A 72,089-nucleotide genomic window follows, 5' to 3' on the forward strand; every position below is an offset into this window, starting at 1 on the left:
CAGCTTTCATTTTTAATGAATTTACAAAAATCAATTGGGGCCCCCTGGAGGTCAGGGCCCCTGGGAATGTGCGCTGCGTGCCCGGTTGGTAATTCAGCCATGATTGATTATTAGCTTAGATCACTGGCTAGACTAACTAGATACATTTACCTATTTTATTTTATTTTATTGACATGGGCTAATTCAGTGACTGTCAGTGAGTGACATATAACAAGAGGAAAACTGCTGATGCACAACAAAGTTTTGAAATAGCACCTTGTGTATTCTAACTTTTAACAGTAAGTTGAGACCCCAACTGAGTCCCCTTGGTGTCCTCATATGTAGTGACGACATACATCATTGTAAAATCATAATTAATTAATGGTAATCTAAAATAATTAAGGGGTGGGGTGGCAGGGTAGCCAAGTGGTTAGAGCATTGGACTAGTAACCGAAAGGTTGCAAGTTCAAATTCCCGAGCTGACAAGGTACAAAATCTGTCGTTCTGCCCTTGAACAGGCAGTTAACCCACTGTTCCTAGGCCGTCATTGAAAATAAGAATTTGTTCTTAACTGACTTGCCTAGTAAAATAAAGGTAAAAAAAAAAAAAAAAGATTAAGTAATATAATCATGTTTATATATAGTAGTTAATATAAAGTAGTTATTTTGATCAATGATCACTTTTTGAGGGCATTTAACACATATTTCAGGAAGTATCTGGCTTTTTGCTTTTGAAAGTAGGATTTATGATGACATGAATATGAATATTTAGGCACTGTTTTGACAACAACAAAAAAATATCTTCTTCCCACTGTGGAACCAGGAGACAGACAGCCGAGGAGCGCGAAGCAGAGAGACAGCAGGCGAACCGTCTGATGCTGCAGCTCCAACAGGAGGCCTTTCAGAAGACCCTGAGCCAGCCCCTGCAGCAGGACCCCTTGTGCCTGCACAACTCCTCCTTGTACGCCTTACAGAACCTACAGCCCTGGGCGGAGGACAACAAGGTGACCTCCGTCACCTCCCTGGCATCTGTGGTCTGACTGACCGTGTGTGCGTGCGTGCATGTGTGTGTGTGTGTGTCGGGGGGAATGGTGTGTATGCATATGTGTAATTCATAATAAGAATATAATAGTAATGTTGAGGATTTTTCTAAATGTGGGTGGGCCATTTGTTGGGGAGGGACCACATATCTACAGTAGACATATGCACATAAAAATGCATTTTATGCAGACTTTTGCATTGTGGAATTGTACAGTAATATGTTTTGTTATTTAACGTGCATAACAACCGACAATAAGGACAAGGAGGAAACCTATAGTATATGACGTTTTCTCTATGTATTTCTTTATAAACCACGTATTCTCTTTTATAGATCATATGTGGACTTCTTGGCGTGGACAGACATACATTTAGTTCCACTGAAATGGACAATGATCAATGAGTCTTCTAAGTTTTTTCAGACCTGATTCTGTCAAGTAATTTTCCTACCTTACACTAGATTTTCACTCTTCCTTCAGCTGTCGGTCTAAACAGAGGACGGAGCTAAATCCTACCTGAAATCTAACGGACACATCAGTAGATGCCTACCATCAAGACTGTCCTGTTGCCAACAGGGAAGCACTGACTCTCAGCCATATGGCAACAAAACTGGATCTGATTCCTTTAACTGGAATGGATTCCTCTAACTGGATCTGATTCCTTTGCGTTTGGCTTTGTACAATGTAGTAATGCATGTTTCCGATATTTCTGTGTGCACTTGGAATTGCCGTTGAAGTCACCAGCTTTCCAGGTGGATCCCTTCCCTGACTGCAGTTTGCAAGTGGTATTGTGGAATATCTCTTCGAGAATTCCTCATAACTTACAACATTTAAAGGTGTTTTATATTAAATGATATTGTGACTTTTTGAAAAGATTATCAAAATTGAAAGCCTCTTTTGTTGTTGTGTCTTGTGGTTTCTTTCACCAGAAAAGACAACTGCATAATTTCACAAAATCACACCTCCTAAACTAAGAGTGTCCTTTACTCTAACAACCTAATGTTGTTGATTATTACACACTTATTTGCATCTTTCAGTGTTACTCTTTCATTTCAATATTCCATCCTTTATGACAACCTCCTCTCCATAGCCAAACCAGCAGGGTATGTTTCATATAACACCAGAAAAGGCTGTATAAAGTTTTAAACAGCATGCTTTTATCAGTAGTGAGTGTTACTACAGTATATATAATTTAGTGCAACAATGGTTTTTGTGAGATTTCTTTGATGCTATCGATGTAATGATTAGCCTAACTCAACACATTTTCTGGGAAACGAGGCCCAGGTGGGAGGTTTTCTGAACAGTTTGTTCTAAAACGCTAGACCTTGTGAGTAGAACAGTGTCGGTGATGTCTGTGAACCATGTCCACCCATAAACTGAACAGTCGTCAACATCCAATATCATCCATGTCAAGTCAAAACAAAAAGGTCCTATCTGAAGGCACAAAACACTGCTAATCTAGATAGATATCTAGGGTGGGGCATATATAACTGCATTTATCTTGTAGGTAAAGGAGCTTCACTCTATCTACTTCACATAGATCACAGATGGTTGCCCAAACCAGGAAGTAGTACTTTTCCATTGTTCAGTGTTCCCATATGTTGTACTGTTTACAAAAAGTCCATACAACGCATCAGTCATTGATATCAAGAGAATCTGGAGAATCTTCCTAGTTGAAAACAACTGTCAGCCACCCTTACTGCGCACAGATGGCATGTTTTTTCAGTTTCGAGGGCGTCTCACCTGGTTGAGATCCTGTCAACTGCAGGCAGTTGTCCAGGTGACGCCTACTCAACCCCCATTTCCTCTGCCCAGACCTTGGGCCTCTTTCATCCTGTTGTCTCCAATGCCATGAAGACGTGACTTGGCACATTTTACAAAAATTCCTCAGCCTTACTGTTTTCTAAACCATGCACTGTGTTTTGCTACAGGTGCTTAAAGAGCCTGAGTGTGTTTTTTAATTTTTTTTAACCTCTCTGCCAAATATAGCCTTATCAGTTTCCAATAAAATGTCTCCACACAAAAACACGTTTTGGAACAGGGCACCAAAATATACATCACATGTTATTAGTTTCACTCTACCATTTTATATTCATACATTTTCCAGTTTCATAAAGTGTATTGAAAGCAAAAAACTACATGGTCAGTTGTGATTTTGGATCCATTTACAGACTAAAAGGCCTATATAAAAAACTTGTTTTGGATACCATACCAGCATTCACCCAACCTCTTTAGCTGCCTTTGTGTAAATGAAACCTGTTAATAGACAAACACATAAACAAGTGGTTCACACTGAGAGAAGTATCGAAGACCTCGTTTAATTTTTGAATTTGTTCCAACACTCAATCTGCTGAGCGTGTGACGAAACCCCAAACCTTAATGTTACGGTTTAGTTTCTTTGTCCTCTGCCTCAACCCTCAATGGGATCCGGCGTCTTTAGTAGAATGTATGAATTGAAAATACTTATGAATGACTCACAAATGTTTTGCATTGAAGATTTGCTTCGGTGGGAAGAAGTCAACACACATCAAAGATAAACCAATCCGTAGGTCTCACAGGAGATTGGGATCTTTATTGTTTTCTTTTCAACAGATATAATTTGTGAAAAATGTTTTAGGCTTTTACTTTGTCCTGAACTAAAGTATTAAGAATAGGATCACAATAATATTAAATCCAAATGGATTTATGTTTATCAAACTAAATGGATTTATTCAAGTATTACAAGTTGGGGCTCTCCTGAAGGTATATGTAGCTAGCCTACTGTATCGTATGATATTTTACGTAAAATGGAATCTGACATGTGGGATAGAGGAGTCACCTTGAGGTAGTGACAGTAGTTTTTGTGGCATCAGTCCAGAGTTACCTGATCGTGCTGACACAAGTACTCTTATGATTCAGAGGGCGCCTGGAAGAAAAACTGTTGATTGAGTGCAGGGGCCATGTATCACCTGTATAAAGGGCTCTTGAGACAAGCCAGAGCAGACTTTGCTGCACAAACAAGACTTCAAACCACATGCATGAAAAGCCGCCATTCCTTGATACGGGTCAGTCACCTTAATGACTGCTCTGTTCGTATGTAGTCTTAGCAAAATACTTGAACCGGCATAAGGTTGCAACACTAATTATCACCATCACCATCACTTTTCAAAGAGAAGGACAGCTGACAAACCAACAATAACATTTAATTGATGTAGAAGAAACAAAAATGTCAAATCCTTAATAGGAATGAAGAATACATTAATGTGAACCCTTAAAAGTGGTCCTGTTCTTTTGACCCACAGCAACACGTTACATTAAGTCTTGTACCTAGTAGTGACATTGTTATTTTTACACAACAACACTGAATCAACATGTTGTAGATAGTATTTTTTATTTTTTTTGCTTAGCAATGGCGCTGAGTGATTTCTGTAATTAGAGAAATATGCACAGGTCCTTATTGCAAACACTACTTCATTACTGTGCAATAACAGAAGTAGTAATGCTATTGTAGTAGATAGTGTTACAACACAAGTATAAACGCAATTGTATATCATGTAAAGTGTTACACACCATTACAAAACAGCAGCATCATACTACAGTAATGTTCCAATCTCTGCAAGTATCACACATACAGACTTATTTTTTAAGTTATTTGCAATGACTCCATCTAGCGGACGTAAACCAAAGTGTATGTTTCCCCCTTTTTGTCCCACCCCAGCCTTTGATTCGATTGGACGTTTGATTTCCACTACTACCTTTTCAGCTATCCCATTGGCTTACTGAATGTCACTTGCTTTTACGGAACAGAACAATAACATCCAGGGGGAAATGGCTGACGATAGCGTTCCAGATATAACCAGATTTCAAATGTATTTATTTGGTGAGCACGTCTGCACTGCCAAGTTTAATTTTAGTGAACTGTTAGTAATAACAGACGTGAGTCTTTCGTTGTGTAGCTAGCTATAGCTGTCCCAAACACACCATATGTATCTAGCTAGTTCAATTTAAGCTAGGTAACAGTAATGTGCTTCTCGCGCCAATTCAACAAACCACTCTTGGTTTGCGTTTTAGCAAGCTAACAGGCTAACTAGATGAATTTGTTGTCAATGATAATGTTATATTTCCGTTTTCAATTGTAGTACGCCAACAGCTATTTGCTTTGAGTTTGCTAACCCATGTGTTGTCAACTTAAGGTTGTACACTCAAATCGGACAGAAAGGAGTTCAAAGTTGAGGAGGAGGATGATGCGGATCATCAGCTGTCACTCAAAGCAGTAAGATCGTCACTATGCCAATTCTGAGCCCGAGCTTGTGTTAGACGAGAGCAGCATTTCCCAAACTCGATGCACACGTTTTTGCCCTAGCACTACACAGCTGATTCAAATGATCAATGCTTAATGGTTAGTTGATTATTTGAATCAGCTGTGTGGTGCTAGGACAAAAAAAAGACGAGTTTGAGGAACCCTGGACTAGAGAATATCATAACACTGTACTTGGCCAAAGGTTAATTATTTAGTTTTTAAAAAATTAAAAAAATGTCCTGACAAACGATGCATGCATTAAAAAGGTCCATCGGGATTAGGTCTTGACAACTGACACGTTTCAATTAAACTACACTGAGAGTTTCTGTAATTGGAATGTTTTTATATATTCTTCATCGATTCCTTTTATTTGTACACTTTCTGCAGTATATTTATCTTTGCACCTGTGCAAAAAAAACCTGTTAGAGAAGAATGTAAGACATACATTGCATATGCATACATTGCATGTACCAAGTTCACCTTTGTCAATATTATAAATGTCAGAAAACGTGACTAATAATACAATGAATACAATATCTAGTCATAGTTCTTTGATGTGTATTTAAAGGAATACCATTTTAATCAACAATGTGTTTTCTTATACTTAGCTAACCTTTTCCTACCTATCAGTCCCTGTCCTCAGTCCCTGTCCTCAAAATGGATATCATCATAGTAATGTTCTTTCAGTCACTCTCCCTTTTTGCCACCAAGCAGAGGTGATAGTTGACAGAGAAATGTGGGAGACTGTAGGTTGCTGGCGTGTTCCAACGTGGTCGAAACATACAGTATCATATCTGTGAAACAGCTGTGTGTGTGTTGGTGTTGCAGGTGTGCCTGGGTCCTGAGGCAGAGGATACGTTTCACACGGTGGAGATCGAGGGCGTCACATACGACGGAAAGACCACCAAAATTCCACTGGCTGTGCTGAAGCCGTCTGTGCTGCCCTCTGTGAGTGTTTTAGAATGATGAATCGCCATAGTTCTGTGCTGTTACTTACTTGAAGCTTCTTTTAACCCTGTCCGTTATTCCACTTTTATAATAGTGAAAAGCACTCAACTCCATTACCATGCAATTACTAAGCAATTACTAAAATAACGTGTTGTTACTGTAGTAATTACAGTGTTACTACGACATAGGTCTACAAAGATGCTACAGTGTATGTTTGGCCATGATACAAGCCACAACACTGCTGGATGCAATGAACCACACAACCCATTTCCAGGGTTTTCACATGATTTTGCACGCACTACATTGGTGGCTCTAGAGACAGCTACTTACGCTTGTTAATGACTCTGAAGCAGACCATGAGCGGCTATGTCTCCATTATGTCAGGCTTGTTGCTCCTAAAGTAATCCAGTTTCCACCTATTAAATGGAAAATATGACTGCTGCCCTGATCCAGAGAACACTGTCACCATTGCTTGATCTTTGGGGATTTAGGCTGGGTATCAGTATAAGCAATTTTGTGACAACTGCTGATGTAAAAAGGGCTTTATAAAATACATTTGATTGATTGTCTCTGTTTATGACCTCCATTGTTTAAACATGCTTGGCTTGTTGCCTTCTGCATAGCTCGGGCCAATGTTACAAGCTAGTGTGTATTTTGGTTCTGGTTCAGGGCTTGAAAACACTAGCTGTGAGTGGATAATTATGTTATTTATGGAAGTTATAACTACCTGAACACTTTTACAGTAGTTATTCTAACACATACATCTGTGTTTTGTTTGGTTGCTATCGCAACCAGAACAATGCCCTGGCAGTTTGGAATTCACATTCACAACTGTCTGGCAGCACCCACTTCTTTAATGTTTAGCAAGCAGATACATCTGAATAGATGTTTTGATAAGATAATGTAGTAATAGATCATTTGATAAGACACCTTTGCTTGCAGGTGTGTGGGATCCTCCCTCCCTTCCTCAAGTTGAATGTACATTCTGTAATAAATGTAGTTTGTGACGTTGAACATCTATGGATTTTTGTTGAATCGACTTCCTTATTTTATTCCTAATTTTGGCAGATGAGTTTAGGAGGGTTTGGGATCACCCCTCCAGTAACCTTCCGCCTCCAGTCTGGCTGTGGACCAGTGTACATCAGTGGACAGCATTTTATCAGTGAGTGACTTAATTTGCACTCTGCTGATTTAGTTGTTTCTATACTCTCTTTGGGCTAGATATAAGGTGACATTTTTGACAGTACAAGACAGCAGCAGCAGCATTGAGATTAGGTGTAAACTAATCTCAATTTGTAGATGTGAAGGACTCTGATGACGAAGAAGAGGAAAACAGCTCGTCACCTGTGAAGAGGCCGTCAAGCTTGACCTCAGGGAAGCGTCCAGCTCCGGTATGTTCCTCCTGCTGTTTACTTAGCTCATTATTGGATTGGATTCAACTGCATGCATTTAGGTCCAAAATGATTGGCACCCTTGATAAAGCCAAAACAGACTTAAAAATAAATAATACAAATACAGAGCTATACAAATACTGTATTCTTAAAAATAACAATGGGAAATGATGTTATTTTATTCGAATTCTCTGAGAAAGACAACAAATAATAATAAATAAATAAAATTATAGGGGTCAAAATTATTGGCACCCTTGTTTTCAATACCTTTCACTACTTCACATTGCGAGGATAATGTCACTGAGGCTTTTTGTCAAATGTTTTATGAGATAATGGAGAACATATTGGGAAAAAACGTAGAGCATTCCTCCACACAGAATCTTTCCAGATCCTTGATCAAGTTCATGATGCCGTTAACCTTAACAAGGGCCCCAGGACCATTGGAAGCAAAATAGCCCCATAACATCAAAGATCCACCACCATATTTTACAGTAGGTATGGGGTTCTTTTCTGCATATGCATCGTTCTTTCAATGACCAAATCCACCAATGATCTGCGTGGCCAAAGAGCTTTATTTTCATGTTATCTGACCATAGCACTGGTTCTAATCCAAGTGTCAATGCCATTTAGCAAACTCCAGACAGTTACATCAAATCAATAAACTTTTTCGCATACACATGTTTAGCAGATGTTATTGTGGGTGTCGCGAAATGCTTGTGTTCCTATCTAACAATACACAACGATACACACAAATCTAAAAGTAAAACAATGGAATTAAGACATTTAAAAATATATTAGGACGAGCAATGTCTGAGTCCGGAGTATAAATATATACAGTATATATGTGATGGGATGTATAGACAGTGTGGATAGGATATATAGTATATCAGTGTTCCATGATTAAAGTGACCAGTGTTCCATGCCTGTGTACGTTGGGCAACAGTCTCTATTGTGCAGGGATAAGTAACCGGGTGGTAGCCGGCTAGTGACAGTGACTAAGTTCAGGGCAGGGTACTGGGTGGAGGCTGGCTATTGATCCAATATGTTCTCCAATCTCAAAAAACATGTTAGAAAAAGGCTCAGTGCAGTTATCCTCGCAAGGTGAGGTATTGAAAGGTATAGAAAACAGGGGTGCCGATCATTTTGAATACTATCTTTTTGAGAGAAAAAATATTACTTTTTGAACCAAATCTCTTTCACTGAGCAATTGTATAAAAAATATATAATTTCCCAATTTTTTGGAGCGTACAATAATAGCTCAGTATTTGTATTCTTTATTTTGTAGTCTTTTTTTGCTAATCTTTATCAAGGGTGCCAATAATTTTTGTCCTGACTACATACTGTACCATATTCCTCAGCAGGTCTTATTTATTACCAAAAGTTAGAAAATATTGTATCCCTTTGCAGAAGAAACTGAAAATGGAGTCAAATGATGATGATGATAGCGATGAAGATGACGACGATGATGAGTATGAATCTTCTTTTTTTGTATTTTAGGTTTGTTGGTGTGTGTCTTGCGTCATGTATCTTTGTTGGACTACCATTAGATAACGTGACATACATTTTCGTGTTCTATTCTTTTGTAGTGACGATGACAACGACGATGATAGTGATGAAGATGAGAGTGACGTGAAAGTACAGAAGGTCCCAGTCATACCAACCATAAAGAAAGTAAGCCCTTTTATTCTGTTCTACTAAAAACATGACACTGGGCATAGATGATGTATCTTATGTGTCCACTAGGTGTCATGCTAGACAAGGACTTGTCCATGTAGCAGAGCATGCCAATAGACCACGTTCACATAGGCAGCCCATTTCTGATATTCTTCCCACTAAATTGGTCTTAAACCAATCACATCAGGTCTTTTCATATCAGATCTTTTTCAGGGCTGATCCGATTGGTCAAAAGACAAATTAGTGTGGGGGGCATTTGAATTGGGCTGCCTGTCTAAACACAGCCTTAGATTCAAAAAGTACTATTATGTTGATATTTTGCAGACGAGAGCAACTTACAGTAGTGAGAGCATACATTTTTTTGCCGGTCCCCCGTGGGAATCAAACCCACAACCCTGGTGTTGTAAGCGCCATGCTCTACCAACTGAGCCACACAGGACCATCTTAGAAAGTTAGGATTGTGACATATTGTAGGCATATTATATTTGATATATTTTTTGTTGTTGTCTAACATCATGTCTTATTTGTGTAGTGCATATCGGTGTCAAATACAATTTTGTAAATGTTTCATAGTTATTGCATGTTCTGTAAACTAGACATGTTTTTAGCTCTTTCATTTCTGCACCCGTTGACCTGCGGCCATTTTGCTCGAGACGGAGCGGAGGAAACTTTTTCATCTTGTTCCCTCTTGTACCCATCTGTTTTTTCGAGACTAAAGCACAGGGTCTGCCGGGTATAATGATGGGATTTCTCCTCTGTAATCTACCTGAGCACTCTACCAGCACTGTGCAGAGTGAGACACATACTATCGCAGTAAAGACAACTCGACAAACACAGCCTACAAGTCTAGGCATTGGGAGTTCCTATTTCCCCCACCCCACCCTCCCACCCCCTCTCCTCGATAAGGCACCCAGAACTCCATGTCCTGTCCCTCAGTCCTCCCACCTTTCTCTTTCGTTGCTCTGTTTATCCTCTCTTTCTGTCTGATACCCCCTTCTCTTGTTCAACAGTCCGTCATTGCACCTGGCCTTTGTCTTTGAACAGTGTGCGTGTTCGCGTGTGCCTGTGTGTGTGTGTGTGTGTGTATCATTGTGTGGGTGTGTCTGTTTGTGATTTTAAAGGCAGCGTCCAAGTCTTAACTGCCAGACCGCGAGAGATCAAAGCAGGGCAGATGCACATACCTGCGACATGAGCACTGATTCTAGCCCCAGAGCCAGACGACAGCTGAGCATTTCGGTCACCTGTTGATTTATTCTGCTACACACACAGCTCCTCTCGTTCATTAATTATTTATTTGTCTTTTCTTCTACCTCCTCTTCTTTTCTTTACTCTCTGTCTCTGTCATGCTCATACTGTATTATAGTGATGAGCAGTGGCAGCATGGATATTAATATGCTTCCTGGGTTGAAACACAGAGGACAGAGAGCATACTAATTGCCCTCCTTTACTCCCCAACGACCTCCTTTACTGATCTGACTGAAGTAGTGTACAGACAGACGGACAGTGAGATAAATGCTGTTCAAACTGAAAAGTATTAAAAGTGCTATGGTCTATTTTGACAAAAGCAACACTTTTTTTGCAGTGTCAACATGTCCTCCCAAATGAAACGATTACTGTAATTGGATTTTCGATTGTGTATAGTGCTTCCCGCATCTCTCCCAACTAATGCTGTTGTCTCTCAGAGCCCGGAGCCTTTGGGGCAGAAGCCTAAAAGTGTGACATTGGCGCAGAATGGCTCACCAGGGAATCAAGGGGGACCATTGGCTAAACCTCAAACCAAGGTAGGTAAACTTTTATACCTGTTTAGGCCTCTTTAGGCCATGAAGCCAGAGTAATTACGCACATCCAAATGAAGCACTGTTGGCTGCTCCCAAAAGTGGTATTTTCATTTGCCAGATAAATTGTAGAGTTTTCAATCTATGGGAAAAGGTCATGTGATTCCAAAATAGTCCTAGAGCTGAGGAGGCAATGAGAGTTTCCAAGGAGTTGTTTGTGGTTAGGCAATCCCAAAGCAGACAGTTTAAGGGGGCATTTGTGGTCTGGGCTTCAAAACAAACTCCTGGAAAACACATGTTCTCTGCCAGCTAGTTTAGAAAGAAGATTCTTAAGGTCGGCATTATGCTGCTGAACATGAAAAATTGCAGACATCTTTCGCCATATAGGAGTTGTGATGTGTAGCGAACAGACGCATCAGCTGTTTCCTTCCATGAATGTGTTCATGCGGGACAATGTAGAAAATCCTGCGGGCTCTAGAGACATTTCTGTTGCCAGTCACAAGAGACAAGATTACATTTTTAAATGTAAATTAAAAAATTAAAACCTGTACATTTTCATAGTAGTTACATTTGAATGTTCATGTCAAGACAAATATTTATAAGACTTGTCTGCTTATAAGACCACTGTCCCAGAGGTACTTGCCAGACTCTCAGCAAGCTGCATGGAATCAAAGCACAGCAAAGAATGTGATGAATCCAAGTAGCAATTAGCTCTAGACTGGTACTTCATTTCTCAGGTGGAATGTCTTGGACGACAGCCTTACAAACCCAAGGATTGAACTCTCTCTGTGTTAAACAAACACATCTGACCCCTGAACACGTTTCCCAGGACGGGGTTTAAGACCACGACCCCTCGGCCTGACCTACCGTTTTGGGTTGAAGACTACTTTGATGCTAAAATGTCCCTCCCCCCACCTCCCACCTTTGCAACCTTCTCATTTTCCACCCGTCCTTAAGAATGCCCTAATCAGCCCCCACCCCCGTAGCCCCCCAAATGACTCCAGCTTGATTTTAAACATTACCAGTGACCTGTCATTTCTCTCTTGTATTGACATAACATATACTAGACTTTGATGAGCATTAATCAAGAAAGAAATTAACCATGTGAGAATCTCTTATTTCGTTTTTTCAAAACTTGATAGCAGTGTCTCAAAAAGTCAAAATGTCCTTTTCTCTCAAACAATATGTAAGGTAAAACGCCTAAAACACTTCCTGTCATGACAAGAAATGATCAAAATCCTCCTAGAACATTGTTTCGGACAGAAAACTGTACCCTTTGTCTGTGATGTCAGACGCTAATGCACAATAAGGTGAGACTTGCTATGCTAATCACCCGGGGCATTGCGTAGCCCTCAGGGAAGCGTGCGGTGTGTGGTAGAGCGCGCTGACTAATCTATTTAATTCTGTAATGGCCGCTGTTCAGCACGTTACGACAGCCGTTGTTAAAGTGCTAGCGTGGATTAACCAGCAGGCTAACCTCTGAAACCTGCCAGTTTAACTCCCCAGTCCCACCCTACCTAATCCTAACCCCAGCCCTCAGCCACCCCTCCCTCCCTCTCTCCCTCTCAAACAGCCTCCTCACACCCCTCGCTTCCTGTACACACCTTCTCCCAATTGCTCTCATTACGGGTGTTTGATGCCTGGGGCAGCAGGCAGGTTGCTCCCAGATGCCCCTGAGGTTGGAGGAAGCAGGCGTTTTCTTAGTGCAGGTGACTGGTCATTAGGGTGGCTCGTCAGATCCTTTGCCAGTGCCTCTCACCATATTTCTAAACTCTTTGCCCCGTCATCTACTGTTTTTGGTGGAGCGAAGTGGGTCGATATGACTGCCGTTCAAGTTTGTCGGTCTGAATTTTATAGTCGGTAGTGTCTTAGTACTTTTTGATTGATGGAAGTGGAAGCAGGCTGCCTGTTCTGTGGTGATGCCTCCGAGCATGCGCCACGGTCGTAAAGCTGTAAGATGCTCTGCCTGGGATCCTCCTTGGAAGACATAAATCTTCACTATTGGCAAATGTTTTATTTTATGTTTTCACAAAAACAATTATCACAGTGCAGTTAGCACAAAACCTATAATATTCTGTGTTATAGCCTAACTAGACAATAGGCTATAAAGGCCTGGGGAAAGTTGTGTAAAGTTAGCCGGCAAGTGAGGCTGAACATCTCCGCTGTTTTGGTGCCCTGGCTACCACTCTGTGAACAGCATGAAGCGAACCCATGCACATGCACCCATACTGTGTGTGACTGTGTGAGAGTCTCAAGTGTTGCATCTCACTCATCTCATAAGTATCCTATCCTATTCATTGATAGTAGGCCCTGCTTTACTGAAATTGCGAGACATTACAAGCCAAGAAATTGCGAGAGTCATTAAAAGTTGTTTTTCAACCGCACAAATTTCTTGTTAACAAACTATAGTTTTGGCAAGTCGGTTAGGACTTCTACTTTGTGCCTTTAAACAGCTTGGAAAATTCCAGAAAATGATGTCATGGCTTTAGAAGCTTCTGATAGGCTAATTGACATAATTTGAGTCAATTGGAGGTGTACCTGTGGATGTATTTCAAGGCCTACCTTCAAGCTCAGTGCCTCTTTGCTTGACATCATGGGAAAATCAAAAGAAATCAGCCAAGATCTCAGAAAAAAATTGTAGACCTCCACAAGTCTGGTTCATCCTTGGGAACAATTTCCAAATGCCTGAAGGTACCATGTTCATCTGTACAAACAATAGTACGCAAGTATAAACACCATGGGACCACGCAGCTGTCATACCGCTCAGGAAGGAGATGCGTTCTGTCTCCTAGAAATGAACGTACTTTGGTGCGAAAAGTGTAATGATGAAACAAAAATAGAAGTTTGGCCATAATGACCATCGTTATGTTTGGAGGAAAAAAGGGGACGCTTGCAAGCCGAAGAACACCATCCCAACCGTGAAGCACGGGGGTGGCAGCATCATGTTGTGGGGGGTGCTTTACTGCAGGAGGGACTGGTGCACTTCACAAAATCAGTCAGGAAGCTGAAGCTTGGTCGCAAGTGGGTTTCTTAATTAACAATGACCCAAAGTGTATTTCCAAAGTTGTGGCAAATGGCTTAAGGATAACAAAGTCCAGGTATTGGAGTGGCCATCACAAAACCCTGACCTCAATCCCATAGAAAATGTGTAGGCAGAACTGAAAAAGTGCATGCGAGCAAGGAGGCCTACAAACCTGACTCAGTTACACCAGCTCTGTCAGGAGGAATGGGCCAAAATTCACCCAACTTATTGTGGGAAGCTTGTGGAAGGCTACCCGAAATGTTTGAACATTTTACTAGGATTAAATGTCAGGAATTGTGAAAAACGGAGTTTAAATGTATTTGGCTAAGGTGTATGTAAACTTCTGACTTCAACTGTAGCATTCCATTGCGAGATACAGCTTTTGATTGCCTATAAACTGTTACAGACATCTATATCCATCCTGCCCTGCCTTTCTAAAATCTTCGAAAGCCATGTTAACAAACAGATCACCGACCATTTTGAATCCCATCGTACCTTTTCCACTATGCAATCTGGTTTCCGAGCTGGTCATGGGTGCACCTCAGCCACACTCAAGGTCCTAAACGATATCATAACCGCCATCGTTAAAAGACAGTACTGTGCAGCCGTCTTCATCGACCTGGCCAAGGCTTTCGACTGTCAATCACCACATTCTTATCGGCAGACTCAATAGCCTTGCTTTCTCAAATGACTGCCTCGCCTGGTTCACCAGCTACTTCTCAGATAGAGTTCAGTGTGTCAAATCGGAGGGCCTGTTGTCCGGACATCTGGCAGTCTCTATGTAGCCTCCAACTGCTTTTAAATGCTAGTAAAACTAAATGCATGCTCTTCAACCGATTGTTGCCCGCACCCGCCCGACTAGCATCACTACTCTGGACGGTTCTGACTTAGAATATGTGGACAACTACAAATATACCTATGTGTCTGGTTAGACTGTAAACTCTCCTTCTAGAATAGTTATTCTATTTTCATGATTACTACACCAAAGTGTGTTGCTCTAAATTGCAATTGCAACATTTGGAGGAAAGGCAGAAACGTATGAGTCAGAACCGTGCACTAGGCCTATCTTTTTTATTTTGTTTTATTTCATTTGTATTTCACCTTTATTTAACCAGGTAGGCCAGTTGAGAACAAGTTCTCATTTTACAAGAGGGTGTCTTGTCCTGTTTCTGAAATCGACTTTCATCCCAGTCACCAGCAGCAGAGCATTTGCGTTGGTGCATGTCTGACATCAATGTGTGCTCAATTACAATGATAATTTAATGTGTAATGGTGTAATGGAATGTTTTGCCTTGTGGTAGGTTTTGTGGGTTTTTACACTCCTATGGAGGTATCATAACCAGCTATAAAATAATGTCACAACAGGTCTAAATATATGTGTCATGACAGTGTTATGACCATATGATAACAGGTTATGACAAGTTATGTTTGTTGTTATGACATATAATGACATGATTATGATTGTGTCATAGCGTGTTATGACACTGGGTGTTAACAAAAGTGTTACCAAGTAAACAATAAAAATGGACGTTACACACGGCATATCACATTTAACAAACTAAACATTGAAATGCAGTCGAGGAATCAATTATTTTTGAGTCGACTCTCAATCACTATTTCATCGTCGTTAACAGTTGGAAAAATGGCAGGGAAAGGCAAGCAACCGCAGTCCTGTATGACAATACTTTGAGAAGTTAAATGAGAAGGAAATGCTAACTTTGTGAGGGGGAATTGAGGTACAGTATTGGTAGTACAGGTGCAATGTTTAACAATCTGAAAGGGACGCACCATGAGACCCAAACCGTTGTTGGCAGCAGCATTGTGAATTCACATGGAATTTTAAGATAAAAAAAAACGTTTTTCCTGAAAATCGAAGAAAAAAAATAATGTGTTGTTTGAACATTGTCCATTTCACACATCCCTAATGTGCACCTGTGTCTTGCCTACCTGATCACGATTGTTCTTATCCCATCGCAAATTTGTCCGATTTTTCAATGGTTCTGCATTGTTCTATTTTAATTAAGTTGAGCTCTATTGTTTTATCAATAAAAACAGGACTTTTTTTGTCCTGGTCTTGAGAGTGGAAGTTTCTCAGCGAAATGTCTTTTGTCTCCTTACCTGGCCCCAAAGCCCTCCTACAAGACACCAAAGGAACAATTACTACCTCAGACAGTCTGACTTAGCCGGCAGAAGTGTCATCATGACCATGTATTTGTAGCGAAGACGAGCGAATCGGAGACGAGCGATTACATCAAATGATAGTGTGCAAGTGATTAAGTCACATGTCCCGTGGCATCTGTAATAAGTGTCTGGCGCAGATTAAACAGCTTGCTCTGCTCTGTCTGTTTATCAGCTGTTTCAGTTCCACAGCTGTCCTTTGGAAGTGGAGAGCCGCCCCCCAAATAATAAATACGCCGGCCATTTCTTGGCCAGGAGCCAGTGGCATGTGGGTTTTTTCAAGTCGAAGGTGTGAGGGTGTGTGTGCATGTGTGTGTGCGTTTTTGCCCTCATATTTGATACCTTTCATCTGTGCGATGGAGGCCAAAAAAAGAGGTTCCTTTGTCCATCCCACAATCAAGATATCTGGTCTGTTAATATTTTCGGTAATGATCAGTTTACACAACTTTTAATATGTTCCAAATACAATGGAACACATCTACTTTCAATATGTTTCAAATGCAATGGTTTGAATTAGCGACATGCCTATTATATTCTCACTGTCCGGGTCCACACGCTTGTTGTGGACGCACACCGCCTGATGTTTCCGTGGTGATTCTGAGTGACATGCCATTTGAATGTGCCAACTTTGAATATACTATCCTCATTTGCTCCCAGCACCTCTTTAGCGTAGATTCTGCTATCTTTACATCAGTTATTGTATGCTGATATTTAACATTCAAAATAGCAAAGATTGTCTAAAAACCTTTTGACGTCACGTCAAAACACTAATACGCACAATCGGAGAGTTAATATGATACTTTTCACAAATGTTGCACAGAAGTATTTTTGACAGGCGGCTTTGGATTGCGTGCGGGTCATTATTTTCACTGTACTATGGTGCTGGTACGAGTAAAAAAAATTAAGGCAAGTTTCAAGTGTTCGCTAGGAGCAAATATATCACTCCTTGGTCATAAAAAACAGAATGCTTTCTTATTGTTAGTTCCTCAGTTGCATGACAGAAAGTCTCTCCAAGAAGGTCCCTCTCCCCTAGTTTTAACACAGCTCCGTCCATCAATGAAACCCTGCAATCACAGTGGATTCCAGCCGGGCCTGCATGTAGCAACAGGCTCCCTGCTTGTATAACGCGAAGCCACGGTGTATGGCGTGTCAAATTGTATCACACTCACACACTCCTAATTGATGACTTCTGGGGCCTTGTCCGCCCAGCTCTGGACACACCTGTAGCCCTGTTAACGCCATGTTCGCAGAGGACTCTCTGAGGCTCACACACACTGTATGCATGCCTGCATGCACACACATACACGCACAGACAAACAAACAAAGGGCCTCTTTGTGTTGTAAAGGAAAACAATGACGATGGAACTCAAACGTTGTCAGTTTACATAACTGCTATGAGCGGGGAAAGTCTCTCACCACTATATAGAGCCTCTGGGTTCATAATATTACTCAATATTACTTCTCAAAGTGTTCGTTGGTAGCTTTTCCCTCTTAGCCGTAGCGCAAAACGTTTAGGGAAATGTGAGCAAGCGGCCGCTGCGTTTCCCATTGTAGAATGACCCCTTTCACAGTGTCAGTCTAGGGGAGTTAACTAATATTTTAGTTTTTCTCTGTTGCTAAAGTTTGGGTTTGCCCTCTTCTGCTTGGAAGCAATAAAAGGATCATTTTTACCCCCCATATTTGTCAAAAGGTGCTGTAATTAGGGTAGAATTTGGTGTCCGTTTGCTTTAATCCCCTTCCAGCTGGCTGCTCAAGCTGTCCCTAATGGAGGAACCTCTCTCAGTCACACTAAATCGGTCAGGATAGGGGCTGTAGCCAGCATACTAAGCACAGGCTGGTCTTGGGCTCACAAGGCCAGTTCACTAGCTACCACCAATCGCATTGTTATGGGACAGTTGAAAATGGGCGAATGGCATAGATGCCCCTCACAGATACATTGATTGGATGTACATGAAGTGTTTTGGCCAGTAGAGAATGATTTTCTTATGTTGTCATGGTGGGAAGAGGAACACACTAAAGACCTACAGTACCAGTCAAAAGTTTGGACACACCTACTCATTCAAGGATTTTTCTTTATTTTTTATATTTTCTACTTAGTAGAATAATGAAAGACATCAAAACTATTTAATAACGTATATGGAATCATGTAGTAACCAAAAACGTCAAAATATATTTTAGATGTTAGATTCTTCAAATAGCCACCCTTTGCCTTGATGACAGCTTTGCACACTCTTGGCATTCTCTCAACCATCATCACCTGTAATGCTTTTCCAACAGTCTTGAAGGAGTTCCCACTGCACATGTTGGCTGCTTTTCCTTCACTCTGCGGTCCAACTCATCCCAAACCATCTCAATTGGGTTGAGGTCAAGTGATTGTTGATGCCAGGTAATCTGATGCAACACTCCATCACACTCCTTCTTGGTCAAATAGCCCTTTCACATCCTGGTGGTGTGTTGGGTCATTGTCCTGTTGAAAAACAAATGATAGTCCCACTAAGCGCAAACCAGATGGGATAGCATAGCGCTGAAAAATGCTGTGGTAGCCATGCTGGTAAGTGTGCCTTGAATTCAAAATAAATCACATACAGTGTCACCAGCAATGCACCCACACACCATCACACCTCCTCCGCCATGCTTTACGTTGGGAACTACTCATGCGGAATCATCCGTTCACCTACTCTGCATCTCACAAAGACACGGCTGTTGGAACCAAAATGTTCAAATTTGGACTCATCAGACCAAAGGACAGATTTACACCTGTCTAATGTCCATGGCTCGTGTTTCTTGGCCCAAGCAAGTCTCTTCTTATTATTGGTGTCCTTTAGTCGTGGTTTCATTGCAGCAAATCGACCATGAAGGCCTGATTCACGCAGTCTCTTCTGAACAGTTGATGTTGAGATGTGTCTATTACTTGAACTCTGTGAAGCATTTATTTGGGCTGTAATTTCTGAGGCTGGTAACTCTAATGAACTTATCCTCTGCAGTAGATGTAACTCTGGGTCTTCCTTTCCTGTGGCGGTCCTCATGATAGCCAGTTTCATCATAGTGCTTGATGGTTTTTGCGACTGCACTTGAAGAAACTTTCACAGTTCTTGAGATTTTCCAGATTGATTGACCTTGTCTTAAAGTAATGATGGACTGTCGTTGCTCTGCTTATTTGAGCTGTTCTTGCTATAATATGGACTTGGTATTTTACGAAATAGGGCTATCTTCTGTATACCACCCCTACCTTTTCACAACACAACTGATTGGCTCAAACGCATTAAGGAAGAAATTCCACAAATTAACAAGCGACACCTGTTAATTGAAATGCATTCCAGGTGACTACCTCATGAAGCTGGTTGAGAGAATGCCAAGAATGTGCAAAGCTGTCATCAAGGGAAAGGGTGGCTGCTTTGAAGAATTTAAAATATATTTTGATTTGTTTAAAACTTTTTGGCTTACTACATGATTCCATGTGTTATTTCATAGTTTTGATGTCTTCACCATTATACAACCATTATACAATCCATACAATGGAGAAAATAGTAAAAATACAGAAAAACCCTTTAATGAGTAGGTGTGTTCAAACTTTTGACTGGTACTGTATGTAGCCTACGTAGAAACAAGTGAATATTGACACCAATCTAAGCCTAAGTTTCAACTTTTCAGTTAGGCTAGTTAGTTACTGGAACAAGCACACCACTGAATGATACTTTGAATGATGTTGATCTTGTTTGACTTGCAGACACCAGTGGGAGAAAAAGACAAGAGTCAGAAGGAAAAGTCTGGAGCTGGCCCATCCAATGTTCTCACCGTGCCTGAAATCAAGAGCAAGCTAGCGTCGTTAGCCAAAGAGGTAACACGTTCATTTTAGGGTTATGCGGTATAATGTATTTTACTATAGACCGGTATTGATGCACAGAACTGTTTTTTTTTTTTTTACCTTACCTTCTATAACTGTATTTCAATGTTTGGTTTGTTAAATGTAAAACATCACTCTGTTTGTATAGTTTATTCCTCTACTTGAATTGTCTTTCTCTCTTTCTCTCTCTCTCTCTCTCTCTCTCTCTCAACAACCCCCACTCCCCCACCCCACCCCACGTGACCTCGACCACAAGGTCACTTGGCAACCGTTCACTCTTCAGTGTGCATGGTCAATGCAACAATATGTTGATGACAACAATGCTGCTTTCCACTTTGCTTCTTAACCCTATCAGTCCCGAGACCCCAGGAAACATCTGCTTTTCATTTTTCTGACATTCATTTATCTACATGCCCAGCCCTTATATTTAGCTTCACAATGAAGTGTTTTACCATTTTCTTTTCAGGACAACCAGGGCTACAGGTAGAACACAAAACAATTTGACATAAATGTCAATAAAAAAATAAGGTCAGCCAAAGCATAAACCCGATAAAAAGGAATGTATATGAATGCTGTAAGTACAGAATAGTATTTATTTTTTATGACCTTTTTTGCTCACTGGGAAATTAATATCCAACGAGTCAGTGACAACTGTGTGGAGTTTGTGAAAGCAACTATGTGAGCTTATTACAGTATTATAGACCCTGGCCTTCTAATGACTCGTGTGTCTTGTGAGCGAAACAGAGCAAAACATTTGTGGGTTCGTGACAGTCTCAGCTTTTCATAAATAGTTTTTAATAGTTTGTAGCTCAAACCATTCGGACTCTACAGACGTTTTTGTACAAAAGACATTTACATTTAAGTCATTTAGCAGACGCTCTTATCCAGAGCGACTTACAAATTGGTGCGTTCACCTTAAGACATCCAGTGGAACAGCCACTTTACAATAGTGCATCTAAATATTTTAAGGGGGGTGAGAAGGATTACTTTATCCTATCCTAGGTATTCCTTAAAGAGGTGGGGTTTCAGGTGTCTCCGGAAGGTGGTGATTGACTCCGCTGTCCTGGCGTCGTGAGGGAGTTTGTTCCACCATTGGGGGGCCAGAGCAGCGAACAGTTTTGACTGGGCTGCGTGGGAACTGTACTTCCTCAGTGGTAGGGAGGCGAGCAGGCCAGAGGTGGATGAACGCAGTGCCCTTGTTTGGGTGTAGGGCCTGATCAGAGCCTGGAGGTACTGAGGTGCCGTTCCCCTCACAGCTCCGTAGGCAAGCACCATGGTCTTGTAGCGGATGCGAGCTTCAACTGGAAGCCAGTGGAGAGAGCGGAGGAGCGGGGTGACGTGAGAGAACTTGGGAAGGTTGAACACCAGACGGGCTGCGGCGTTCTGGATGAGTTGTAGGGGTTTAATGGCACAGGCAGGGAGCCCAGCCAACAGCGAGTTGCAGTAATCCAGACGGGAGATGACAAGTGCCTGGATTAGGACCTGCGCCGCTTCCTGTGTGAGGCAGGGTCGTACTCTGCGGATGTTGTAGAGCATGAACCTACAAGAACGGGCCACCGCCTTGATGTTAGTTGAGAACGACAGGGTGTTGTCCAGGATCACGCCAAGGTTCTTAGCGCTCTGGGAGGAGGACACAATGGAGTTGTCAACCGTGATGGCGAGATCATGGAACGGGCAGTCCTTCCCCGGGAGGAAGAGCAGCTCCGTCTTGCCGAGGTTCAGCTTGAGGTGGTGATCCGTCATCCACACTGATATGTCTGCCAGACATGCAGAGATGCGATTCGCCACCTGGTCATCAGAAGGGGGAAAGGAGAAGATTAATTGTGTGTCGTCTGCATAGCAATGATAGGAGAGACCATGTGAGGTTATGACAGAGCCAAGTGACTTGGTGTATAGCGAGAATAGGAGAGGGCCTAGAACAGAGCCCTGGGGGACGCCAGTGGTGAGAGCGCGTGGTGAGGAGACAGATTCTCGCCACGCCACCTGGTAGGAGCGACCTGTCAGGTAGGACGCAATCCAAGCGTGGGCCGCCCAGCCCAGGCCCCTTCGGGGTCCACCCTTGTCTCACAAACACCACTCTAGCTCAGCCCCCGTTAATCACACAGACGAATTGTTGGTATCTATGGATGCAAAAGAAATCGACGAATACAATGGTACAACTCGGAAGTCTTTAGCTTAAACACACTATGTTTAAAAGGGGTTAGAAGTCCAAAACGTGCCAGCCATACGGTGAGCCTCATTGAGTTAATATAAATCTGTTTTATATATTTACACTATTAGTTTGTGTATCTTACTGTCTACAATCCGCCAGTTTGTCTTTTCTGAGCAGGTTGTGGCTAAAATAAATTGTGTCAGCCGCTAATGCTAATCACTAGTTAGCTGGCTAGCTAGCTAATTAATAAATGTACTCAGAGCAAACGTAGCTCGCTAATGCAGCCTAATACCAGTGCTGGAGTAGGCGTAAATTAGCATGTTGTTTGTGCAACAGTATCTTCTAAAATCAGAGAACTATGTTAGCTATGAAGTAAGAGAAAACATTTAATGTAGCCAAAGACTATAGGGTCCCACTCTCCTGGGAAACACTGACCAACACTTTTGTTCCTACACTGTCACAATAATGCCTCCATAGAGATCCCATTAGTATTCTAATTCCTAATTCTATGAACACCTCCCTGGCTTTTTCATTCGTTGTCATGTCAAACACTGTATTCAAAGTGCCCACAATTACATTCTAACAATAGAATTAGAATAATCATTCTATTTTCAAGAGTTTACACAAGTGAAATCGCAATAGCAATTTCTGGTAAAGAAAAATAAGATATTTTGCCCAAATTGTGCAGCCAAAAGTAGCAGTGTGGAAATGATCTCAAATGAGAGCAACTTTTGGTTGAAATATAAGTATAAAAGTATAAAACCATACAGAATGGAAAAAGCCCCATTGAAATCAGTTAGAATGTATGTGTTGACATCCTAGGGTCATGCACAACCCATAAAGTCAATTTAGAACGTATTATTATTGAAAAACAAAAATTTGAAAAATATGGTGGTTTGCGAAAGTATTCACCCCCCTTGGTATTTTTCCTATTTTCACCCCCCTTGGCATTTTTCCTATTTTCACCCCCCTTGGCATTACAACCTGGAATGAAAATATAATTTTTTTTGGTGGGGTTTTATCATTTTATTTACACAACATGCCTACCACTTTGAAAATGCTAAATATTTTTTTTATTGTGAAACAAACAAGAAATAAGACACGTCCTTGGGATGTTCAAAGTTTTGAATATTTTTTTAGAACCCAACCCTGATCTGTACTTCTCCACAACTTTGTCCCTGTCCTGTTTGGAGAGCTCCTTGGTCTTCATGGTGCCGCTTGCTTGGTGGTGCCCCTTGCTTAGTGGTGTTGAAGACTCTGGGGCCTTTCAGAACAGGTGTATATTTCCTGAGATCATGTGACAGATCATATGACACTTATATTGCACACAGGTGGACTTTATTGAACTAATTATGAGACTTCTGAAGGTAATAGGTTGCAACAGATCTTATTTAGGAGCTTCATAGCAAAGGGGGTGAGTACATATGCACGCACCACTTTTCTGTTTTTTTATTTTCTGAAACAAGTCATTTTTTAAATTTCACTTCACCAATTTGGACTATTTTGTATATTTCCATGACATGAAATCCAAATAAAAATCAATTTAAATTACAGGTTGTAATGCAACAAAATAGGAAAAATGCCAAGGGGGATGAATACTTTTGCAGGGCACTGTATTGTGATATCATATTTTGGTCTTATCGACCAGCCATAAGTCATTTTCATGCTTCACAGTTAAAGCTTAGAGCGCCAAGTCTTTAGCAAAAGTCCACAGGTTATCTTGTGGTGTTCTCTCCCTCTGCATGCTTCCATACATAACATGCCATAAACGCCAAAGTCTGCTTGGCATCAAAGGGGTTCTCTGAAGATAATTCACATTGATGTCTTGTTTTTCCCACTGATTCCGTTCAAAAAGGGCTGCAGCAAAGCCTCAGTGGAACACATGAAACACATCCTCCATAGTTGTGTGGGAATAACCTCTGACCTTGCCAATTGCCACCAGGCCTGAGGTGGTGGGTGACTGACCACTGGCGCACACACAGCCATGTCATCATAGAGAGGGATTAGCTTCTCTCTTCCTCTTCCTCTCTTACAGTAACCTCTTCCAACTGTATTGGCAGAATCAGCTGTACAAGGCCCACCTCATATTTGCCTCGTGAATAAAACAGAATTGTAGGTTATACATGTTATTACACTGTAATAATGTTGTTTTTCCCTCTAGTGTGATTAAACATTAGTTTGATTAAATGTTTCACCCAGATTAAAAAACATATTTACTGGCTCTTTTCCAATCAGGGAAAACCTCTTCCGAAGACCGAGGCAAAGTTTGAAAATTTTGCCAAAAGTTCTTTAAGGATGTCAGATAAAAAAGTAAGTATTCTTGTTGACTTGATAGTGAAAGCATCTGCTGTAGCATCAGCATCGTAGTATGTATGTAGTTATTATAGACTGTTGACATGAATTGCTGACTAAAAAATCGGAAACATTGAAATGTATAGCACACAACTTAGAAACTGTCCCAGTTATTTCAGATAGTTTTGTTGCAAAGTGTGTGCAGTGAAATATGTTCATCTTGGGTCCGCACTCTCTTTTTGGGATGGAATGGGAGTAGACCTGCCAAGGCAAAGTCTTCCCCATTGATTTAATGTCGTAGTTCTCTCACAAGTGTGTCTTTTGTAGCTCTAATTAAGGGACGTGAGGTTTGTGAATGGTACCAGACTCTGTCATGTTCAAGGTCTTTGACTAACTGAAGGAATATTCCTCTAGGTGAATCTAGGGCTACTGTACGTAATGCAGTAATGCAGGGACTTTATGTACACTGAAGATTGTTTTTACTCATGTCGATGCAGCACCCTAGCAGTATTTTACTTGGAGTATTTAAGTAAAGAGTCCTTTTATCTTGACCACATGGGGCCAAGATGGTGATGACACTGCATTCACTAATCACCATTTTATTCCAGTTTAGTTTCTGGGAAACTATTACAACTGGAATTGGAATGTTTTTGTCAAACAAGAACAAGCCCTCTTAAATGGTTGGGTGTGTGCTTGACTTGAGAGTGTGTGTGCGTGCACGCATGCTTTTGCGGTTGTATTTGCAAATGTGAACATTCAAATGTGTGCGTGTGTGTGTGTGTGTGTGTGTGTGTGTGTGTGTGTGTGTGCACTAGGATGGGTCAGGTCACAGACCAGGCTGTCTTTTTATTGATGAGGAATCCTTTGAGATGAATCCAACAGCCTGACATATTAAGGCCTCCATTAAGAACATGCTGTCATCATCGGCAGTTGTTGTGCAGGTGAAAAGTCTTTAGACTGCAAGGTGCGGTCAGGGGAAGCTTGATCCCAATGTGTAGAAAACATCTGTGGAAGTGATTTGGTTCCGAAGCCAAAGACTCTGGGATGTGTCAGACTCGAGCACCTAGTCATTCTTTCTGGTATGTACTATTGCCCCCCACCTAACCCCTTGTACCCCTACATGCTGTCTCAATTCATTGTTCCCCAGGCATGGCAAGGCAAGGCGCACAAAATACATTCTTTAGTAAAAAATCATAGCTCTCTGCTATGCAGTATGTAATTTGCATGCATTATAATTAGTTTCTATCTCTCTCTGTCTCATACAGGTGGTTAAAGACCTCTGGAACTTTGTACAAACATTGAAAACAGAGAAGAAATAAGTAATTACATTTCTTACAGTTATGTTAGATTTTTTTGTTATCTCCTCTATGCTTTCCCCAAGAACATTGAAGCTCTAATGTTTTAACCCATTACTAAGAGCATCAGGGAATACATGTGTAACAATGCCCCCCCTCTAAAGAAATGGTGTTAGCCTACTGTTGGTGTCCATCGGGGAGCCATAGGCCTTTGCACTATGTGGATGTTTTGCAAACTGTTTCATATGTTCAATCAAGTCCCTGCTTATTAAAGGAATAGTTCATACATGATTTTCTAATTACTAACTGTTGTTATTATTTAGTCATTTTCACCAGCATCTGGTTAGCTCAGAATGTTAGTATTCTTAGCATGTCCATTGGCATCAATTGTGGCAATGCTAGAATAAACGTTCCAAAATTACCATATCACTTCAGAGATGATCATTAGTAATTAAGGGAATGATTTCATTACCGTCGCTTTGTAATAATAACTGGGTTGCTCGATGAAAGCCTAGGTTGGGAATTGGGAAATGATGTGTTTTTATCATGTACCTTTAACGAGGGCGGCAGGGTAGCCGAGTGTTGGACTAGTAACCGAAAGGTTGCAAGTTCGAATCCCCCAGCTGACAAATCTGTCGTTCTGCCCCTGAACAGGCAGTTAACCCACTGTTCCTAGGCTGTCATTGAAAATAAGAATTTGTTCTTAACTGACTTGCCTGGTAAAATTAAATAAAATTTAAAAAATGATGACATTGTTATTTGTAAATAGTCCGTACAATTTAATGCACAGTTATGGCAGCTTCAAAATACTGTAGATCGGTTATCGAAACAAACTCCTCAAACTCCTCTGGTATCTTTGTTTCTAATGTTTGTTTTAACATTGCTCTCTAATTTTGCATTGAGTTTTGTTTTCTTTACACTTTTGTATACTGTAACACATTATGGAGGAGAATGGCAAATGTTTATTGAAGAGATTGCATCACTCATTGAGCTAAACTATCAATGAACCACACTCCATTGACCACAATTTAGGGTCTTAGCCAATTGAAGCTTACATTACAGTTAAAGAAGGATTTTTAAGCTTTGAGACAATTGAGACATGGATTGTGTATGTGTGCCATTCAGAGCATGGATGTAGCAGGCAAGAGCTCCAATTGGCTAAGATATACAGTTGAAGTCGGAAGTTTACATACACCTTAGCCAAATACATTTAAACTCCGTTTTTCACAATTCCTGACATTTAATCCAATTAGAAATTCCCTGTCTTAGGTCAGTTAGGATCACCACTTTATTTTAAGAATGTGAAATGTCAGAATAATAGTAGAGAGAATGATTAATTTCAGCTTTTATTTCTTTCATCACATTCCCAGTGGGGCAGAAGTTTACATACACTCAATTAGTATTTGGTAGCATTGCCTTTAAATTGTTTAACTTGGGTCAAACATTTCAGGTAGCCTCACAAGCTTCCCACAATAAATTGGGGGAATTTTGGCCTATTCCTCCTGACAGAGCTGGTGTTACTGAGTCAGGTTTGTAAGGCCTCCTTGCTTGCACACACTTTTTCAGTTCTGCCCACACATTTTCTGTAGGATTGAGGTCAGGGCTTTGTGGTGGCCACTCCAGTACCTTGATTTTGTTGTCCTTAAGCCATTTTGCCACAACTTTGGAAGTATGCTTGGGGTCATTGTCCATTTGGAAGACCCATTTGCGACCAAGCTTTAACTGATGTCTTGAGGTGTTGCTTCAATATATCCACATAACTTTCCGTCCTCATGATGCCATCTATTTTGTGTAGTGCACCAGTCCCTCTTGCAGCAAAGCACCCCCACAACATGATGCTGCCACCGATTTGCTTCATGGTTGGAATGGTGTTCTTCGGCTTGCAAGCCTCCCCCTTTTCCCTCCAAACCTAACGATGGTCATTATGGCCAAACAGTTCTATTTTTGTTTCATCAGACCAGAGGACATTTCTTCAAAAAGTATGATCTTTGTTCCCATGTGCAGTTTCAAACCGTAGTCTGGCTTTTTTATGGCAGTTTTGGAGCAGTGGCTTCTTCCTTGCTGAGCAGCCTTTCAGGTTATGTCAGAATAGGACTCGTTTTACTGTGGATATTGATACTTTTGTGCCAGTTTCCTCCAGGATCTTCGCATGGTACTTTGCTGTTGTTCTGGGATTGATTTATACTTTTCGCACCAAAGTACGTTCATCTCTAGGAGACAGAACGCGTCTCCTTCCTGAACGGAATGATGGCTGTGTGGTCCCATGGTGTTTATACTTGCGTATTATTGTTTGTACAGATGAACGTAGTACATTCAGGCGTTTGGAAATTGCCAAGGATGAACCAGACTTGTGGAGGTCTACAATTTTTTTTCTTAGGTCTTGGCTGATTTCTTTTGATTTTCCCATGATGTCAACCAAAGAGGCACTGAGTTTGAAGGTAGGCCTTGAAATACATCCACAGGTACACCTCCAATTGACTCAAATGATGTCAATTAGCCTGTCAGAAGCTTCTAAAGCCATGACATCATTTTCTGGAATTTTCCAAGCTGTCTAAAAGCACAGCCAACTTAGTGTATGTAAACTTCTGACCCACTGGAATTGTGAATTATAAGTGAAATAATCTGTAAACAATTGTTGGAAAAATGACTTGTGTCATGCACAAAGTAGATGACCTAACCGACATGCTAAAACTATAGTTTGTTAACAAGAAATTTGTGGAGTGGTTGAAAAACAAGTTTTAATGACTCCAACCTAAGTGTATGTAAACTTCCCAACTTCAACTGCCTCTATACGCCTATGTAGATATTCCATACAAAATCTGCCGTTTCCGGCTACAATAGTCATTTACAACATTAACAATGTCTACACTGTATTTCTGATCCATTTTATGTTATTTTAATGGACAAGAAAATAGTTGTTCTTCCAAAAACAAGGACACACACTACCGTTCACTTAGGGGTTCACTTGGGATCACTTAGAAATGTCCTTGTTTTTGAAAAAAAAAAAAAAAGTCCATTAAAATAACATCAAATTGATCAGAAATACAGTGTAGACATTGTTAATGTTGTAAATGACTATTGTAGCTGGAAACGGCAGATTTTATATGGAATATCTACATAGGCGTACAGAGGCCCATTATCAGAAACCATCAATCCTGTGTTCTAATGGCACGTTGTGTTAGCAAGAGGACCAGTACATTAGAGTGTCTAGTTTGAGAAACAGACACCTCACTGGCAGCTTCATTAAATAGTACCCGCAAAATACCAGTCTCAACGTCAACAGTGAAGGGGCGACTCCGGGATGCTGGCCTTCTAGGCAGAGTTGCAAAGAAAAAGCCATATCTCAGACTGGCCAATAAAAGGAAAAGATTAAGATTGGCAAAAGAACATAGACACTGGACAGAGGAACTCTGCCTAGAAGGCCAGCATCCCGGAGTCGCCTCTTCACTGTTGACGTTGAGACTGGTGTTTTGCGGGTACTTTTTAATGAAGCTGCCAGTTGAGGACTTGTGAGGTGCCTGTTTCTCAAACTAGACACTCTAATGTACTTGTCCTCTTGCTCCGTTGTGCAACGGGGCCTCCCACTCCTCTTTCTATTCTGGTTAAGCCCAGTTTGCACTGTTCTGTGAAGGGAGTAGTACACCGTGTTGTATGAGATCTTCAGTTTCTTGGCAATTTCTCGCATGGAATATCCTTAATTTCTCAGGACAAGAATAGACTGATGAATTTCGGAAGAAAGTTATTTTTTTCTGTCCATTTTGAGCCTGTAATCAAACCCACAAATGCTGATACTCAACTAGCCCAAAGAAGGCCAGTTCTTAAAAAAATATATTTTACCTTTATTTAACTAGGCAAGTCAGTTAAGAACAAATTCTTATTTTCAATGATGGCCTAGGAACAGTGGGTTAACTGCCTGTTCAGGGCAGAACAACAGATTTGTACCTTGTCAGCTCAGGGGTTTGAACTTGCAACCTTCCAGTTACTAGTCCAACGCTCTAACCACTGGGCTACCCTGCTCAACAGTTTTCAACTGTGCTAACATAATAGCAAAAGGGTTTTCTAATGATCAATTAGCCTTTTAAAATGATAAACCTGGATTAGCTAACACAAGTGCCATTGGAACACAGGAGTGATGGTTGCTGATAATGGGCCTCTGTACGCCTGTGTAGATATTCCATAAAAAATCAGCCGTTTCCAGCTACAATAGTCATTTACAACATTAACAATGTCTACACTATATTTCTGATCAATTTTATGTTATTGTACAAATGTTATGTTATTGTACAAAACATTAAGAACACCTTCCTAATAGAACAGCCTCAATTTGTCGGGGCATGGACTCAACAAGGTGTCGAAAGCGTTCCACTGGGATGCTGGCCTATGTTGACTCCAATGCTTCCCACATTTGTGTGAAGTTGGCTGGATGTCCTTTGGCAGGGGGACAATTTGTGATACACACGGGAAACTATTGAGTGAAAAACCCAGCAGCGTTGCAGTTCTTGGCACATGGTCAGTCTCTGTCATGGAAAGAGCAGGTGTTCTTCATGTTTTGTACACCCGTTTTACAGTTGCATGGCGGGAATGTCGACTGGAGGAAGGAAGGCAGGCATTGGGCAAGTTCAAAAGACTACTTGTAATTTCATCTGATATTTCAAATATTCTTGATACGTATGACGCATGACGGTTCATAGTGAGTGGTTGTTTATTTATGGCTTGTTGAGATCAACATATCCATCCATTTTTTTGTCTGTTCTTTCCCCCTTTTATCAGAATAAACGAAACCTAGCCCTGAGGCATTTGTAAAACAGCTTCACTTTTAGTAGTGTAATCAGATAGCCGTCAACACCTGGCTCTTACACTGGTTCCTTTCACTAAATAAATGCTGTAGTCTAGTAGTTTAATGACTTATGTTAGGTGACATTATGATGGATCCTAATTGAAGGGTGGATTGCTTTCTAATTGCTGTAAGTTGCATAACTGAATGCACACTACATTGCATCATTCAAGTAAAGCTAATACATCATGCTTCATGTTTGACTACTTCACATTACATAGAATATATGACCCTTTTAGCCATGGGTAATGTATAATGCTGGGATCACACCAACTCTGGCAACAGCGGGAAGCACAGTCCTTTCAAAAGGAGAAGTCTGGCTCTGCAGGGACAAGGTTACATTGCCGTTGCCTCATCAGAAGATGATTTAAAAATGGCATTGTTTACACAGAAATATGACATTTATGGGCCACTTATCTAGATTAGAGAACAAACTCAAAAAGTGCGCTCACCTGACCTGAGACATGATCTTACCCGTTCTTACCATCCATATATATGACGCACATTAGTTATGAATTATGATTCCAATTAATCACTTAGGACCAGTCACCACTTGGTGGCAGTAATGTCCATGGCTTACTTCAAAGCATGCTTCACCTAAGTATGAATTGATTGTCCCCCAACTGTGATATAGCTCAGACCTTCCACCCGTGAGCTATGAGAATCGTTCCCCCAAGTCAGTGAGTTTGCCCTGTAGCTCGTAGGAAGTGAGACACGCTAGAGGATGTAAGCAGCACGATGAGACATCACTTTATGGTCCTTGGAGACGACTGGCAGGCACGTGGAAAGCCCCCTGCTGTGCTTGACTTGAATTCCAGGCCAGGGTTTGACTTAAATGCAGCCTGGAGGTACGGGAGATAGACGATGGGAGGAAAAGATTGAGCGGAAGGCTAGGAGACGTGCGTCAGGTCCGAGGTTTATCGGCCCATGCCAGTGAGACTTGACAACGCATAGGGAAATGTCGCCCTTTACGCTCACTCTCTCCCTGCACGTTGTGGAGCGTGACATTACTGGCCACATTCGTGACAACCTATGAAGGGTTATCATGGGCATCTGAACAGCACTGAACATCACTGTTCACATCTGAGATATGTTATTTGTGCTGTTGGTCAGTGTGTTCTCCAACACTACTGGATGGACTGGTTGCGGTAGAGTATGGATACAGAGGATATGTAGATTCTGCAAAATTGTACAGTCCTGAGTGGACCTCAGCCACCTGTCCTTAGACTGATCTCAGATCTCATTGTTTTACCAATGTTTTTACATCTTGATCCTTTGGACCTACAACCCAGTTCCAGCCTTGTACTAATCCTCCTTCAGTCAGTCAAGGGCTTTTTTTAATCATTAGATGAGTTTAATTGTGTGTTAGTACAAATGGTTACACCTCGTTAAACTGTAATAGAAATGGAATCAAATTGACCTCACCTCTGGCAAACTACAGAGAGGCGTGCTGCAGCCACCTCTGGCTGACTACAGAGACATGTACGACAGCCGAGGGCCCTATGAATAGCTGAGGTCGACTGGTGTCTTGACCGTGTCAAATCCCCCCCCCCCCCTGAGATCTCTTTTAGAAGTATTGTTATTTCCGTACTTAGCAGACAACTGTACCCGGACCGACCGACATAGCTTACATTTCAGTCCTTACCAATTCGTAATGGCTGCATATTCTACTCAGGCTGACTCGCTCTCAGAGACATTCTAGCAGTAACCTTCAGCCTCTCACAGCTGATATCGAATTGGACATAACTATAATCACAACGCTCTGACAACGTCACCTCAGCTATCATGTCCAGTGCTGCAACAACATTAGTGTAGCGTTAGGGGTGCATAAGAGTCTTATAGCTCTGGCGTAAGGCATACAGCCAAGGTGTAGATGTTGTTGACCATAGATCTTTCCTCACGTTAGGGGCATATCAATGGGCTGAGTGTGGGGTCTACCTCCCTCCCTCCCACCCCCTTTCAAATGTTGTGACCTTTCTTTTGAGGAAACACTGATCTATATGCCAGTAAGTGACAGGCTGACACCACCTAGATACAGCCAATTAAATGAACAAGAAGAAAAAAAGAGGGAACATTTTAAGCATTCATGGAGAGCTTTCAAAATGGAACTGGAACAATGAGTTGGCCTCGGGGGGGAAAAGTGATCATGCTGGTATGTTTATATTAGACAGAAAGGAAGCCGTCATTGTAAGGGATTTATTTTCACAGGAACCACTTTGACAGTCTACTGTCTCTTGACAACAATTCCTTGGATATACTTCTTACTTCCACACATATGTACATCTTTATAGGCAGAAAGCAGGCAGCGTTTATTTTTCAGCTCTTCTTTTAGACGGTTACTTCTAGGCCAATTACATTGCAAGGAGGTTTTGGGGAGTAGGGGTTATCCAAGGATGGGGGACTTTGCTAGAACAACTTCCCAAAACACACATTAGGAAGAGATCGTCTGGAGGAGGAGGGTGGGATAGAGGATGTGAGGGGGTTCATCATCTATTCCCATAAGTGTCCCGGACCAGTAAAATACAGTGTTGGGTACAGCAATAGGCCGCGGTTATTAATAAGAGGGGAGGTGTGCTTTGCTCGACAAGCGCCAACACGCGGGAGCATTACCTCCACGGCTGGCTATGGCAAAGATGTGAGCTGCATTCCTCTGCCCACAAACCCAGGCTTTTTTCTAACCAACAGAGCAGAGGCAGTAACAGTAGTTGGGAGATGTCTCCCTTTAGCAAGATAGTGATGTGGATTTGTTGTGGACTTGTTCAGTAGTGTCTGTGTTGCAAGTTTGTGTTTCACCTCTTTGGAGCTTGGATAGAAGTGCATGTGTGTGATGGACACGTTAACCTTTAACATGCACTGTCTTTCATCAGCTTTTGCTCCAACCCTGCTGCTCTAACACACCTCATTCTGCTCATAAAAGTCCTGAATCAGGTGTGTTAGAGTAGGGCTGGAACAAAAGCCTGCACACCCAGCAGGGTTACAAGAGGAGACTTGGCCACCCCTGTATTAAAGGCCCAGTGCAGTCAATATTCTGTTTTTCCTGTGTTTTATATATTGTATAACTGCTGATGAAATTTAAACTGTGTGAAAAACATTAGCTCAGTGTTATTTCCTAATAATTGCTGGTTGAAAATACAAGATACACAGGACCTTCTAATCAGCAGGTTTGCATGGGCGGGAGTTTCAGCTTTCAATGGTGACATCACCATGTGGTAAATTGGTTAAAGTATCAGGAATCAAAGTAAGACCCAGATGTAGACTGTCGAAGTAACAATATTTAATGTTCCAACAGGGACAAGCAGAAAACAGGTCAAGGCAGGCAGAGGTCGGTAATCCAGAGGAAGGCAGAGGTACAGGGCAGCGGGCACAGAGTCCAGAAAACAGGCAAGGGTCAAAACCGGGAGAACTAGCAAAGAGAAATAGACAACAGGAGCAAGGGGGGGGGGGGGAACACACTGGTAGACTTGAAAACATACAGGACAAACTGGCACAGAGAGACAGAAAACACCGGGATAAATACACTGGGGAAAACAAGCGACACCTGGAGGGGTTGGAGACAATAACGAGCCAAGTGAAACAGATCAGGGTGTGACATAAAGGTACAGTGCAGCCATTTTCATCTCAATATCAAATCATTTTCTGGGTAACAATTAAGTACTTAACTGTGATTGTTTTCAATTATAATTCTTTGCAAAGATCAATTTCTCAAGCAAGGAATTTGAAATAGTTTTTCGCTAAAAAGCTATTTTTGCCTATTTTTATTTACAGTAAGGTACTTAATTGTTACCTAGAAATGCTTTGATATTGATATAAAAACAGATGCATTGGGCTTTTAAACAATCAATTAGTGTTGCGATTCACCATAAGTAGTGACACATAACCCACCATGTCTGCCTCTGTAGACTTTGGCCCTTGAATGAGTGACCCTTCGATTGGTCATTTTGTGCCTGTGAATTCATGCAAATTGTTTGAGTTGGACAACAAAAGCTATTATTGAACCCATAATAATCATGTTGTGAGTGTTCAGAAGTACCCTACAACAGCCCATTTGAGGACACTTTATTGTAACCGCTCTCGTCATGTGGTTATTTAGAGTGTCACTGCAAAGGTGATATATGCTAAGTCCAAAATACTTCCAATTGAGAGCCCTCGTTTTCCTCATAAAGGTCCCCTGTTGCTTCCCTCCATTTGAGTCCAACCCCAGCACAAGCCTCGGGCTGTAGGTTATTTAAGCAGACATTTGGCTAACATGTCTCACTCACAACAGTGGAGTTGAATAAAGCAATTTGTCAGTCCCCAAACACTTCCAAGAATATGATTGTATCTGTGATGAGTGTAGCCCCCGAGGTGTGAGGGTATTTAGTACTCTCACTTAACCGTAATGGGGGAACCTTCAGTATTCAAAGAATGATGGTAAGCTTTTTTTTCAGCTAAAGCGTATCTGCTCTGGAAGCTCTTATCAAGATGAGTTGAACCCATTTTACAGCTAAATGGTGTGTGACAAGCGCTATGATTTGCTGCCTCACTCTGTGCCAATGTGATCAGTTCTGCATATGTTGTCTAACGTACATATGTCTGTCAACACATAACCTATGTAGTTTACAGTGGTGGAAAAAGTACACAATTGTCATACTTGAGTAAAAGTAAAGATACCTTAATAGGAAATGTGAAAGTGAAATTCAACCAGGAAAATACTACTTGAATTAATGTCTAAATATACTTGAAATCCTTTCAAATTCGTTATATTAAGCAAATCAGACGGCACAATTTTTTATTTTATTTTATGGCTAGCCAGGGGCACAATCCAACATAATTTACACACAAAGCATTAGTGTTTGGTGCCTTTGCCAGATCAGAGGCAGTAAATATTACCAGGGATGTTCTCTTGATACAGTAAGTACGTGAATTGGACCGTTTTCCTGTCCTGCTAAGCATTCAAAATGTAAAAAGTACTTTTGTGAGTCAGGGAAAATATGTGGGAGTAAAAAGTACATATTTTCTTTAGAAATATAGTGGAATAAAAGTAAAAGTTGTCAAAAATATAAATAGTATTTTTACTACCCCCACAAAAAATAAGTAGTACTTCAAAGTATTTTTACTTAGTTACTTTACACCATATCATATTTCAAGTTAGCAGAATAACATGAACGTGTTGGGCTGATAATTTATGTATAATATAGTGCTTTTAAAAGTATTCTTCTGATATCTATTTTGGGAAAAACATTTGATCTAAATTGCTACATATTCATAGTATTATGTATTGTTTTGCATGTTAAACAACATATTGTATATTGTTGTAGACACACAGTTTACACTCGTCCATGAGCTTAATTGTCAACATGCACTTCATTAGAACTGATTTAATATCTATTTCTTTTGCACGGAAGACACACACCTGGCTTCAAATGCGATTTTTGCACAGAACATGAATAAATTGTAGCGCACGTGTAGTATTGAACACTGAACACTCATAAAACAATGTTCCCAGACAACTCATCTAGTGGAAGGATCAGTTGCTGTTTGGCCCCACTTAACGTCCGCCCCTGCACATTCTGCTAAGGTTGGAGAATATACAGGTCTTCTTGCAAAGAAGATGTACCATTTTATTCAAGGGGTGTGTGCGGTGGTGGATTGATTTATAACTGACAATGCAAAACACCCAGGTGTTATTCAACTCAGCCTATTTGAGCAAAGAGAATTGGTCATTTTCTGCAACACCGTTGTGCATGATTCTAGACACTCCTCGCATTTAATATCATGATGTTAATAACTAGTGTTTAGTGAGTTATCATAAAGGAAATCCGTTGTTGCAGATTTCACAGCAAAAATGTGGTCTATAACATAGTGTTTCCCCTCCTCAAAAATGAAGACACTCAAGCAACAACAGAAACTCGAAGGGTGTTGACTAATTCCGTGTTTTACAGTGGGTGGAGGTATCAGTCTGCTCGCTTTTTTAATCTTCAAATCTACATCTGGAAAAGCACATTTTTTTCCTTCTGCAAATAACATCTGCAGCTAAAAGCCCAGACAGGTAGTTAGAGCTGATTGGTCATGGATGGATTCCCCCCCCTCTCTCCTTCTCGTTCTCTCTCTCTTCTTCTCTCTTTTTTCCTCTCTACAAAGCCCAGAGGCTAGTATTTCACTGATTACAGAGTCCCCCATTTGAATGGCCGTTTGTGTATTGTCAGAACAAAGGGGCGAGGAGGCTCTAAAGAGGTGCTAGACAGGGGAATGGATTGGGCTCAACCATTAGGCTGAGTGGAGTTGCAGGTTGAGGCTAGCTGCAGGGGCACCCTCCTGCGCTGAGGGGACTCCTCCTACCTACTGCGGTTGCTGCTATTGCTAAGAAGCTACATGGCTTACTGGCGGTCCATCAGAAGGGGCATTGTATCAAATCAAATAAAACTGTATTAGTCAAATGTGCTGAATTACTTACGAGCCCCTAACCAACAATGCAGTTTAAAAGAAAATATGAATAAGAAGTAAAAGTAACAAGTAATTAAAGACCAGCAGTAAAATAACGAGACTATATACAGGGGGGTACCGGTACAGAGTAAATGTGCGGGGGCACCGGCTAGTTGAGGTAATATGTACATGTAGGTAGAGTTATTAAAGTGACTGCAGAAATGATAACAACAGAGAGTAGCAGCGGAGTAAAAGCGGGGGGCAATGCAAATATTCTGGGTGGCCATTTGATTAGATGTTCAGGAGTCTTATGAGTTGGGGGTAGAAGCTGTTTAGAAGCCTCTTGGAGTTGGCGCTCCAGTACCGCTTGCCGTGTGGTAGCAGAGAAAACAGTCTATGACTAAGGTAGCTGGAGTCTTTGAAAATGTTTAGGGCCTTCCTCTGACACCGCCTGGTATAGAGGTCCTGGATGACAGGAAGCTTGGTCCCAGTGATGTACTGGGCCATACGCACTACCCTCTGTAGTGCCTTGCGGTCAGAGGTGGAGCAGTTTCCATACCAGGCAGTGATGCAACCAGTTAGGATGCTCTCGATGGTGCAGCTGTAGAACCTTTTGAGGATCTGAGGACCCATGTCAAATCTTTTCAGTCTCCTGAGAGGGAATAGGTTTTGTTGTGCCCTCTTCACGACTGTCTTGGCTTGCTTGGACCATGTTAGTTTGTTGGCGATGTGGACACCAAGGACACTTGAAGCTTTCAACCTGCTCCACTACAGCCCTGTCGATGAGAATGGGGGCATGCCTGGTCCTCTTTTTCCTGTAGTCCACAATCATCTCCTTTGTCTTGGTCATGTTGAGGTAGAGGTTGTTGTCCTGGCCTACCACTGTTGTGTCATCTGCAAACTTAATGATGGTGTTGGTGTCGTGCCTGACCATGCAGTCATGAGTGAACAGAGAGAACAAGAGGGGACTGAGCACGCACCCCTGAGGGGCCCCTGTGTTGAGGATCAGCGTGACGGATGTGTTGTTACCTACCAACGCTGAGCTGTAGTCAATGAATAACATTTTCACATATGTGTTAATTTTGTCCAGGTGGGAAAGGGCAGTGTGGAGTGCAATAGAGATTGCATTATTTGTGATCTGTTAGGGCGGTATGCAAATTGGAGTGGGTCTAGGGTTTCTGGGATAATGGTGTTGATGTGAGCCATGACCAGCCTTTCAAAGCACTTGAGTGCTACGGGTCGGTAGTCATTTAAGCAGGTTACATTAGTTCTTGGGCACAAGGACTATGGTGATCTACTTTAAAACATGTTGGCATTACAGACTCGGACAGGGAAAATTTTGAAAATGTCAACGAAGACACTTGCCAGTTGGTCAGCGCATGCTTGCAGTACACGTCCTGGTAATCCGTCTGGCCCTGCGGCCTTGTGAATGTTGACCTGTTTAAAGGTCTTACTTACATCGGCTGCAGAGTGCGGGAGCACACAGTCTTCCAGGACAGCTGGTGCTCTCATGCATGTTTCAGTGTTATTTGCCTCGAAGCGAGCATAGTAGTAGTTTAGCTCGTCTGGTAGGCTTGTGTCACTGGGCAGCTCTCGGCTGTGCAGCTCTCGGCTGTGCTTCCCTTTTTAGTCTGTAATGGCTTGCAAGCCCTGCCACATCCGATGAGTGTCAGAGCCAGTATAGTATGATTCGATCTTAGTCCTGTATTGACACGTTGCCTGTTTGATGGTTCGTCGGAGGGCATAGCGGGATTTCTTATAAGCTTCCAGGTTAGAGTCCCACTCCTCGAAAGCAGCAGCTCCAACATTTAGCTCAGTGCGGATGTTGCCTGTAATCCATGGCTTCTGGTTGGGGTATGTACATACGGTCACTGTGGGGACGACGTCATCGATGCACTTGATGAAGCCAATAACTGATGTGCTGTACTCCCAGAACATATTCCAGTCTGTGCTAGCAACAGTCCTGTAGCTTAGCATCTGCTTCATCTGACCACTTTTTTATTGATCGATTCACTGGTGCTTCCTGCTTAATTTTTGCTTGTGAGCAGTAATCAGGAGGATAGAATTGCGGTCAGATTTGCCAAATGGAGGGCGAGGGAGAGCTTTGTATGCGTCTCTGTGTGTGGAGTAAAGGTGGCCAGAGTTTTTTCCCTCCGGTTGCACATTTAACATGCTGATAGAAATTTGGTAAGACGGATTTAAGTTTCCCTGAATTAAAGTCCCTGGCTACTAGGAGCGCCGCCTCTGGGTGAGTGTTTTCCTGTTTGCTTATGGCGGAATACAGCTCATTCAGTGCAGTCTTAGTGGCAACATCAGTCTGTGGGGGTATGTAGACAGCTACGAAAAATACAGATGAAAACGCTCTAGGTAGATAGATGTTGTATATAGCTTATCATGACATACTCTACCTCAGGCGAGCAAAACCTCGAGACTTCCTTAGATATCGTGCACCAGCTGTTATTTACAAAAATGCATAGTCCGCCGCCCCTTCTCTTACCAGACACCGCTGTTCTATCCTGCCAATACAGCGTATAACAGGCCAGCTGTATGTTGATAATGTCGTCGTTCAGCCACGACTCCGTGAAGCATAAGATATTACAGTTTTTAATGTCCCATTGGTAGTTTAACCTCTTGCTCCTACCTGACACGCAGGCGTCCCATCTAGACATCTGGAAATGCAAATGCGCTACGCTAAATGCTAATAGTACTAGTTAAAACTCAAACGTTCATTAAAATACACATGCAGGGTAGTGAATTAAAGCTACACTCGTTGTGAATCCAGGCAACAAGTCAGATTTTTAAAATGCTTTTCGGCGAAAGCATGAGAAGCTATTATCTGATAGCATGTAACACCCCAAAAGACCCGCAGGGGACGTAAACAAAATAATTAGCATAGTCGGCGCTACACAAAACGCATAAATAAAATATAAAACATTCATTAACTTTGACCATCTTCTTTGTTGGCACTCCTAGATGTCCCATAAACAACACTATTGGGTCTTTTTTTTATTAAATCGGTCCATATATAGCCTAGATATCGATCTATGAAGACTGTGTGATCAAGGAAAAAAATAGCGTTTTATAACGTAACGTCATTTTTTTAAATAAAAAAAGTCGACGATAAACTTTCACAAAACACTTCGAAATACTTTTGTAATGCAACTTTAGGTATTAGTAAACGTTAATAAGCGATCAAATTGATCACGAGGCGATGTATATTCTATAGCTGTACGTCTGGAAATAATGTCCGGGTAAATCTCAACCAAAATATCCGGTCAGAGACCGGAAGAAAGGCGCTGCCTTGCGTCTGTTTGACCAAGAAACAAATAGTAGGCAAATGACAAGACTCTAGACATCGTGTGGAAGCTGTAGGTATTGCAACCTCGGCCCCATTAAATGTGGTTCACCTTTATCAATGGGTTGAAGTGGCGCATGGATATATTTTTCCATTTTCAGTGATCAGATTTTCCTGCACTTTTCGATGAAACTCACGTTCTGTTATAGTCACAGCCGTGATTTAACCAGTTTTATAAACGCCTGAGTGTTTTCTATCCACACATACTAATCCTAAAACTATATTCCTGGCATGAGTAGCAGGGCGCTGAAATGTTGCGCGATTTTTAACAGAATGTTCGAAAAAGTAGGGGGTAGGAGTAACAGGTTAATCTTCCACGTAGGTCATCGATTTAATTTTCCAAAGATTGCACGTTTGCTGGCAGAATGGATGGAAGTGGGGGTTTATTTGATCGCCTACAAATTCTCAGAAGACAGCCCGCCCTCTGGCCCCTCTTTCTCCGCCTTCTCTTCACGCAAATGACGGGGACGACGGGCCTGTTCCCGGGAAAGCAGTATATCATTCCGTCAGACACGTTAAAGGAAAAAAAGGATTCTGACAGTCCGTGGTGAGTAATCGTAGTTCTGATGTCCAGAAGTTATTTTCGGTCATAAGAGACAGTAGCAGCAACATTATGCACAAAATAAATTTTAAAAACAAGTTACGCAAAGAAAAAAGAAAAAACACAATTGGTTAGGAATACGTAAAATGTCAGCCTTGTTCTCCGGCGCCATGTTATTCCAATCCTAACCATACAGCTGACCTCTGGGAGTGAAATGGGACTACATTCTCAAAGCCCACCTCTACCTGAAGAAGTATACTCGCCCACCCCACAGTTTAATAGCAATTAGATGGGTTGATCCATTCTGTTAACAGTTTTTGACCTTTAAACACTCACTAAATACTTCTCGCCCACTGACTTGAAGGTAATGACTTCAAATCAAAGTGTTTACCGCCTGAGGTGGACTGACTAGGTCATGAGGTTGGAGGGCTGTGGCATGGTGTCGACACCGGTATAATCTCATGGAAGCCTCTTTTTGGAGGTGTTTTTAGTTTGTTGTCGAAGTTACAAAATGGTTACACATTTAGACCCAGACACTTCTTTCAAATATATGGTTGTGTATGTACAGTTGTATAGCTTTTTTGACACTTTCCAGTCTTCAAAACTGAAAGCTGACAGTATGGATTGAGTCAACCATTCTGACCAGGTTCTCCAAGTCTTGCAGCAATTTTGTGCCACATTACCAACAACCAGCACTGTAAATTGGTAATTACAGCAATCCAACAAACAATTAGGGGGTCATTTCGATGCAGAAAAACTTCAAGAGCTGACAACAAATTACTTACGTCATTTTGCTCCCTGAAACTTCTTTCACCAGTCCACCCAATTCTTAGCAGTTATTATGTCGTTAGCGCATAACTCATAGAATTCAACATGGGCTTGAAAGGTTAAATGAGCCCCCAACATTAGCCTCTGCTATCCAAGTGAATCTTCATATTGTGCCAAAGATACAAAATGGACCAGAAAAGTAGAGGTATGTGGCTCATTGATCAGTGTTATGAAACCATTTTTTTTAACTACATCATGACAGTTTTTGGCAGTTGCCTTTTTTCACCATCCATTAAGCTGGAGCCTGAGAGTAATTGTAAGAGGAGTTTAGTGGGGCGTGCAAATACATCATGAAAATGATATATGTTCGCAACTAGTGGCGAGGGATCCATACTGTGTGTTTGTTTTTTATGTGTATATGTGAGACCTCTGTTGAACTGAGGGAGAAATATCATCATTAGTGTCATGCTGGGTACTGAAGCTAATGGATTTGTCAATAGGTTCTGCATGTATCACGGTACTCTTGAGATTTTTTTGTCGAGGAGCAATAGTTTAATTTTGACCCCACACTCACATGGTCTCTTTCTCTCCCTCTCTCACACACACATACTGTGGCCCCCAACTTCAAGGCACACACCCACACACACTGTGGCCCCAAACTTCAAGGCAAAGATGCCCTAAATGACTCCAAGCAAATGTGATGGGGGACAAATTACAAAATACAAAATGCTTCCCAGCTTTTCTTCAAGGCTCGCCCTCTCTCTCAGCGACACTCTTCTGGGCACTCTCTCCGTCACCCTATTGCACACCGAGGTGTCACGACCCCGCAGTGACCTGCTCCTGACTACCCCACCTTACGCCACGGGACTCCGGGGGCCCAGGGCCAAAGAGCTAAGCCAACAGTGTGAAAGGGGCCGCCAATATACTAATGGGGTTGGGTTGATTCCTGGGAGATGAGAGGAAGAGGCTATCACCCGCCTCCTCACACGCTCGTTGGGCTGTGACTTGGAGTGAAAAGGGTCTGGACGGCTTATACGAGCCACTAGGTCCTTCTCGGCCGTCCCCTCACCTTGAGAATTCAATAGGATGCAGATGCCCCCCCCCCCCCCAGTCGATATGTTCGTGTCGGAGATGAAAGTGGGAAGTGAGGGGAGGAAAGGGGGTGGCAGGGGGGTCCTGACACTAATATAGTACATTGGAATTCACTTACAGAACTTCCAAGTTCTTTTGTCAAGCTTAAAGGCCCGCTAGGCTCTTTGAACCCCTGGCTGACCGCCCTCGGATAGCTTTTTTTCACCCTGCCTTTTTTTCTAGCGTCAATGAGATATTCTCCACATTCCTGATGACCGTCACGACACAGTCTCAGACATCTACCGGTAGCGATGATGGTGCAAAGCCACGGTGCATTTTGTAACAAACTCTCTTTTGCGGCTGTGGGGTTTATCCCAAGACCATTAGCTTACTTGCTTGTTCTTTTCTTCACTCAGTCAGTCGCTGTGGGTAACCTAATCCTAACTCTTGGGTTGCTGGCTTGCCTGCCCACCTCCCCCTCCTCTCCTCAGAAGGACTGAGACAGCTCCCCATTCATAAACCTCGACTCTAGTCATTGTCAACCAGTAGGCTCAACTTTCCACCCAAGAAAATTCTCAATTGTTGATCACAATTCTGACTAACCTTCATAGCCACTTAGCCTAAATTCTAAATGTAAATGGTTCTAAGAACAAATCTGACATACGCCGTAGTTCGTGTCGCTTAATGTGACTGATTAGATTAATGTTACTGATTAATGTGACTGATCGCCTCCCTACCACTGAGGAAGTACAGTTCCTGCGCAGCCCAGTCAAAACTGTTCGCTGCTCTGGCCCCCCAATGGTGGAACAAACTCCCTCACGACGCCAGGACAGCGGAGTCAATCACCACCTTCCGGAGACACCTGAAACCCCACCTCTTTCAGGAATACCTAGGATAGGATAAAGTAATCCTTCTCACCCCCACCCCCTTAAAATATTTAGATGCACTATTGTAAAGTGGCTGTTCCACTGGATGTCTTAAGGTGAACGCACCAATTTGTAAGTCGCTCTGGATAAGAGCGTCTGCTAAATGACTTAAATGTAAATGTAATTAGAGCCCAGAGTCAATGCAATGTATCCTCCATCCTAGAACAAACTATGGAATGGAAAAGTTTCTCCATGTGTCATACCTGCTGTAACGTGGTTCTACCAGAGGGGTAGATACCATAGAAGTGCCACAAAACAGTGAACAATGACTTTTTATTTTCACGAGTCTTCATCATTTATTTCAAGATTGCCACCAAGCTTTTTCAACATCTGACCGAGGCAGTAGAAAAAAACGTTGATTTAAAAAAAAAAACTTTAAAAAAGTGAAAATGTGCAGGTAAGCAGTACGCAGGAGCTTCTTGTTTTGAAGCTTGCCACAAGTGTCACACAGTTGAGCAGCACATCAAAAGACACAGCTCTGTTCACTCTGTACCACAGCTCCTGGTTTATACTTTCAAGGCATTGGCACAAGCCTGTGCTTTGGAGGCGATGAGTAGCTACTCAATGCTGGCTCCTTTTGTGCAGTATCATAATTATAGTTGATTATGCCTGTGGTTTTAATCACTTTTCATAAAGCTTCATTTTGGACTGCCAGCCAATGCTTTAAACATATTGTCTTTTGTTGATTGTAAGTATTTTGGATGTACACCAAGTGAAAGCCCCAGGTCAATCTAATCATCAGACATTCACACATTGTGTTTATTCCGCTGTTCCTATCATAAATTATTATATTTTGTGTAATTAGGATTTTTTTAAATTTTGGAAATGGAGGACCTAGGAGTTTCACAATTCTGGGGATAATATTTTGGCATTATATTGATTCACACAGCCACCCTCATTCTTGCCGGATATTCAAAGTGCCATCAACTATAGTTTAAATAGGTACCACTAACCCAATGGGAAAATTATGAATTTTTATTTTAAACGCATTGAGGATGGAATGCTGTAATTCCCGTTGTAATAGGACAATAAAGGGGAATCACACAATGGTCCTAAGTGGCGGGAGGGATGATCGATCATTCCACTGCGAGTTCAGAGGGCCTCGTAAACACATTCACACCTCTCTTTCATTTAAATGCGGGATAAGTTATAGCATATTATTGAAAAATCGAGTTCCACAACAACCTGCATTTCAATGCTGTCTGGGAGAGTAAAGCCCAATCCACAAACGAAGTGGCCTCCAACATAACTTGAAACCAAGAGAAGCCGAGAAAGAGTAGTCTTGACTGTTGCCTAACCAACTCGGCACACAATTTTGTAATATTGTGTTCTTAAAATACATTACACAATGTTTATCATTACAAAGGTAATACAACAAAAACTGCGGCAACAATAAACTAATATTAATTCGATATTAATAATACTAACACTGAATAACAAATATATATATAAAAAACAGATAGGCATTTATGAAAAATACAAAATATGATTTAAGCTTAATAAAATGAGAATCCACTATTCGCCCAAGTAAGCTATTTTAAACTTGAAATAGGCTTCCACCTGCTTTTAAGGTAATATCGAATTGCTCCAAATAAAATGTAGCCTATATACAAAAGTCTCTAAAAAAAGGTAAAAACAAGTCAATCAATTCGTGTGTTCCTCCTTGTACCAACTCCCTCCCAATCACTATCATTTCTGACTCGAGGAAAACATTCTCCAAACTGATGGCCTCTCAAAGATTACCCTATCAGGTGCAAACCGCTGACACGTTTCCACCCACCACCAACAGAAAAACCTCACTGTGCCCAAATCCTTAGCCGCAGATACTCCACTGACAGGCATTACACCATCGCCCCTGCTACGAAGATCTGCCGCTGCGTTAGATTCAGGTTTCATATTTATAGCTACCCTCTGGATAACACCAACGTTTTATCATAACGCGAGGTATTCCACGTAAAAAAAAAAATATATATATTCATATTCGATTTTACGCACTTGTCCCCTTTTGCCATTTTCCCACTGTGGAGTCGGAAGATTTAAAATGATCCTTGCAATGTGTAGATATCCCCCGCAGGTACGGACGGAACTGAAGTACCTCTGATCTTTGGAGGAGCACCTTTGGGAGGAAAGAGGGTGCGCGCAATGGATTTTTAAACAAGGGGAAATCTACTAAGCAATGGTTGCAAGTTGAATATTTCCGCGCCTGGCAAGACACCGCTGTCTAAACGGACCGTGAGAGCGGAGCTAGGAGATTTGGAGGCGGACAAGAAACAATACGTTACCTTTTCCCTCTGGATCATTTTCTTACAACAAGGAAGCACCTAATGTTGCATGCAGTGACTTTTTTGCACTCCAGTTATTTATCATTACACTGGGATTCAAAGGCACCTCCGGGATTGTGTGCGTAAGGACGCTGGCGGGTCTATCCTCAACTTCTCTCGGGGCTTTAAAACTGTGGAAACAGGTGTATTTCAGCAAGTCAAGATGTCTGTTGTGCCTTCGAGGTTCATATACCTGTAAGGATTCCATCTTTCTATTACTTTCGTTTCTCAAAACACGTACATTCTTACCAATAGAAGTCGCTAAAAGCTACATAGTTGCTACCGTTGACATTCAGGTATGGATATAGCCGTTTATATTTTATGTAATTGCTTGTGATTAACCCCCTCCTCCCTTTTCTCTCTCCAGGTGTTTACATTTTCTGGTCCTCTATTTCCAGCTCCAGGTAGGTTGATTTGATTGTTCTGGTTTTGAACACTGCGTGTGTGTGTGTGTGTGTGTGTGTGTGTGTGTGTGATTTTGCTGGACCCATTCTGGATTTATTATGAACAAATACTCATACAATTGGATACAGTAACTATACACTATTTTAGCTTGTGGGTACTTTGCAACCTTGAACATACCTTGGTTAGACGCGCGTTCTTTTTCTCAGATTTCAGTTACTTTTTAGTGTTACCTTAATTAGATAAGATGAACACAATTCCCTAATTAAAGATCGATGTTTGTTCTTCATCAAACAAAAATACAAGCAAAGTAACTCTACCCTTGTTAAAATATAGTACATTTTATTGTAAGGAAATAGGTTTGGAATGTAGAGGAAACTATCCTTTTGCATCTCGCTAATGAACGAGGCATCCCCGAGTGCACCAGATAAACCCACCGCGCTCAATTGAGCCAGGCAACCAGCATTGAAACAGATAAAAACTGAGCTGAAAATACATTTCAAGGACGTTTAGATAATGATAATTTGCTGTTTTGGTCAATTTCAGACTCGTGGATCTATTTTGTAATAATAGTATAAACCGCACTAACTCCGCATCTTTTACGCATGCGATTTATTTATGAACTTGGTTGTCTATAGCAAACGTCAGTAAAAACCCACATTCATTATTATGGAGTGTAACATGCTGCATGGAGTTAGATTTAACTGTTGCCTAATATTTAAAAAATGAATGCGTTTGGGCATGAATGTGTTGGTTATTTTTAGTTCCGTTTATTTGTCATGATGTATTTGGTGTAAATGAATAGCAGATACAAAGGGTAGTTTGGAAACCAGCATGTTATATTGTTGGATACAGTGAGAGGCAGCGGTTAGCCCACATCCTGAAATGCTTCCATGCCTCTGTTGTTGGGGTTAGTTTTGTAGTCAAGTCAGTATCATATACCAGGGTTGATGCCAATCAAATCTCTCAGGGATTACAGAGAATTACTCGATTTCTTTCCCCTGTCTCCAATGTAATGCTTATTAAAAGTCAGAGGCTATTTATACAGGGATAAGTAATTACATACAATGTGCCCAATCCCTTACCCTTGATTGAGGTGATAAGATATCACCTAGTTTCAAATCTTAACATTTCCAGAGTTGCTTCAACAAGTAATCCTTTGCATTGAAGATGAGGATTAAGATTGTCAACAAACCACTCATGCCAAACAAATTATTAAAGGAGAAGCCCAATCCATCCAATGATGCTGCAATAGACGAAGACATAGAGTACAATCCCTCATTCTACCTCTTGGACATCACATCTCTGTCGGAGATGTTCTAAACAAATGGGTCAAGGGATCATGATTATAAAAACCTGGCATTACCCTTTCATAATAGAGGGGACATCTTACAAAGACACGTTGTGTTTACTTTCGGCCCTCTGCAGCGGCTTGCCTTTGTTTCCTCCGTGTGAAATGCAATTGTCTACAAAACACACCTTTATGTTTGTTTAGAGATGGAGAGATTTGATACAAATCCCAAAGCAGTAGTTATCCTAAAAGTATTTTTAGTGAGTGCTGTCTTGGTGGTGAACTTTGTGGGTTAGTATAATAGACAGACCATTTCATTCTAGGGTTGTGGTGAGTTTTGGAAGCTCTATTAAGATGCTCTATTAGATTTGGATGCTCTATGACAGTTTTGAATGCTCTTTTTAGAGTTGTGGAAGCTTTAGTGGAGATGTTGATGCTCTATTAGATTTGGATGCTCTATGACAGTTTTGAATGCTCTTTTTAGAGTTGTGGAAGCTTTAGTGGAGATGTTGATGCTCTATTAGATTTGGAATGCTCTATGATAGTTTTGAATGCTCTTTTTAGAGTTGTGGAAGCTTAGTGGAGATGTTGATGCTCTATTAGATTTGGAATGCTCTATGATAGTTTTGAATGCTCTTTTAGAGTTGTGGAAGCTTTTAATGGAGTTCTGGATTCTCTATTGGATGCACTGTTTCTTAGGTATGGAAGTCATAATAACTTCCTTAATGTTCCTCCTCCTAAACATTGACTAAATTCAAAGGAAGTTTGACATAGAGATTTCAATAAAATTGCTTATTGATTAAGATGCATCTTTGTTTTAGGCAAACAATTACATTTTAGTGTTGTACCATTGCATTGTTGAATACATGTTTCTGATTGGCTTGACGGGGACTATAGAGCATGTATTATTTCCCTATAACGCACAGTATATTTGCACGGTAGAATTCAATGGCTATAGTTCATTGTAGCATGTTCTATGTTTGAGCTGCTTTTGAATGCAAAAGTCGAATTGAAAACATCATTGGCATTGTTGAATTCAAATGTCATAATAGCAAGCTACGACTGATGGTTTGGTTAGCTAAACCAGCAAGTCTGTTTGTTTGGTTACCACGTCAACTACTGTTGCTATCTAGTGAACTTGCAAGATACTTCAGTGGATGTTGAGCACATTTCTACCGGCAAATGAACACATTTTTAGCAGCAAATGTGTTAAATTAGACCCATGGTATGAAGGGATAGTCAGCTTGGGGCTCTATGTGTTCTCTGGAAAGCAATGTACCTCCGCTAGCGTGTCGTGGAGCACAACTACCACGTCAGTCGCATAGCCCCTTGTTGATTATCCCTTACATTAAACATGATGTACAATTGTTTCATATTTTCAATTCATGCATTTGCAGTTGTTTCTAGACCATCCAAAAGTGACTATGCGTCTTAGTTGCTTCAATTTTCGCTGACACCTTGCTGACACTACTGGGATTTGTATTCAGATCAGTGGTTTGTTTTCCCCCCTGTGTTAAAGATTTGTTCTACCATGAGCATATTTCCCCTCTCATTCACTAAATGCCATTAATTTTCTGAGGTTAAAACAACAAGGAGTTGGAGTATGTAATGTGTATATAATTAGCCACCTGAGAGAAGCCACATAAAAAGGCAGTTACTATGTAATTACCACATGATACAGCTGGGGAATGGGATCTTGGCGCAAATCGAGATTCCAGGGGTTTCGAAAGTATACGTTATCCTTCCCATCCACATATGGGTTTGGGTGACAGGGCACACAGGCTGTGTTCATTTTGACGTGTTGTCGAAGTCAGCAATTTTTTTCAGTTTTTTTTTGGGGGGGGGGGGGGCCTGACTTGTAAGTGCAGAACAGACCTTTGCATTCAGGCTAACAGTGTGACATATTTGAATGGCGAATTTATGTTACAAGAGGCTCCCCTCCGAGTGTGTTTCTGTGGTACAAGCTGTCTCTCGCCATCACATCCACATCTCCACTGTGATTTATGGGCCTTACTGGGCCCTCAGGCAGATATTTGTTTGATGATAGCGTGACAGGGATGGATGCTTCAGGTGTATAATTGCTAGTGGCTTGCTTGCTTGTGGAAATGGAATACTGTTTTCAAGATATCCCCGGGCGCATAGACAGCTGCCTCAATACAAAGACATGCAATAATAATGAAGCATGTACCATGTTGTGCTTTTGTTCTCGGTGAACTTCTACAGTGTGTGCCCTTTGAATTTGTACAATGCCGCACAGCTTCATTACCTTGTAAACATGTCGTGTGGAAGAAACATGTCAGTTTTAATGTGCAAACGGAACTTAAAAATGTCAGCTTGCAACTTCCAAGGTGTTACCTCAGTTTCTGGCCTTTAAGCAGAGCTTCACGACAGAGGCCCTGGTAAAAGCGGGTCTATGACCACCTGTGTCATGTCTTTCTCCTCCAGGAATCTCAACAGAGCTCAGCCGATTTCAGGATCTATATTGAGAACCACACGCGGAACCCGGACGACCTGAGCCGGAAGCAGATCCGTATCTACCAGCTGTACAGCCACACCACGGGCAAGCATGTCCAGATCCTGGGCAAGAAGGTCAACGCCAACGGAGACGATGGGGGCAAGTACGGTACGGGAGAATTCCTGTGCACTTCACTTACAGACGCTTCAAGCCAGTTCCCCTCATCAATGGTCTTTATTGTGGGAAACATTTCCCATGTGACACAGGATTCATTCGACCTATTTTGGACCGCTACTGGTCAGAGTTGGGTTTACATTTTTAATGAGTGAACTTTGACCCTAACTCAGCTCCTCCTTGATTGCTTGGTTAAGCCATTAAGATTATGAATAGTGTGGGAATTTGAGGCTATGAGCGTGTCCGGCCACAGATAAAGCACATCTAGAGGTACTGTATATATTGTCTTTATTCACTGTGTCTCAGCTGTGTCCTTACACTGTTCTGGTCGGTGATTATATTGAGGTGGAAATACATCTGATTGTTGTCATGGAAAGTAATTCTGCGTGATGCCTGGCATAGTTCTTTTCAACTCTGTGGAGGGTTTATCAGTACTTGTCACTGTGGACATGGCCCATTTTCTATTAAAAGTTGGGCTGCAGTCTAGACGCATTTGTATGGGAGTGCTTGCCTGTTTGCACTCACATGTATGAGTCGCCAACAAGCACCGCCGGTCGACTGTGTTCAGTCACAGATGCACCGAGGCGAGGTTTCCTCTCGTTGCTTGTTAGAGCTTGAGTGGAAGCAGATTCAATGTTCCCCATGAGGAATTGCCAACCCTGCCCCCTCCCCTCAGCCCCAGTACCTGGCACCTGTGAACTCCTTGACACTGATTTAACAGGAGGCTCGGGAAGACACTCTTCTCTCCTCTCTGCACTAATCCTCACTCAGTCATAACAGCAACCTCACAATGGAGGGTCAGAAAGCATGGCTGAGAAATGGAGCCTCAGCTACTACAAGGTCAGCTACCCCACATATACACGCGGAGAAGACAGAGTTATAATTCTCCCCAGGCAGCAGAGCTGGGCTAGAGAATGTGTCACATGCAATCCCACATAATTGATGTCACCATTTGTCCGATAGCATCTTATGTATCTAAATGCATAGTCACATTTGTTTTAAAAAATCCACTTGAAACAGACAGAATTAGTTATTTTTTTAAAGGCAGATGTTGCACCTGTAGTTTCCGGTTGCAATTGGAGTCTCCAGTGGTACATGCATAAGTCCGAGGCACAGTCGTTTGCGATTCAGCGCTGAGAATGCTGTGGGGTTTCTTATTAAGCTTGGCCGCAGTGAGCGACACTACACTAAAACCCTCTTCAACCCGGGATATCACGGTACAGCTTGCTTTTTCCCATTGTAGTATGAAAGGGATGGAAGAGGGGCAGCTAAGTGTGGACTTGTGTCTGTCTCTGTCTCAGCTCCTCCAACTCCTCTCGGGAGCGCCAATGTGTTTCTCAAACCTGTGCATTCAGAGAAGTCTCACCAGTCATTTTATCCTCTTTGCTCCCTGGTTGAAAGGGCGGGATGTCTTCTTCCCTCTCTCTCTCTCAACGTCAGTTCTGAGATGAGTTTCCCACTTACCTACAAGATTGTTTTACAGGACAATTTTGGAGAACCCCCCCCCTGCCCGCCTCCGTTCCCTTGAGTGCCACTGAATAGGCCAGTGTGTTAAACAAATGGATCATCTTTAACTTTTTGATTGAGTGAGCACAGACTAAAGAGAACCTGAAACCTAATCCTGAGGGAGCGTAACCGCTCCAAAATGTTTGGCAGATCTCTTGCCCGCGAGGAGCGAACAGAAACAAAGGTGACCCCACAGGGGTTAAGGTTGTGCCAGAGCAAAAGAAGCCGCCGGCATTCTGGTTTAGAATGGGTCGTTTTCAAATGTTTATGAGGCTAAAGTTGTATATTTGTTATTCTGTGGAGATGGCGAAGTCTATTATAGAGTATATTTCATGAACCAATAGTTATTATCCGTTTCAAATGGTCTGTATCAACTTAATGAATGTACTGTAAGTGGCTGGAAGTATTCATGAAGTAAATGTGTTTCTCCTTCACCTTGTAGCTCTTCTTGTTGTCGAGACGGAAACCTTTGGGAGCCATATTCGAATAAAAGGGAAGGAGAGTGAGTATTACATCTGTATGAACAAGAATGGCAAAATAGTTGGAAAGGTAAGCATATCCTTGGTTGTTACTCTCTTGCTAGAGAATGGGGCAAATCGAACACAAGGAAATACATGTTTTGCCTAGTGCCAATAGCAGATTCTTTGAGTGATTCCAGTGGATGACGACATTACTATAACTAACATTAGAACAAATACTTTTACACAAGAAGTTTTTATTATTATTATGTGTGATAAAGATCCTCTTTAAAGGGGGAATCTACAGCTGCTACATCTGTTGGGACTTCTAAATGAATTACATGTACACATTGATTCTTGAAGAATATAGCTTATAAGTGCTTCATGAGCTTAGTTCAACTTGATACTGTATAGTCTCAAGACAATTATAATGTTGATATCATGGATGGTCAGTCCTTGCGTCCGTAGCGCTGTCTATGAATTTAAGAGTGGTTACATTTCTCCATCCCCCATTCCGTAGATTTGTTACCGAAACTGTGGCGGTTATTTTTTCCAACTGTGGATTTACCCTTTAAGGATATTTTAGCAAGACTAAGACATACATCGCTGTGCAATAATAAGACATAAATAGATGACAACTATTTATTTTCAAAACGCTATATCCATAAATGTTTCGCATTTGTATTTTTTCATCAGAAATGATTGCTTATGAGTTCCTTCATATGTGTGTAAAATATTACTCTTATTAGATTTTTTATTAATAGACTTTTGTCATTTTTAAAATTTAATTTGTTAATGTTTTTATTTTTCTGTTTTTTTTTATATATCCATTGTTTAGTTGGAACGGAATGTTTGTATCCTATATATTTGATGTGTGGTTGTCTCAGCTAGCTATCTTAAAAGTAATGCACTTACTATAAGTTGCTCTGGAAAAGAGCATCTGGTAAATGACTAAAATGTCAAATGTAAATGTTTTACATACTGACCTCATATTACTGTATTTATTTATTTCTATATTTCAATATTGATGTCACAAATGTATAATTTGTACAGTTCAAATTTTTGTTTTATGTAGTTATTTGTTACATATAACTGTGTAAAACCAAGCAGCAATACTTATTTCTCAGAGCCTGGTGGATGTAGGCCGTCATTGAAAATAAGAATTTGTTCTTAACTGACTTGCCCAGTTAAATCAAGGTAAATAAAAAATATATAGCGTTTTGGAATGAAAATCTTCTTATGTTCACATGCCGAACATACAAGCCAGGATGGAGAGTGCTTTTCTCAGTGTACCCCTGACAGAAATCTTTTGATAACTCACTGGCATCCTGTTACGTAACCCGTGCTGTCCTTTTGATCCTCCACCAGTCAATTATAGACTGCAATCATCACACTGCTTTGACAGGCTAATGGCCTCATAGCAGCATTGCCATTGCAATTATACCTCTTGTTCACCAGGTGGCGCCATGTAAAATAGCAGCAGCTAGGGAAAAAGTACCCAAATGTCATACATGAGTAAAAGTAAAAAATACCTGAATTTACTCAAGTAAATTTGAATGTCACTCAGTAACATTTAACTTGAGTAAAGGTCTAAAAGTGTTTGGTTTTAAATATACTTACGCATCACAAGTAAATGTAATTGCTAAAATATACTTAAGTATCAAAAGCAAAAGTACAAGTATAAATCATTTAAAATTCCTTTTATTAATGAAACCTGACCACATCATTTTCTTGTTCTTTTAATTTATGGATAGCCAGGGGCATGCTCCAACACTCAGACATAATTTACAAACGAAGCATGTGTTTAGTAAGCCTGTCAGATCAGAGGCAGTATGGATGACTAGGGATGTTCTCTTGATAAGAGTGTGAATTGAAGACCATTTTCCTGTCCTGCTAAGCATTCAAAATGTAACGAGCACTTTTGGGTGTCAGGGAAAATGTAATGAGCAAAAAGTACATAATTCTCTTTAGGAATGTAGTCAAGTAAAAATAAAAATAAATATAAAAAATAGTCAAGTACAGATACCGAAAGAAAAAAAAACGACTTTAGTAGTACTTCAAAGTATTTTTTACTTAAGTACGTTACACCACTGAATAGCAGCATGTACACTCCCCTCCGTATTTATTTGGACAGTGAAGCTAACATTAAAAAATTTGTCTCTTTACTTCAGCATTTTGGATTTGGGATCAAATGTTTCATTTAAGGCGACAGCATGTCACGTTTTATTTGAGGGTGTTTTTATACATGTCTAGTTAAAACATTAGTATTTGGTCCCCTATTTCTAGCACGCAATGACTACATCAAGCTTGTGACTCTACAAACTTGTTGGATACATTTGCAGTTTTTGGTTTTGTTTCGGATAATTTCTTCCCCAGGAGGAACTGAATAGTGTATTGTGTAATTTTGGAGTCACTTTTGTTGTAAATAAGAATAGAAGATGTTTCTGAACACTTCCACGTTCATGTGGATGCTACCATGAATATGGATAATCATGAATTAATCCTGAATACTGATGTGTGAGAAAGTTAGAGGAACAAAGATCATACCTTCCAAAAATGCTAACCTCTCACCATTTCCAATAACAGGGGAGGTTAGCATTTTTTTTGTGAGGTGTGATGTTTTTTCCTTCACTGTCCAAATGCAGCTTAACTGTCCAAATACATAAGTATGGAAGTGTATATCACAAAAATGTATAATAATTTTTTAAATACAAACATAGTTTAAAACTGAGAAAAGCTACGTTTGAAATGTCTAGTAAGGTGTATATGTGTCCTTACAAGAGCCATACCAGAAACACAATTTAAAAAGGAATGAAAAACAACTTTATGCAACTGTAGTAGTTCCATCTCTTTCTGGCTTATATGACATACAGAAATGTTTCTTTGGCAGTAGGTAAAATAGGTTTCCTTGATGGTTTGCCGTTGTGGAATGCGGAAGTAGTTTTTTCACAGTGTTGGGAAACCAGGTGCTAAGTGTCTAAAACCATGTTGTTTTCCCTTGCAGCTCAATGGAAGGAATCAGGAGTGCGTCTTCGTGGAAGAATTCTTGGAGAACAATTACACAGCTCTCGTGTCGGCCAAGTACAAAGGGTGGTACCTAGGCTTCAACAGGAAGGGGAGGCCCAAAAAAGGATCACGGACCACACAAACACAACAGGAAGTGCATTTCATGAAACGCCACCCGAAGGGCAAGGTGGACCCACTGGAAGAGTTCCGTTTCACTACAGTAACTAAGCGGACACGAAGGGCGCGTCGCTTAAAACAGAACCCCGAAACTAACTGATGGTCCGATGGGACATCAGACACACTGTTTTCCCAAGGAAATCACGAGATTCTTGCCTTAAAACACCTTGAAGACTTTTGTAAAAAAAAAAGAACGACGACAAAAAAAGAACAAACATTTCAAAGATGTTTTATTTTTATATTTCAGGAACATTGAACATCTCCCAAATGTTGGGTGTTTCTGGGTTGTTATAATTATTATAATGTGTCTTATTTTATTTATATCGGATAACTAAGGATGACAAAGGGCCCTTATTGCTTATTTTTGGCTCCTTTGAATTGCAAACTGAAGGCATATTTCTGACAATGAGGGTGGGAAGCATGAGTTTATACATGTTATAAAAAGAAAGCGCTAGATTTTATTGGAATACCTGTCAGTTTTGTTTGTGTCACCCCCCCCGACAACACGGATCCCGTATTTCTACTGGAATCAGACGCCAGGGAGACGAGATGGAAAGAGGTGACAGTGGCAGGTGACACAGTCTACCTAGATAACTGTGTAGCTTTGAGTGCAATATTTGACAGTGCCCACTCTCCCTCCCCCAACTCTCCCTCCGTGTTGATACCTTCTGCCTGAATCGTTGCCTACTCTGGATGGAATGCGCTGAACACGTTGTGTACAGTGTGATTTCCTTGACATTTATTTTTTTGTACAACTGATGATTCAACATGCTTTGACTAGCCAGGCATCAGACAGACGGGGGTTGTAGTTTTGTTTAACCTGAGTTGATGTGGCTCAGAAGTTAACTGGCTATTACGATGGGAAACGTAATATCACACCTTTAGCCTTACGTGTCTTACTGTGGTAGAAAGTTGGAGAAAAAAAAGCCTAATGAATACTGGACAGCTTTTGAAACATTGCCTTATATGATGTTATCTGATATACTTCAGAATCATTTTTTTGACACAGAGCAAGCTTTCTGTTATTATTAACATCTGCATCCACCAATTTTGCCCTGCTTTTCATAGGCCTACAACCAAAAGGTGGATTTTATTTCTGGTTGTTCATGGTGCACCCCAAGCACCCATGTTCAAAGAGACATCCCAAAAACTGTTAATCTTTAACAATGTGTTCAACCAAGCCAGTTATAATGTCGAGAGCACTGAATTGTTCAAATGTGTACTTAGACAGGTATAGAGTCATCCTATCCACCCACTATCTCTGTATTGTAAGACCTAACTCTCAAACCCTGAAAACCATACAACCAGAAATATGCTTATTTTGGATTCAGGAAACGACTGCAGCCATTACTAGACCTGACAACCAGGGGAGTTGTGATCCCTACAGAACATTGTAGATCATTACCATTGATGACAAAGTTCAGCCTCTATTCCTGGGTAGAGCTGTAGTAGCCTATATATTTGTCTACCAACTGACAGGTTTTGTATGAGATGCTACTAACAACATGACACATTTATGTTTTTTTTTTTTTTAAATGTATGCAAAACAATTTTATGACTATTATAAGATATTTATTGCCTTTCTTTGTAAATACAATGTGACGAATTTATTTGGCCTCTGTTAATAAAATGAGGACTATATTTAAAACCATTTTTCTATGTGTTTACTTGTCCTGGTATTATAGTTGAGGGGCAAATGCATGCCTTTTCTCTCCTACACACTGGGGTTATATAAATTCACTAAATGCATTTTCATATACTATACAAACCTAAACGTGTGAAGGCTGCTTTTAACAGCAGTAGATTTCTAGGTTGAGAAATGTTGCATTGTGGAATCATTGTAAGAGCTATTCTAAGGATTGGAAATGTGTTGTAGAGGCTGGCACGTTTACTATAACCTAACCATGAACTTTGATAGTACATTAGCTGTGTCTGTGCCAAGACGACATCCAACAGAACTTAGATATTTGTAGTTACTCATTGGGCAGAGGTACAGATGTCAGTTCAATGTATAGTTTTGATTTACATTTGGTTGAGTCGTCAAGTAACGTGACTTCAACGCGAAGTCAACCACAAATTTCACCATGTCATTTGATTTAGGTTAAAGGTTGGTTGAAAAACAAAAACGAAATTCCCTTACGTTGATGACTTTTTGCAAATCCACCTTTAGTCAACGTCAACACATTTACATTTTGAGGTGAAATGATGTGGAAACAACATTGAGTCAACCAGCTTTTGCCCAGTGGGTAATTCTCATCACGTCTTTAATATTCTGATCGAGTTTATGTTTTAGGAACAGTGCCTGGAACTGTGTACAACTGCTAAATCGTATTGGGACTGTAAGGCAAGTTTGTGTACAAGGAACAAAAGTCATTTGAATTTGGTCCACTTGATACGAATATAATATTTGATTCATCTAACGTCTGGGTTTAGATGTGGGCTTGTGCAACCTTTCCCATTACGGAAATTGCTGTCATAACTGAAATGTCCTAAACTTCCATGGGATGTTATGCAGACATTAAAATCAAGGCCGGAAACCAGCCTGAAAGGAGTTCGTTTTACATCTCCCTAAGAAGTTTGTCATAATTCAAAATGTGGAAATATGAAGAGATATTTTCTGTAGCGAGTGTTGCAATTGGCACCTTACTGGCACAACTACTGCATATTAAAGAGGATATTTTGCCATGAGGCTGAAAGACATGGAGTGTTGAGAGAATAGCAGAGAGTTCTCTGCTGTGAACGCTCTGCTATTCTGTAGTTTCACGCAAGTATTTCTTTTAGAAATGCTATAACTGAACCTTGTGTTACTCTACTACAAATGATGCCACTTTTATATAATGTTGGGAGCTTTCTCTTGGCAAAAGCGTTTGAGACATTTCTCCTCCTAAAAAACAGGGTGAAGGAATGTGGAATAGTATGTCTTATAATGTTGTGCGCTGGAATGGTGTTTACAGTAACCGTCAGACTGAAAGATGGCAGTTTTGAAGAAAAAACGTATTTTGTTTAACTTCCTACTGATGTTATCAGACACACAGCAGTCTGCCTAGCCACCTAGCTATACCAGATGAAGACGCTATTCCGTCATTGGATTTAGAGGTCTCATACATGTCTCATGCTCTGTCTGCTTTTAAAAGTACTATTTTACATGAAGTTTCTCCTTTAACACCATGTCTAGGTAAAATATCTCATTACTCAAACCAGAACTCAAAGAAACTAGTATTCCATTCATTTAGAGTATGGTTTTAGGGATGTTCAGTCATGCATTGCAATGTCTCATGGCCAATTGTTTTCATGTGCGATATTCGTGCAATACTCGTACAATTTAATTATGGAATCCCCTAACAGGTTCATACAGACCAGGGTGAGAAATTTGACAATTTAATATATCTGAATACAGATATTGTGCCTGTGCATATTACTTACAGAGCAATGATGAAAGAATGATATGTATATTAATAATGTCCCTCAACAACTTATGATAGAGAGAGAAGAGAGATAGAGGTTGAGGGTTGTCTAAACGAGCACCAATGGTAACAAATGTATTGGACCTTTCGGAATGATAGGAAGACATTTTGAATAAACCTCCTGCCAATCCTTTATTTGAGTTAACCATTGATCACTGTAGGATAGCCTTGGAACTGAATCGATAACTTTCAAATGAAACATGAAATCCTCTTTCCAAATGTCTTCCGCAGGGAACTGAAACTCTAAATGCAGTAGCGGCAAAAGAGTTTATTCCATTATAAGATATTTTCTTTTCATAGTGAAAAAATGTATAAATGATTCTTTATTAACTCAACGCAGCTCCTAACATCATCCATCAACATATAACAACATATTAAGAATGGCATTACAACGGCCTCTGTCACTGTCTTGAGAAAATCCGTTCTATTTGTGGTGGCACATAAGTCAAACAAATGTCAGTGGAACAACCAAAGTGTTCCTCAGAATTCAAGCATCAGCAACCGCAAACTTAATAAGAAGCCCTGTCAACAGAAATTTGGTGGCACACTATTTGAGACATAGAACCACCTTTGTCTCTCGAAGACTACTTAACTTGCCCTCAGGTTAGAGAAAAACAAAGACAAACCAAAATGGTACCCAAGCTCTAATATAGTCATTTTACATATGCCATTTACTGTAGATCTATGTCACGTCATTTACCATCAAGACACCGCAGTCTTTCTTATTCTAGCTAAACGTTAAACCGCACTTGACTGGTCTTCTTTTATGACTGAAAAATCCACTGGGGGAACATTTTGTGATTCTCAATGTTTTTAATGTTTGTCTTTGAATATACAGCTGAGCAGTGTTTTTACAGGATTATAAATCTGCTTATATACTATTTTTTGTTGAAAATCGTCTGTTTTCTTTGAATAATAGATTTTCATGTAGTCTTTCATGCCTAGGCAGCGGGTAGCCTAGTGGTTAAGAACATTGGGCCAGTAACCAACATGTCTCTGGTTCGAATCCCAAGCAGACTAGGTGAAGAATCTGTCGATGTGCCCTTGAACAAGGCACGTATCCCTAGTTGCTCTGGATAAGAGCATCTGCTAAAATGGAAAGTAAATGTAGAAACGAGCAAGTTACAGACTGATGTTTTGGGGTCTTCTTGAAGTGTAGTTGCTTTAGCCGTTGACCCCTACTAAGTGTTTAGTTTGAGAAATATTATTCTATTGATAGATTTTCTTTATGATAGATGATATAGAGTACATGTAAAAGTGTTAATTTGATGTATTACATCATTTATTTGATAAATACCTACATATACAGTGCCTTCAGAAAGAAGTCACCCCCTTTACTTTTTCCACATTTTGTCGTATTATAGCCTGCATTTTAAATGTACTAAATTGAGATGTTGTGTCACTGATCTAAACACAATACTTCGTAATGTCGAAGTGGAATTTTAGTTGTAGAACATTTTCAAAATGTATAAAAAATGAAAAGCTAAAATGTCTTGAGTCAATAAGCATTCAACCCCTTTGTAATGGCAAGCGCGAAATAAGTTCAGGAGTTAAAATGTGCTTAACAACTCGCATAAGTTGCTTGGACTCATTCTTTGTTCAATAATAGTGGTTAACATAATTTTGAATGAGTACCTCACCTCTGTACCCCCCCCCCCCCCATTTCAAGCCCAAATTCAGCCACAAAGACCAGGGACATATTTCAAAGCCTCGCACAGAAAGGCACTGATTGGTAGATGTGTTAAAATAAAGAAAGCTGAATTTCCCTTTGACCATGATGATTAGGCATTGGATGGTGCATCAATACACCCAGTCACTATAAAGATACAGGCTTCCTAACTTTCTGTAGAGGAAAGAAACTGCTCAGGGATTTCACCATGAGGCCAATGGTGATTTTAAAATAGTTACAGAGTTTAATGGTTGTGATATGAGAAAACTTTGGATGGATCAACAACATTGTCGTTACTCCACAATACTAACCTAAAATGACAGAGTGAAACGAATGAAGCCTGTATATAATAAAACTATTCCAAAACATGCATCCAGTATGCAACAAGGCACTAAAGTAATACTACAAAAATATGGCAAAGAAATTAACTTTACATCCTGAATACAACGTGTTGTTTGGGGGAAATCCAATACAACACATTACTACTCTAGTACCACTCTCCATCTTTTCAAGCATTGCGGTGGCTGCATCACGTTATGGGTATGCTTGTCATCGGCAAGGAAAATGTTTTTTTTTATGACAAAAATAAATGGAAGCTAAGCACAGGCAAAATCCTAAAAGAAAACCTGGTTCAGTCTGTTTTCCAACATATCCTGGGAAACAAATTCACCTTTCAGCAGGACAATAAACTAAAACACAAGGCCAAATCTACACTGGAGTTGATTACCAAGACGATATTGAATGTTCCTGAGTGGCCTAGTTAGAGTTTTGTCTTAAATCGGTTTGAAAATCTATGGCAAGACTTGAAAATAGCTTTCTAGCAATGATCAACAACCAACTTGACAGAGCTTTAAGAATTTTTAAAAGAATAATGGGGCAAATATTGTACAATTTAGGTTGCAAAGCTCTTAGAGACTGCCAAAGGCATTTCTAACATCTTTAATCTCAGTGGGGTGAAAACTTATCTCATCAAGATATGTGTTTTTTTCCCATACATTTTTCATAAATGTAAGAATTTTTCTTCCACTTTGACATTAGAGTATTTTGTGTAGATCATTAACCAAAAACAACAAATAAATCAATTTTAATCCCACTTTTTAACATAACAAAATATGAAAAAAGTATAGGGGTGTGAATACTTTCTGAAGGCAACTGATCCTAGTTTTGTTGTTGTTATATACCGGGATTTTATTTTAAAACTGGGATTTTTTATTTCCGCAATGATCTCTTTGAGGCACTCCAGGCTTTGGCCCTTCATGCGTATCTCTTCACATCCTTGGCAGACACAACCTGCTGGGTACCCCCCCTGAGGAAAAAAGGGACCTCCAGAAGGACTTCCATAGTCCATAGTCCTGAATACCCCTTGTCCCCCCAACACTCCCCCCTCCTCCCCTCCCACTATCAGCAGCTGCCAGGTGACACACCTCATTAACTTCCCCTTTCTCCTATTCTCTTCGGCCTTCATTGTCTTGAGATATGAGATGAGCCTTTGTTGGGAGTTTTTGCCCTTTTTTTCTCGGGCAGTGGAGGGCCCATAATTAGTGCTTTGCGCTGGGCGTACTTTCTCACAGGGCTACGACACAATTAATCAGCATTTTCCCACCAATGGGTAAAAGCCCCTTGACTCTTTCAAGGCCAAATCTAAGCCTCTTCAAAGGAGCGATGCCTTTTGGCCATCAGATCATCTAAGCACCACTAGAGCAAGTGAACCGAGGTTTTGAGCGAGGGTCACAAGAGTAAGTCTAACTGGATATATACGACTTCATGTTCCGATCATGTACCGCTACTGGTGCTCTTATTTGTCACATTTCTTTCTTCTTTTATTTGATAGCTCATTTTATCTTACTAAATATAGTGTCAGATTTTATTTTATCTCGAAGTGTTTTGTTTTAGTGCTAAAAATAAAGCTATTATTCATTAGGAAGCAGGAATAACTCCAAACATGGCCAGAGAAACAAACTAACAAACATACAGTACACAAACAACAAATACAAAAATATGATTTCAAAATTATATATTACAATATTACAAGCAGTTCGTCATTAGAACATTATTACCTGTGTGATAACTGAGTAAACTATCTAAAAATGTAATTCATTTGTCGTGCTGAGGGATTAGCCATTTTTGAGGTTGGTTCATTATGAAAAAATAATGATGCATTAATGATGCACTATGCATTATGTGTGTTGAATGCTGTAACAATACAACATTAAAACAATTAATACAAGTCAAATGATGGTGTTGATCGCCCATTACTGATGACCACTTATTAACTATAATTTATTCACATTACTTTAGTTTAATAAAATATTTCAGTTGTTGTGAATATTACATTTGTTTTATATGATGACTTTATTATTTCATTTCCATCATTGTATCTCCATAGAGCTGATGCCTATGCTGTCTTACAAAATCAGTATTTTAGTAGTTCATCAAAATAAATAAGGCATACTTCTGTGACTGCTGAATAGCAACTATCAATCACTTAGATGTATTTTCAGGTAGAGATACCTTGCGAGGGAACTGCTCTCTATCTCTCTTGTTCGCACATTCTTGTCTCTTTTAAATAGCAGGCTTAAAATAAACAGACCGGACAAGTAGGCGCGCAATGGATTATGGTCATTGTAGTTAATTGCCACGTTTTCTGCACAAAATTATGTAGAATATTGACCCGTTGGAAACTACAACACTCTACTACATCTCACAGTTTGGGCTTGATTTGATTTATCTCTAGAAAAACTGTGCAATGTGTGAATTGAGCTCACAGAAAAAAAGAACAAAATAGAATTCAAATAATTGAACCGATGTCAGTAAATTAGTTGTTTAAAAACCGAAAACGTGGTTAATTACTCAGCACTACTAATTTGAGGTTACTTACAGTATATTTGTGGCCTCTCAAATGTTGGGGGTGAATGAGCTGAGGCCACATGGTTGTTTGTTAATCTACTTAGAGGGAACATTGTCCTGTTAGCCTGATCTACATAATATTAAACAGTATATCAGATAAACAACTCTTGTTTTCAGGTAGTGGCATAAAAATGTGTAGCTGTCTTTATTGAGCAGTTATAGCAAGATCATTTCAATTTTACACATCCTAGAAAATATGTGCTGTGTTTTTTTATGAGTTATAGAACATTCACATTTGATACTCATGAATATCTGACAGAGTATAGGCTTTGTCTTTCTAAAGACAATGATAGTGGCAAGTGCGGTATTTATTTTTTAAATGTAACAAAGTAGGGTCCATCCCTGCCTTCCCAACATGCAGTAGGACGTGGACCTAGTACCCTCTACATTGTGAGTTCCAGTACCCATCTGTCTCACTCGCATTATCACACTGATAAAGCGTGTGAAGCAGATGAGATCAAGTCAATATCCTCTTGCTAATTTCCGCACTGTCACCTGGCATAAAAGCCCATCATCGGTCACTGAACTTCACACTCTGCACTTCAGGCCCCGTGGGACAACAGTGGCCTATTGTGACTGGTCAGTCCCTGTAATAATGAATCATGGGACTGGGTTCTGCCTGGAGAAGATGGACACCTCCCAAACCAAGATAGAGGAAAGGCCCAGAGACATAGGGAACAGAAGGAACAGAAGCAACTGGCAAGAAAGAAAGATTCCCAGACCTTTCACCTGAGGTCGGAACTCTGGTCCTCGACTGCTGATCTGACATATGTTTTCGTAATACAAGACAAGCACTCTGTCATTGTGGCCGCTCTCCAAAACTAATGATGTCAAGTGATTCCCTAATAAAATCCCCTTTTTAAATGGAATGAAAGACCCAAGAGGGGGAGGCCGGGTAGGGTAAAAAAGAGACACAAACATTGAGATAAAAAGCCAAACACAAACCAAATTGATGATTTTGTCTGCCAAGCCTCTCGCCACTATCATATCATTGTACACAGAGAAAAGGGCTCACTTTTTATTTACTCTGGTGGTTATTGCCAGAATATTGCTTTTAATTGCTGTCCTGGATTTCCCGCTACCGTAAAGGGGAGTCAGAGACGATTAATCAAAGTAACGGAGCATAATGATGTCTGGGAATGGCCCCGAATCCCAGGTCAGGGGTTGGACAATGTGAACATTCAGCTACTTAGCTTCCTTTGCTACTTTGTGACAAAATCTGTTTACCCAACACCAATTAAGATGCCTCTCCGTGCGCTGTGGTCAATGGGTTTGACGAAGGGGGTCGTCCAACGACTTGACATGTCCCTGAGCACGAACAAGCTGGCCTGTGTCTTCGCCCTGATAATTGGTATCCCTTGCAACGTGCCGCTTCCCAGGGTTGTCCTTTGTGTCCCCGTGGAAGTCCTAAATGAGGGGAATCAGGGATTTAATGGGACTCCTGTGAGTTTTAAACAAACAGAGGGTGACCCCCTACTGTTCAGCATGTTGCATAGAACAGCAGGGAGCCCACAGGCTTTTGCTCGGAGCAAGCGACCATGGGGCCCGAGGCCTCTTGTCTAGTCCCATTGTGCATGGGATAGCCTTTCAAGTTCTATAGGCCAACAGTTGTAGGGAGCACCGAGGTTTGTTATCCTGTTGTGTCAATCTGTACAGGGAGTGTTTGTTTAGAGATGGTATTGTGTTTCAATTGAAATCGTATAGACCGTATTGCCTCTAGAACAAACACAAACACACACGATAAACAATTTAAGAGTTTATTTCCGAAACATTTTTATCTTCACATTTGTGGGGTTTTTTTATATCAGAAATGATTGCTTATGGGTACCTTCATGTGTATGTAAAATAGATGTTTATGAAAATGTTTTTTGTTTGTTGCAAAACTCTATATATCCATTGGAATGGAATGTTTATATCCTCTATATTTGACTGTGATAGGTGGTTGTCTCGCCAAGCTATCTTAAGATGAACGCACTTACTGTAAGTCACTCTGGATAAGAGCATCTGCTAAATTGCTTAAATGTCAAATGTAAATGTTTTACATACAGATCTCATAGTATTGTTTTGAATTATTTCAATGTTTTAAATATTGATGTCACAAATGTATCATTTGTACATGTAGGTATTTGTTACATTTGACTGTAAATCCCACCAGTACTACCTCATTGAGAGGGAGGTGGATATGTAGAATTTTGCAAAAAAACATGATTATTTGTCTCTCTGAAATTAAACCATGAAGTGATAGTTTTTAAACAAATACATTTCTGGAATTGAACAATCCCATACCATGACTTTTTCATAATTTCTTTAAACAACAAAAGCTAATTTGCCAACATTTCAGAAAATGAACACAGAGCGGATTGAAATGAAACTCTTTCATTGTGCCTGCTTTCTATGTATAGTTTACTCTTGTTATTCAGGTGATATACTTATGTCGTGAAAACGAGCCAATGACAGAAAGAAAAGGGAAGTGCCAAGGGAAGAAGAGAACGGTTTACGTCCTATCATTGACCTGTATCCATGATGTCATCAACATCGTTAAGTGCTTGATTCATCAGAGTAGTGTCTAGTTTCTTAAGCGTGATCCCTTAGGGACCCAACCCACTCTAACAACAAAAGACAATAATACAATTTTAAAAAAAGAAAAAAACATTGATTTATTTAGAAGGCAACGAGGATCCTCTATCAAATACATTTTCCAACCTGTTTAAGGCATAACACTGGCTTATCCTCCTGGGTCCATTGTGAAAGACTGAAGGATTCGTCAATGGTGCTCTTCGCCTGGGTGTTGATGTTGTGTGCCTAATGTGTTTGCCTTGGCTGTGATGAACGGATTAGCGGCTGTGTGGTGGTCTCCGTGGATCACAGACTACTGGACTTTGAAAGCATATTTGCTCACTTACTCAGGTGCAAACCAAAGCACTCACACACATAGGACACCCTTCTCTCAACACATAGTTGACCCCGCGCAAACACACATGCGCACACACACACACACACACACACACACACACACACACACACACACACACACACACACACACACACACACACACACACACACACACACACACACACACACACACACACACACACACGTCATTGCAAGTGTTTGGACAGTGTCCGGGGTCAAGGTGAGAAACGACACACCAAATCAATCTTTTCTCAGGTGAACGCCGACTAATGACCCATGGACGGCTGCACAGGCTACCTTAAAGATTTCTTGAAGTGTCATGCTGAAAAATCCTTTGGTAGACGAGTCACTTGTTTGAATAGTTCATGGAATTGCCACTACAAATACTTTGCTATATTAGCTGATGTCTGTTTTTCCATAAGATAAATGTTTTAGAAAAGAAGAAACAGTCAATACTTTTTCCAGGTCAGCTTGTTCTTTCAATCAATGTGGAACCTGTGTTTATTGTACTGCATGAGATAGAAAGACCAAGAAATACAGGTCAGTAAAAACATGAAAACTATATGTTGGCTGTTGAACATGGCTGAGTTGTTCCATTGTGAAGAACAATGTCTTTTAACCCAACATGTCCTGTAGGGAACATAAGAAGGGCCCACACATGCATGTGACCTCCTCAGTACCCCTGCCTGTCTGTGTTTACAGTAAACTGAACCAGCCTTCTCTTTTCAACCCCAGATGTACCCCATGTAGGACCCCACTGGCTTTGTTTGCACACCCAGGGGACTCCCTCAAGGCGGTAAAACTGAGATACGAGGTCTTGGGTTACCTCTTAATGAAACGGATCAGCATAGCCCAATCACAACAAAACAGCCGACTGTGGGCACGCAGCCATGACCGAGGGACGTCACCTGAGAACCTGACAGATTATGCAATTGCCTTTTGTCGACGCTGTGGCACCTTCGGGAAAGAAAGACAGTAAATTGGTCACTCTCATAGACCTCCATGTCTCTTCAAACTATGATCATGCAAGTTGACAAAATGTTTTGAGAAATGTTGATGCCTGATCACTTGCAAATAAATGAGGAAATGAACGTCAACCAATGTTGTTGATCTGACTTTTATGCCCATTGTATTGTTGTGACCACAGTTCGGCATCAATAAATCTTCTCTCCCCCCCCCCCCCCTCACTTAGTAACCTTTTACTGCAGTGGGCTAAATCAGGATCACCTAAGTATACACCTCAAACACATGGTTACAGGCTTAAACATTGGTTTGTTAGAATGTATTCAATTTTGAGTTTGCATTCCAAAATGACCTCTTCATATGGATCACAGAAGACTGAACTATAACAAAACTGTTTCACATAGAAACACCGGATTTTCATTGTAAAAGAATGTACCTTTATTAATTATGAAATTATAAATATTAATAACATTCCACCCATGAGGCCAAAGAGGGCACTTTCTGTCATTGATTGCAGGAAAGGGCTACGGCAAGATTTACTAAAGCCTTCTGATTTATCTTCAAGACCAATGATACCTTGCATACAGTAGTGTATAATACATTGGCAATAATTCTTGTTGGCATCAGTGTCAACTATCAGAGTCAGGGGGAATTCCTTCTATTTAATGAATGACTAAAGCGTATTGAATGTGGAGGCTGCTGCTGTATCCACACTGCTCCATCATGTACAGCTCTGGCAGATGTCCTCTGGATGATGTGTGCTGGAAACAGAGCTTGACTGCCTTCAAGTCTCGATTTGAATGGTATTTTTTTATCAAGTGTCTTTCTTTTTCTTTTCAATATAGTGGAGTACTGAGTCCCCCAAGCTAGAGAACCCACACGTGTTAAAGTCCTTTTTTTCGTTTTCTTTACCTCGCCGGTTACTTGACTCACCACTACCTGCCTACCTGAGACATGCATTCCCGAAGATGAGTAGCAATACAGATGTATAAGGATGGAATGAAAGGATTGTCACATCTATTGTGTTTTAAGAAGACACGTTTTGATTTATTTACTCAATAAAGAAGTGAGTCACGCTAACATTACGTAGGTCGTATACTACAGCAAGTACAAGCAGAACAATCTACGTAATTACCATAGTAGCGGACGAGTAAATACATGCAGCTATGGGTACTTTCACACTCGCTTGTGATCTTCTTGGAAAACAGAATGAACAATGGTAAGTGCCATGTAACTGCCTGTACTAACATTCCTGCTGCAATGTAATTACATAGGCCATTTCCATATACTTACTCTTATAGCTTCCTTATAGGGCCATTTACATTTTTCTGTTTACGTTTTGGTAATTTAGCAGGCGCTTTTATCCAGAGCGACTTACAGTTTGTGCATACATCTTAGATAGCTAGGTGAGACAACCACATACAGTACATGTAACTGACAAAATAATGGAAACACTTGAGTAAATGAGGGATATAAAGAATATTGAAAGCAGGTGTGGTTACTGATTTAATTAAGCAATTAACATCCCATCATGCTTAGGGTCATGTATGAAAATGCTTGGCTACTATGGCTATGCCCCCATAGGATGACAATGCCCCAATCCACAGGGCACGAGTGGTCACTGAATGATTTGATGAGCATGAAAACTATGTAAATCTTATGCCATGGCCATCTCAGTCACCAGATCTCAACCCAAATGAAAACTTTTGGGAGATTCTGGAGCGGCACCTGAGACAGCGTTTACCACCACCATCAACAAAACACCAAATTATGGAATTTCTTGTGGAAAAATGGAGTCGCATCCCTCCAATAGAGTTCCAGACACTTGCAGAATCTATCAATCAAATGTATTTAGAAAGCCCTTCAGCCAATGTCCAAAAGTGCTATTCAGAAACCCAGCCTAAAACCCCAAACAGCAAGCAATGCAGATGTAGAAGCACGGTGGCTAGGAAAAACTTGCTGGAATGGCAGGAACCTAGGAAGAAACCTAGAGGGGAACCAGGCTCTTAGGGGTCGCCAGTCCTCTTCTAGCTGTGCCGGGTGGAGATTATAACAGTACATGGCTAAGATGTTGAAACGTTCATAGATGACTAGCAGGGTCAAATAATAATAATCACAATGGTTGTAGAGGGTGCAACAGGTCAGCACCTCAGGAGTAAATGCCAGTTGGCTTTTCATAGTCGATCATTCTGAGTTAGAGACAGCAGGTGTGGTAGAGAGAGAGTCCAAAACAGCAGGTCCGGGACAAGGTAGCACGTCCAGTGAACAGGTCAGGGTTCCATAGCCGCAGGCAGAACAGTTGAAACTGGAGCAGCAGCACGACCAGGTGGACTGGGAACAGCAAGGAGTCATCAAGCTAGGTGCATTGAAGGTGCATTGAAGCTATCCTGGTTCATGGTGGCTCAATGCCCTAATAAGACACTATGTTGGTGTTGACTTTATTTTGGCAGTTACCTGTATCGTAGTCAAGCCCTAGCGAAGTCCGTGCTAGTAAGTATTAGTTCAAGAAAGGGTGCTCGTTTATTTAAATTTTTTATGTGGGGGTGGGGGGGGGTCGCTGTGGGATTAGTCAAGATACAACAATAAGAGGTAGGGTTTCAGACATTTTTCGAAAGATGGGCAGGGGGGAGCTCATTCCACCATTGTGGTGCCAGGACAGAGAAGAGCTTTAACTGGGCTGAGCGGGAGGGCCATGATACCATATGTGGCAGAACAATTAGTTGCCAAACAAGGATTACTGAGTGTATCAACAAGAAATTAACAGGCTTTCTCACAGTACAGGAACAATGTTGTCTTACAAGACTTCTATCATAATACCTGATGGGTGGTCAACAGGGAGCTTTACAGCACAAATTGGCCACCATGGCGTCACCCCGGTGGGTGCTACACATTAGTAAGTGATGTGAGTTGGCCCTATGTAGGATCTCACACATGCATCTGTGTGTTGAGAATAGGAGGTTGTTTACCCTTTGACCAATAGAACAGAGAATGGTATCCGGTTTCAGAAGTGTACAGGAAGGCAGTAAGGCATCATTTGGATGAGCTCAGTCTTTATCCATCTCCAGACTTCCCACGCACCCCACCAGGGTGTCCTCTGTGATCCAGCCACCAAATTAGAAGCTTCGGGTTGGAGCTGGGCAGAGCCACACTTATCTTTTTCCTGTGTAGACAGAGATCTGTATAGGCACTTAGGCACAGCTAAGGGTTTTATCCTACCCATCAGGTCAATTTCGATAACAATACCAGGCATGATGAGACCCATCTTTTGATCTTACCAGGGAGTGAAGGTGGAGTTTTGGATCATTCACACCCTAAACATTTTTTTAAATTGGACCTTTATTTAACTAGGCAAGTCAGTTAAGAGCAAATTGTTATTTTCAATGACAGCCTAGGAACAGTGGGTTAACTGCCTTGTTCAGGGGCAGAACGTCAGAAGTTTACCTTGTGAGCTCAGGAATTTGATCTGGCAACCTTTCAGTTACTAGTCCTATGCTCTAACCACTAGGGTACCTGCCACCACAGCAGGTAGCCTTTCTAGACTTCCGCTTTAAAGATCTAAGGGGAAGTTTTACTTCATGCATTGTTCACTGTGTTGATTATACAGTAGATGAACTCTGCATCAGCAATCAGTAGTAAGCAATAAAACAAGCCTCTTCAGATCTCTGGGTTGGGGGCCAAGTTTGGTAGTTGGGTCATTCCACGAAATGAGTGCCTTTGATGTTCCCTTTGATAATTTAAGTAGAATTTGTGCCCCAATATCGAATTTAAACATGAAATATTTGAAATTAAAAGGCTGTTATTTTCAATGAAGGTTCCTTTAATATAGAACACACAGAGAATTAAATTACTTTTTTCATAATTCATGTGATTGGTGATTCATTTACATCTGTCCCTCATTTTAAGGTCAACTTAGATACTTACATTTAACTGCCATTTTAATATGGTGAAACTATTCATTAAAAAAAGAAAAATGTTTTTCAAACATTGAACTGATAGTCAAAACAGTATAAAAGCAGCTGGACTTTTTGGTCATTTTCTGGTGTTTTGGGGTGGAAAACTGAGTGGGTTGAGCTGAACTTTTACCCATAGATAGACAGGCTAGAATAAATCAACAATTTACATTTTTGTAAAGCTTGCATTCAATTGACCCTTCACTAAGCCATGCTCTCTTGGACAACATTTTCCCAGGAAGCCCAATTCCTCATTCAGAACACTGGAGAAAACCCATCACAATGATCTCAAACTGTGTTTTTACTACACAATGACATTTAACAGGAGACTCTCAGATATGTTGTGGTGGGCTGTCATTACATTTGCTTCACAGGAACCTGGTAAGATCAAGTTTGTAATGTTGCTAGCGTGGATGGCTCTAAGCCCAATAAATGGACTAAAGGAGTCAAACACTACTCCTTATGGTCCAAGGACCTTAAATGTTGTTTAAATGTAAATTGACTCTGACACACAAAACAGACAAATATTGCATCTAAACGTAAAGCGATTCTCAACTGTGGTACGGTTATAGAAACATGAAGACCTCTACTTTCATTTCACATCAAAATAATTTCACAAATGCAAAACACACACTTACTGTACACCAGGGATCATGTACTAGATGGATGG

At 40.8% G+C, this 72,089-nt stretch overlaps 3 protein-coding genes and 1 non-coding gene across 12 annotated transcripts in view; 3 read left to right on the forward strand and 1 right to left on the reverse strand.

Moving 5' to 3' along the window:
• LOC115129929 (T-cell leukemia homeobox protein 1-like) overlaps nt 1-1,742 on the forward strand; it is a 16,604-nt gene extending 14,862 nt beyond the window's left edge. For 2 of the 3 annotated variants that reach the window (XM_029660728.2, XM_029660729.2), the window contains exons 4-5: nt 802-982; nt 1,351-1,742. In XM_029660728.2, the coding sequence (XP_029516588.1) occupies nt 802-982; nt 1,351-1,419 (250 nt within the window). In that variant the 3' untranslated portion in view covers nt 1,420-1,742. The remainder of the gene's footprint in view (nt 1-801; nt 983-1,350) is intronic. The other variant, XM_029660730.2, reaches the window with a different exon arrangement.
• Nucleotides 1,743-4,789: 3,047 nt separating this feature from the next.
• On the forward strand, nt 4,790-26,156 carry LOC115129523 (nucleophosmin-like). Of its 4 annotated transcripts, XR_003863670.2 has the most exons (12): nt 4,790-4,874; nt 5,188-5,267; nt 6,123-6,242; nt 7,311-7,404; nt 7,542-7,633; nt 9,041-9,102; nt 9,220-9,304; nt 10,990-11,088; nt 20,010-20,120; nt 24,514-24,588; nt 25,386-25,649; nt 25,836-26,156. XR_003863670.2 is itself a non-coding variant. In XM_029659943.2 (11 exons), exons 1-11 carry the CDS (start codon nt 4,823-4,825, stop codon nt 25,455-25,457), a joined length of 942 nt encoding a protein of 313 aa, XP_029515803.1. In that variant the 5' UTR covers nt 4,790-4,822; the 3' UTR covers nt 25,458-26,156. The 4 variants fall into 4 exon arrangements, 3 of the variants coding, with proteins under 3 accessions (XP_029515803.1, XP_029515804.1, XP_029515807.1); XM_029659943.2 differs by having other exon boundaries at nt 25,386-26,156; XM_029659944.2 differs by lacking the exon at nt 25,386-25,649.
• Nucleotides 9,673-9,748, reverse strand: trnav-uac (transfer RNA valine (anticodon UAC)). Its single transcript has one exon. It is a non-coding gene; the product is annotated as a tRNA-Val (tRNA).
• A 16,786-nt stretch (nt 26,157-42,942) lies between the features above and the next one.
• Nucleotides 42,943-57,203, forward strand: LOC115129524 (fibroblast growth factor 18-like). 4 transcript variants are annotated; one of them, XM_029659951.2, is made up of 5 exons: nt 42,943-46,278; nt 46,451-46,487; nt 50,222-50,390; nt 52,354-52,413; nt 55,374-57,203. In XM_029659951.2, exons 1-5 carry the CDS (start codon nt 46,247-46,249, stop codon nt 55,601-55,603), a joined length of 528 nt encoding a protein of 175 aa, XP_029515811.1. In that variant the 5' UTR covers nt 42,943-46,246; the 3' UTR covers nt 55,604-57,203. The 4 variants fall into 4 exon arrangements, with proteins under 4 accessions (XP_029515811.1, XP_029515810.1, XP_029515809.1 ...); XM_029659950.2 differs by having other exon boundaries at nt 42,944-46,278; nt 50,222-50,399; XM_029659949.2 differs by having other exon boundaries at nt 42,952-46,278; nt 52,354-52,460.
• Nucleotides 57,204-72,089: the final 14,886 nt, after the last annotated feature.

This window comes from Oncorhynchus nerka, linkage group LG5 (genome assembly GCF_034236695.1).
Source record: "Oncorhynchus nerka isolate Pitt River linkage group LG5, Oner_Uvic_2.0, whole genome shotgun sequence".
NCBI classification, from domain to species: Eukaryota; Metazoa; Chordata; class Actinopteri; order Salmoniformes; family Salmonidae; genus Oncorhynchus; species Oncorhynchus nerka.

Coding starts and splice junctions, on each gene's coding strand:
- LOC115129524 (XM_029659948.2), top strand. CDS start 46,247: ATGTCTGTTGTGCCTTCGAGGTTCATATACCT. Junction 46,279..46,450: donor CCTTCGAGGTTCATATACCT/GTAAGGATTCCA, acceptor TTCTCTCTCCAG/GTGTTTACATTTTCTGGTCC. Junction 50,400..52,353: donor AGACGATGGGGGCAAGTACG/GTACGGGAGAAT, acceptor TTCACCTTGTAG/CTCTTCTTGTTGTCGAGACG.
- LOC115129523 (XM_029659943.2), top strand. CDS start 4,823: ATGGCTGACGATAGCGTTCCAGATATAACCAGATTTCAAATGTATTTA. Junction 7,634..9,040: donor CAGGGAAGCGTCCAGCTCCG/GTATGTTCCTCC, acceptor ATCCCTTTGCAG/AAGAAACTGAAAATGGAGTC. Junction 24,589..25,385: donor TAAGGATGTCAGATAAAAAA/GTAAGTATTCTT, acceptor TGTGTGCACTAG/GATGGGTCAGGTCACAGACC.